The 72,089-nt window shown below is 38.6% G+C and overlaps 5 protein-coding genes across 5 annotated transcripts; all 5 read right to left on the bottom strand.

Moving 5' to 3' along the window:
- Positions 1-20,894: 20,894 nt before the first annotated feature.
- LOC133819403 (xyloglucan 6-xylosyltransferase 2) lies at positions 20,895-22,882 on the bottom strand. The gene has a single exon (XM_062252653.1). The coding sequence runs from the start codon at positions 22,636-22,638 to the stop codon at positions 21,277-21,279; it is 1,362 nt and encodes a 453-aa protein (XP_062108637.1). The 5' UTR covers positions 22,639-22,882; the 3' UTR covers positions 20,895-21,276.
- Positions 22,883-29,442: 6,560 nt separating this feature from the next.
- On the bottom strand, positions 29,443-30,539 carry LOC133816680 (translocator protein homolog). The gene has a single exon (XM_062249043.1). The coding sequence runs from the start codon at positions 30,170-30,172 to the stop codon at positions 29,606-29,608; it is 567 nt and encodes a 188-aa protein (XP_062105027.1). The 5' UTR covers positions 30,173-30,539; the 3' UTR covers positions 29,443-29,605.
- Positions 30,540-34,609: 4,070 nt separating this feature from the next.
- Positions 34,610-37,244, bottom strand: LOC133815489 (uncharacterized). The gene is made up of 6 exons (XM_062248326.1): positions 36,978-37,244; positions 36,626-36,840; positions 36,271-36,527; positions 36,101-36,186; positions 34,991-35,796; positions 34,610-34,862 (listed from the first exon to the last, which is right to left on the bottom strand). Exons 1-6 carry the CDS (start codon positions 37,242-37,244, stop codon positions 34,610-34,612), a joined length of 1,884 nt encoding a protein of 627 aa, XP_062104310.1.
- A 17,089-nt stretch (positions 37,245-54,333) lies between these two features.
- Positions 54,334-54,660, bottom strand: LOC133815488 (uncharacterized). Its single transcript, XM_062248325.1, has one exon. The coding sequence runs from the start codon at positions 54,658-54,660 to the stop codon at positions 54,334-54,336; it is 327 nt and encodes a 108-aa protein (XP_062104309.1).
- Positions 54,661-54,669: 9 nt separating this feature from the next.
- On the bottom strand, positions 54,670-55,260 carry LOC133815486 (uncharacterized). Its single transcript, XM_062248324.1, has 2 exons — positions 55,099-55,260; positions 54,670-54,981 (listed from the first exon to the last, which is right to left on the bottom strand). Exons 1-2 carry the CDS (start codon positions 55,258-55,260, stop codon positions 54,670-54,672), a joined length of 474 nt encoding a protein of 157 aa, XP_062104308.1.
- Positions 55,261-72,089: the final 16,829 nt, after the last annotated feature.

Below are 72,089 nucleotides of genomic sequence, written 5' to 3'. Positions count from 1 at the left end.
GAATCGCATAGCCCCAGAATGATAGTGGTAATGATGAGAAACTCATCATTGATCTAACCATATCTAATAACGTTCTATTCCATCTTTCTGAAACACCATTTTGCTGTGGCGTTCCAGGTGCTGTGAGTTGGGATTGAATGCCATGCTCACGTAAATGGTCCTCAAATTCAAAGTCCAAGTACTCTCCTTCTCGATCAGATCGAAGTGCTTTTAGTGATTTACCTAATTGCTTTTCAGCTTCTGCTTGAAATTCTTTGAACTTTCCAAAAGTTTCAGATTTTCTTTGCATCAAATATAGGTAACCATATCTTGAATAATCGTCAATGAAAGTGACGAAATATTCATAACCTCCTCTTGCTTGTACATTAAGTGGACCACAAACATCCATATGTACTAGCTGAAGTGGTTTTGTGGCTCTTGAACCTTTACCAGAGAAAGGTCTATTGGTCATTTTTCCTTCTAGACAGGATTCACAAACAGGGAGAGATCCAATAGAAAGTTCTCTTAAATGACCATCCTTTACAAGCCTATTTATTCTGTCTAGACCAATATGGCCCAATCTCAAGTGCTACAGATAAGTCTCACTATCGGAATCAGTTTAATAGATCTAGGATTAGCTATTTTAAATAATTTAGAATTATATAAAAAAAAAATTCATTCATTATAAGTATGTAAACTTTGTTTATCCCAAAGCATTTGCATAACAAGTAAATAGATATTCTTTAAATAATAACTACTTTATTAATAAAGAAATAAATGTTATGCAAAAATAGAAATAAGTTTCCAAACATTAATAATCAAAATTACTAATAATAAACTAAATTTCTAGACTGTAGTTTTCTTTGTTTAAAGAAATCTAAAACTTCTAAAACAAAATAAAGAAATTTAAATTGTTCAACTACTAACAATAAAATTACTAAATAAAACTACTTTCCAACTCCTCCAGCTCTTTACTCGCTATCAAAATTCTCATCAGTCTCTTCCTCCTTTTTCAGGGTTTTGATTCTGCGAAAGGAAAAACAAAAGAAATATAGATTAGTAGCATATATTTTTTAATCTACTATCCAAAAAATTTTGAATCTGATATTCAAAGTTGAAAAATATATGTAAATCTTATTTACCTTTTTCGTTTGATATAAACGATGACACTCAGCAAAGACTTCCTCTACCATTACTCGCCACATCTCATGTGCTGAGTTATAGTATATATATTTTTCCTTTGTTTCGTCAGGCATGGTTAAAAGCATGCAATAACGTGCCAAGCGATCAGATTTCATCCAATTTGCATATTTTTCTTCTGCTTCAAAGCTAGTAGCCAAAAGTGGTTCTGTTGGAGGTTTTTTACAGACATTTGACATCATCTTTTTATAAGAAAAAATGGTCAACATGCCTCGAAACCAGTGTTGCATATTTTCAGGTTCAAATACCAAGGATTTGAGAAAAGCATCGGTGTGTAATTCACCAATAGACATTTTTGTTGGGAATAAATAAATAAATAAAAATATTATTATTATATTTAGAAAAATAAATATCAAAGTTTCAGAAATTAATGTGATGCATGAGCACAATTAAACACACATAAAATAAAGTTTAATTTCCATGATAAAACTTTCTAACAATTAAAGTGCCACCTTAGGGTCGGTCAAATTAATCTTAGAGAATTTATAAGACGTTCTTATCTTTATTGTTTAAAACTTAAAATAACTCATTATTTTCTCTTTTAAACATTAAAGTACCGCTTAGTTTGGTCAAGTTATGATTATCCACTGCAAAAGCTTAATCATAACATTGTGAGTGTAACCCATTATTTCAGAGTTCATGACTTAACTTAGGACATGCTGCCTGTAACGCTCTAGTTACCCCAGAACAATTACGGTGAACCAGAAATTTGACTCGCTACCCGAGTCCTTTGGTTAAAACGTGCATCTAAGTGTTATTATCAGGCTAAGGTGGAAAACCAATAAAAAGGAAATGATATATTTTATTTAATACATAAAACTGTTCATGGGCCCATAAAAACATTTACAAGTTATTTACAACTCGAAATGGTCATTACTGTTTCAAATTTACAAACCCCCCGACCTAAGCGACAAAATAGGGTAAACCCCCTAGTTCCTATGAGAACTCCTTGGCCGTGGTGGTCAAGCGGCCGCATATGTACACATCACCACCCAAGCTCTCCACTCAAGGCTGGGTGAGCTTTTCTTTCGCTTCACTTGCACCACATAGCACCCATGAGCCAAAGCCCAGCAAGAAAATGTAGTAATGCATATAAATATCAACAAATGATTATTATTATAATCACACAGAGCTTATAGCTCTGAATAGATGAGTGAATATCACTAGAGGTCCTGGTAAACCATAATGAGTGACTAACAAGCAAGTCACTAACTTAAACAAATGAGTGACTGATGGGTAGTCACTAGCTGAAACAGATGAGTGACTGATGGGTAGTCACTAGCTTAACAGATGAGTGACTGATGGGTAGTCATTAGCTTAACAGATGAGAGACTAATGAGTAAGTCTCACAGGCTCAACACCCACAGCCATGTCACTAAATAGTCACTGTGGCTCTAAATGACTAGCCTTTGGCTAGACAAGCGCTTATAGTATTCATCGAACTTGAGGTCGGTCCGGCATTAATGCTCTTTGAGTCATCCAATGCAGATATCGATTAGATCTAATCTTTATTGGCTTGCGCTGAACACGCTAATGTCGTTCCTGACTTATGAGTTAGCACTGCGTGACCAGTGCCCAGTACCCTGCCGAACTTGACTAATGAGTCACAACTTCACAGTTGATACTAACACCTTTGCCAAATCTGAGTAATTAGTCAGTACCATGCACAAGTGAGCAAGATTTTCTAAGCATTCAATAGTCAATCCATGTCCACATTTACACATTCAACATGCCTCATGAACAACCATGCATGTCACATATGTAGTGCAGTTCTCTTACCTCTGGTTCGAGCGAGAAATATAATAAGAACGACTCCTGAGAACGATCGACATTTTGAGTCCTCAGCGGTTACTAAATCACAACCAATTATAATCTCCATTAATGAAAATCAACATTGAAAGGGTCTTAACCTAAACCCCACTCTCGGGACCTCGAAACATGCCCACACGGTGAGTAGATTCGATCTCGGGCCTTAAGGATTGAAACCCCGAGCCAAAAACCCTTAAAACACACTCAAAACGGGACTCTAGAGGAATAGAGTAGCGCTATAGTGCTGCTCAATAGCGCCCCAGCGCTATACTCAGAACCCCAAACCACCCATCAGCAATCCTATGTAGCGCTATAGCGCCCTCTGATAGGCGCTGTAGTGCTACCCCCAGAACAGATCTCCCCTGAAACCTCCTTCTTCGACTCCTTCAATTACAACTTGATTCCAATGCTTCCAAACCTCCTTTTTGGTGCCAAATGAACCCAAAAACCATCCTCACATACCCCAAGCATCACAACCACAAGAACCCTACCCAAAACTCCCAACAAAACCAATCATCCAACCTAGAAATCCCAACTGAAAACCATAACTAAAACAGAGCAAAGCAGGGATTTTAATGGCTAGAAACTTACCTCAAGCTCAGATTATGATGCTCTTCAATGGTGGAACACACTCCCAAACTCCCAAGAGTTACTTCCCAAGCTTGAATCCTCAAGAATGGCTCAAAAATCCAAAGAGAAAAGAGAAGAAAATAGGTACGGGAGAAACTTTAGATGATGCTCTATTTTCACTACCTTTCTACAGTCTTCAATGGCTTATATCCATCCTAGGGGTGAAAAGAACAAAATACCCCTAGGTCAATTAAGGGTTTCTAAAGGCTCCCAAGGGAAAAATTGGTATTTCCCACTTATCTCGTCAATCATAATTATCGCTCTCCAATTCCCGCTATTCTCGATAATCTCAAACTTCAATAATTCATATCCCGTTACCCTTTAATTCCTGACAACGCTCTAATCATTAAAATCACCCCGAGACTCATCCCGAGCCCCGAACTTAAACATGTTATGACTAGACCGCTAATCAATATTCCAAGATCGTCTCATGCCGAATAGCTCGAACAAACCCACATTATAATGTGGTCTCAACAATATATCACCGACATGCATACAAATATACTATTACACCCTCAATGGGCCAAATTACCAAAACATCCCTGTACCGAAATGTGGACCCGCATGCTTGCATTTAACATTATATTATAATATAATTCACATAAACATGCATATAATCATTTAATGGCATAATTAAACAGTAATGGCCCTCCCGGCCTGCTAGTCCAGCCATTAAACCGCATTAGGGATTTCGGGGCATTACACCGCCTTAGGGTCGGTCAAACCTAAAATACATCATTAGTTCCTATCTTTGTAAGAAATATAAAATTGCTATTGACATGTCTAGACACCTTCCTTAGGGGGACGAAAACAAAGTCATCGCGAGGCGCAATTCACATCTCACAGTGTTATATTAATAACGGAGACCATGGGTTATGTTTGAGATATCAACCCTCTCCCACTCACTATTTTGAAATAAGTGTTTTTAACCTAATTAATTCCAAATAAATTATATATTCTTTAAACTTTATGAACATAATTAAAATTGGAAAGAAAGCGAGTTTCTTGGTCCATATCCAATTTTAAATTACCAATTATGTTCATCTAAACTTTACTAATAAACAATTTTAAAATAAAGTTGGTTTAAAGAAATTAAGTCATAAAGACTTAAAACCGGTGTGATATTTTACCAAGTTTTCAAAGAATAAAACTAAGTAATTTATATACAATTAGTTTCGCAAAACAAATCATATAAGCATATAGGACAGTCCTAATAATCATGTTTCTACCAATGAGATGCATGATAATGAATGTGTGGGTTTCTTTTATGTATGGCACAAAATGCATGAACAGTTGTCAATCACATGAAAACAATTATTTAAATGAATAAATAAATAAACAATAAATGTTGAACCGGGTATTTTTGGGTATTTCTAATTTTACAACCTCTTTATAAAATTAAAATAAAATAAAATAAAGCCGCCTTGATCTCCATCGGGCTTTTTTACTTTACTTTCGGTAGGATATTTGTCATTGGTCCTCCTTACAACCCCAATTAAAGAATTCCATAACTTCAATTTGTTGTTGTTGACTATTTTTATTCATTCATGTGATCTTAATTCTCTCATACTAATACAAGATCATATCCTCAATAATGAATATGGAATTTTTTTGATATTTACAAAATTATTCAAACAATAATTTAATAATCTAAATATAACAATAATAGACAATTGTATTTATTTATTCATCGAAATAATAAATGTCTTTTACATTCTTTTAGGATATACTCCTAACATAATCAACCTCAATCCCTCTTTCAGAAACAATGTGGCCTAAGACTATGCCAGAGGATACCATGAAATGACACTTATCACAATTAAGAACGAGAATTTTCTCAATGCACCGTTTTAAAACGGCTTCAAGGTTGAGAAGGAAAGTATCAAAGGATTTTTCAAAGACAGTCATCCATGAATATTTCTATATATTTTTCTATCATATCACTGAAGATACTCATGCATTCCACAACCCAAATGGCATGGACCAAAAAGTATAAGTGCCAAAAGGACAAGTGAAAGTGGTCTTAGCTTGGTCTTTTAATGTAATCTCAATCTAATAATAGTATGAAAGACAACCCAAATGGCATGGGACAAAAAGCATAAGTTCCAAAAGGACAAGTGAAAGTGCTATTATCCTGGTCCTCTAATGCAATCTCAATCTGATAATCATATCAATAGCCATCAAGAAAGCAATAAAAATGATGACGAGCTACACGCTCAGGATTTGATCAATTAATAGGAGCGGAAAATGATCTTTGCGGGAGGTGGCATTCATATTTTTGCAAGCAATGCACATGCGCCAACCCATCATAATTCTTGTTAAGACAAGGGCCCTTTTTTATTTATGACCATGATTACACCTAATTTTTTGGGTCTAGCAATTTCAGTACTTCATTTTTTCACAACTTCTTTTATTGTAGGGCTCATTCTCCTTTGAGGATCCCTTCAAGGGATAGCCTCGTCTTCCAGATTGATTTGATGGGAGCAAATTAAAGAGCTAATACCTTTGATATCAGCAAGTGTCCAACGTATCGCAGATTTATGTTTTCGCAGTAGCTCGAGTAACAACAATTCTTGAGAATTTTGAAGGTTGGCCAAGTTGATAATTAAAATCAATAATATTGACTTAGAACTCGCAAGCTCAAGTTCTCTTTGGGTTTGTAATTTGGCAGCATTTTGACTTGCTCAAGGTTTTTTTTATATAGAATGAAATCCAAGCCCTATGTTAAATACATGGTTTACAAGAAGGAAAAATGGAGCAACGCGTTAAGTGGGAAAAATACACTATGTTTCCCTTGCTTAGCAAGTAAGCGGAGTTACTCGCATCCCAATAGTCATGTCTAGGGTTGATCAAGGGGCTCTAACGTATAGAATACAGACACGTCTTGGGAAATGGCGGACAGTGTCAGGCAGCGCACTCCCACTTCTCAAGTGTGATTCTATTATTCTTATAATCCATATTGTCTTTGTGTGGTAGGACAACCACTCTTCCTATAAAACAATCACGTAGTCAATGGTAGGTGGGCACACATGCTTTTAGGCTAGGTTGTGGTGCCCACGATCTTTTTGTCTTCATCTGAATAGTCATGGCTTCTTCAACATTTAATGGTGAACCTCGAGTAGCTATTATCATTGCAAAGTTCGGGATCTAATTACTTGGGCCATTTTCTTGACATTAAGCTCATGAAACCCAAGAAGCTGGTTGGGCTCTCTTATGTTAGGTTTCGAGTAGCCTTGGTTGCACCTTCGAGTAACATAGACACCTTTCAATTGGCAACTCACCAACGTTGAATCATCTATCCTAAATGTTGAAGCAACAATTTGTCTTTCTATATCTGGAGGTAAAACCCAACGATGGATGATGCCCTGTCACTATTCCAGTGATGAAGTTTGCCTTTGACTCGTCAGGATCACCTGCAAGAAAGACACTCCGATGCTTAAGTTAGTTCCAAGTTCGATCCCTTTGCCTTTCTATGAATCTTATATTTATAGGACAAATTATGTAAAGCAGTTGGTTAGTTCAAGCAAACCCTGGAATGGTGGGAAGAAATAACCGAATTTCCCTCCAAAAATACTGTTTTTGAATGTCTCGTTCAAGGGTCAGAGGCGCGGACCGCCTTTGACCCGTAGCTTCTGCCTTCGGAGCTTCTGCATACCAAAACGAATCATTTTGAATGTTCAATAAATGAGGAAAGGATTTTCGGGCCGAACATTTTGGGCCCAACAGATGCCCCCTGGCCCAAGCTTCGAACAGGTGAGGCATGCTAATCTATTCGAATCTTGGGCTGATTCTTCAATGCCAAAAATTTCGCCTAAAGCCGTCATTCTCCGCAAATCGAGGCAAATCATAGGTACATGATCATTCGATTGCCTGACAAGCCACACTTAATGCAAACACAGTTACCGAGCGAAGCACTTGGTTCAAAATTTTACCTTTCATTTAAATAGTTTTATTTCAAAATAATTTTCATTCAAATTTCCAAACTTTATTCTAACTTCCAGAAAAAAGCTCTGAAGAAACCCTAAAGATTCCCCTCTGTTCAATCCTTCGACAATCATCTCAACCTGCGTAATCATGTCTTCTCGTTCATCTCCTGAGCCTTTGGATCGCGAAGGATACAAGAATGCGTATGAACGCATGCGCAAATCGTTCGACATTCCTGACAATGTCACGGTGAGGATGCTTTCAGACACTGAGCTTCGAGAATGGTGATTCAAGGATGTAGTCAAGCCCTCCGAAATCGTCATGAGTCTGAGACATATCGAATGGCTCCGCTTCCCTCTTCCTGCTCTGCTAGTTCAGATAATTTCAAACTCTGGAGCTCACATTTCTCAATTTCTCCCAAATGCTATTTAGTCAATAGTCGGAGCTCAGATGATAGGGAGCCTCAAGAATGTCAACATTCAATCAGACGAAATTTACACGTGCTTTACCGAGTCCACGAACAAGGTGATAGAGGGAAAACCTTCTACCTTTCTCCCAAAAAGGATCGGACAATCTTTACCAATTTCGATAGCTCCCATCGAAATTGGGATAAATACTTCTTTGTTGTTGGAGGAGCGTGGTATCCTGAATACCTGCCTCAAGAAATATTTCCTTTGGCCAGGGTGTTTATAAAAGGTGAGTTACATTTTTCATTATGTTCCTCATTGGTTTTAAGATGAAATAATCATATCTGGATGATTATCTGTTAGTTTAACTCTGTGTATTACTGTTTTGATTCTTAGCGTCAGATTTTTCTTGGCCTCAGGTTAACATGAGTCCTGAACGGCAGAGCATGCTAACAGAGAAGGGGCTTCTGCACGAGTCTAAGGAGAATTCCATCAGTATCAGGGGTGTGCTGAACCCCTACTGCATGCAGATTATGACTCGGCTTTGCTTTGTGGATCGAGTCGATCCTGGCGCCGTGCGAGTTAGATCGCAGAAGGGTGACATGACCCTTAGCAAGATTACAACAGCATGTGCGAAGCAGCTGGGAACTTTTATGAAGAAATCTCCTCCTACTTCTTCAACTCTGTCTCTGTCAAAGACCGAGTGTGAAAGGGTGTGTTCTGAGACCTACGCCGCATGTGCCAAACGTTAAGGGGTCCCAGAAGGTAAAAAGAAAGAGGGTTCTGGTCTAGCTTCTGCTGCAGAGTCGTCCCCTGATAAGTCCGGCTTATCGCGCAGATCTTCCCGTAGTCAAGGGTGATCGTCCACACCTTCTGACGCTCTCCAGATTCAGCCTCTTCAACAAGTGCCTTTGCCTACAGACGCCTTAGGAAAAAGAAAGGAGCGTGAGGAATCCTCTGGTGAAGATTCGGACGATGGGAAGTGAATTTCTTCCAAGCTTCGGATCCCAAAGGGTTCTGTCTCCACTGCTCAAGGTTCTCCCCTTGCAATCCCCAAACTTTCCCCAGGAAAGTTACCAACAGGCCAGGCTCTAACGTTGTGCAAGAAGCCACGAGGATCTGCCCCCGCTGGATCTTTACCTGGGGCGTCTTCTACCTCACATGTAACTGGATCTTCCTTGGAGGTAGGCTCAGAAGGGGTGGCTCGTGCAGCAGATGATTCTTCTTCTCCGTCTAAATCACCAGAAGTGTTGGCTGGAGATGGAGTGCAGGGTGGCTTACCAATTGAGGTGAAGTCTCTTGTTGTCTGTATGAAGCCGTCAGAGGCCTTACCCTCTGCTTCTGCTTTGACTGAAGGGTCTGACACTGGCCGTAAGCGTGGCTCAGAGGGGAGACGTCCTTCTTCTGCCTCTCGTAAGAACAGGCTTCTGGAGGATGCTTTCGGAGGGGGTTTCGAGTCCACGAACACCCCTCCTCTGCCGGTTGAGTCAATTATGACCGCCGTTTCTGAAACTACCCTAGATGTTAGGAATCAGGGGTTGCTGAAGTAACAGGTGTTGACACTCTCAATGTTGACGTTTCCTTATTACCACCTGCTGCTTCTGAGTCTCATCTAGGAGATGTAATTGTTGTGTCTCTGAAGGGTACTAGTACTTTTGAGTCTCCTAGTGCTTTCTTGGAGCAGCTAACGTCTTCTGCCGTGCAGACGCCGGTGTACCTTCCAAGTGATTTGGGTGAAGATGATAGCTTACCTGTACGCCCTTCCAAGACGTATTCTTTTGGAGTGGGAACAATTGCGCTGGCGTCTGATAGTGTTATGGTGTTGACGTTAGTAGAAAGTGGGAAGCCGGCTGCCCCCGTTGCTTCTGCTGCTGCATTAGCAGGGGAGAAGCAAGTGACATAGCAGGAGTAGTGTCGGAGTATGGTCCTTCCACGTCTATGGAAGTGATGAAGGAAATGCTACGCATAAGCAGACCCCATCTACCTACAGAAGCAATTGGATCGTTGAGCAGGCAAGGTGATCTGCTGCAGCAAGTATCAGACCACATTTGGATGGTAAGTTGGTTAAAAAATTAGGCCCTTTTTATATCTCGTGATATGTGTATAATGTTATTTTTAATGAGCGTAATTGATGTGTCACAGAGCTATGTATGCGCTTCTGCTGCAAGGCGAGAATATGCGGTGGCTATACAGAACGACTCTAAACTGGTGGAGCAGATGGTGAAATTAGAAGGGGAGCGGACGGGGAGAATGATGGCTGAAGTAAATCGGGATGTGCTCGTGGAGGCCATCAAGAAGTAAGAGGCAGAGCTGGCAGAGGCTAAAAAGAAGGTGACCGCCACAGAGGAGAAGCTGGTAGGCACTGTCGGACTCGAAGTAGAGCAAGACAAACTAAAAGCTGACTTGGTGGGTATGACCAATAAGTGGATGGAGAAAAATAAAGTCTGCGTACAGCATGAAGCCCGTATGGAGAAGCTTAGCAGTATGATGAACGACCTTGAGGAGGATATAGTGTCGATGCAGACTGATAAAGAGATCTTAGAAAAAGAGAAAAAAGAACTGCAGCGAAAGTCAAATGATCTTGAGGCTAACGCGGCGGACACCAAGAAACAGAAGCTGGAGGCTGAGCTTCTTCTAGGGTTGAAGTTGAAGGAAGCAGAAGAGGCGGTGATCGAAGCCAAGAAGCAGTTGGAGGAGATGGCTGAGGTATGCAACTCTTCTTTAGTTATTAATGTAATCGAAAATTAATGTGTCCATAAGGCATGAGTGTTGATTTCATAATGTTTTTACTTTTGCAGAGGGCAGCAGAGGCGGCGATTGAAGCCACAAGGCAGCGCATCCGAGATCGTGAGATCACCGAACGTAAACTTGCGAGGGTGGCTGAGGTAGATACTGCGAAATATCTTGATCTGGCATTACACAATAAGAAGCAAACCCCAAAATAGAAATGGGCAAAACTCAAGATGTATTGTAAAAGCGTCAATGTGAAAATAGGAGAGTATGATGTTGACGAGTATTTGAATGAACTCGGGGATCTGCAGATTTCCTATCCGGCGTGTCATCTTGAGAAGTTGAAGTTGAGGGGCGATGTGCTGGGGTCGATGTATAATGCCAACGGGGAAGCTGTTGAAGATGGTGTTGTCAATGAGGCTTCTGAACAGAAGGCAGTAGAATCCGTGCCAGTTGCAAAGGCCAAGCCAGATGGTGAAAGAGGTGCCGTAGAATGAACGACACACTATCTTTTTGCTAAATTCTGTTATGTTTTGCTGTGTATTAATTTTTGTATATGCATTCTTTGGTCTTTTGTGGCCACTAGTATATAGAAAATTGTAATAGAGCAAATTATCAATACAAGTTGAGCTTTGTTTCATGTTGGCTGTCTTGGTGTGTTTATTGGATGTGGTCATTTTCATTTAGAACTTAATGGAAGGCATGATGACAGGTGAGAGTCATATGGTTTATTCGGATTAGAAGCTTCATAGACCTTTTAGGCCATTGCGTGCGAGGTACAGTGAAAGATCATACAGATGGTGGGTGAGAATGCCCAGTTAAGTGTTGTGTGAACGATCCGTCGTAGTGTTTTGGTGATGGGTTGGAGCTGACAACATTGTTGTTGCAGGTGAGCATCGTGAGTGGACGAAGGTTCCCTTTTTGAGGAGAATCTTTGATAACCCACAGTGGCTTTACTCAACGTGGGCGATGGAGGAACTTATCAGAAGTGGCATCCCGTACTACATATCGTGTGAACGCTATGGGTTAGGCCATCCAAAGCTAGAGAGTGCGATGACAGAGTACATGCGTCGTATTGAATGAGACTAAACATGGGCAAGAGAATATTTGTATATAGAGAATAGATAAATTATGGAATCAAAAATTAATATCTTCGTTAATGTAACAATAACAACTTCTGATTTATTGTTATTTTTTAGTACACGTGGCCTTCTGATTGTGCAAAGTACAAATATTCATTTTTTGTTTATGTGTGCCCACGCTTAGCATCTGTCAATTTAAGTTATAGTGATAAGAGTATTGTACTTCTGCAACGCCGTCATTATTGTTGAGTGGTAGACTTTCTTACGCTTAGGGAGTTGTGCAGAGGTCTGATTGGAGCGGGTTCGGCCTCTGGTGTTGTATGAAAGAGTGTGGCTGATACTTCCCATATGGCCTGAGGGGTTAATGTGATTCAGGCCGAACGCGGGGAACAAAGCGTAGCATTGGGCATCGAGGCAGAGGCAAAGTGGTTAAGATTGCGAGGCAGATATCTTTCCAATGCACCCATACCGTGTAGTATAGTGATGGCTTGTTTGGGCTATCTTTGTATCCTATCAGAGGCACCCATTGTGTAGGATATAGGTGCGACTGCGGGAAAAGTTCCTCCCAGCCTTGGATTGCCAAACCAGTTAGTGTGTACTGGTGATGAATCTGAAGTGTGACAACTGATGGTACTGCTGTGATAGTCAGGGCAGAGTAGACAGCAGGAGGTGCTCCTCTTATTCTGGTAAGAGGGTATGGTTTGCAGTGCACCTCCGCTGGACGGCCAGATTAGCATAGTCAGGGAAGATTAGACTGCGAAATGGCTGGACGTAGCTCCCTGTGAGCTTAGTCAAGTCAGATTAGAATGCGGCAAAATATCTATTGAAATGGCAGAGGCAGTAGGATCGTGTACGCAGATGGTTTGCAGTGGCCGTGCTGCCATGATCCGCTGAGATTCAGCCTTGTGCCAATGTGCGGGGTGAGATGTAGCACCTCACTGTGCATTATTACTGCTCTTTGTTTATCAGAGTGCTTATTTTTTGTTGTAGTGTGTGGGTAGCGTATGTATTGAGACCAAAGACATACAGTGTATTGCTATGGGAGGCTGATAACTACAAGCATTCAGATAGTTTTTTATTTATAGCCATTGTGGTAGGTGGTTTTTGAGTGCATGTGAATAATGTTGTTTTTAACAAGGGTAGGTGGGGATATATTTGAGAGGAGCTTTCGAATGAGATGTTCATTGTCACGTGTCTGGCTTAGTGTGGTGTCAAGGGAGATAATGCCAAGAAATTGAATGTACACGAGAAATTTAAAATAATGTGAAAAAATGGAAAGTTGTTGTATTACTTTTGAATTGCACAGTACAACTATTAACAATAATATTGTTTCAAAGACATTGAATTCCAAGTACGGGGTACGATTTTCCCACTACGTACATTCTTTAGGGTGTAAGACCCTCTGCCTAGTACTTTTATGACTTCAAAAGGCCCTTCCCAATTAGGTTCTAGCTTCTTCTTATTGCCTGTGACCTTGCGCAAAACCCAATCACCTTCCCGAAATGTGCGTGAGTGGAATCTTTTGTTGTAGTAGCATTCTGCAGCCTTTTGATCATTTTCTAGTCGTAATTGTGCTATCGTACGCACTTCTTCCAGAAGGTCTAGGTTGTGCAGTAGTTGAATGTTGTTTGTTGTTTGATCAGACACGATCTCTGTTCGAAGCGTAGGTAGGCCCACTTCTGTTGGGATGATAGCCTCTGTTCCATATACCATGGCATAGGGAGATTCTCCCGTAGAAGATCTTTTTGTTGTCCTATATGTCCATAACATTTTTGGTAGTTCTTCTGCCCATGCCCCTTTTTTATCTTCCAAGTTCTTCTTAATGTTGGCAAAGATAACTTTGTTGGAAGCTTCTGCTTGACCGTTGCCTTGTGGGTAAGTGATAGAGGCAAAGCTCAGCTTGAACTTGTATGTGTCACATAGTTCTTGTACCTTCGCATTTTGGAACGGGGTTCCATTGTCCACGACTATCTCCCACGGTATCCCAAATTGACATATGATATGCTTCCAAATGAAGGACATAGTGTCTGTTTTGCTGACTATGACGTAGACCTCTGCCACAACCCATTTCGTGAAGTAATCAGTGGCTACCAGAGCATACTGTCTTCCTTCAGCAGCCATAGGTAGTTCGCCTACCACATCCATACCCCATTTTGCGAAAGGCCAAGGTGCAATGATGGAGTGTAAAGTTTGAGCAGGTTGATGGATGGTGGGTGCAAATCGTTGGCACTTGACACATTTTTTGGCATAGTCACGTGCTTCTGTCATCATGTACGGCTAGTAATACCCTGCTGTAAGTGCCTTATGTGCTAGACTCCGTCCCCCTGTGTGATTTCCGCATGTCCCCTCATGTATCTCCTCTAGCAATTTTTTAGCTTCTAATGGACGCAAACACTGTAGGTAGGGGCCGTTGAAGGACTTGCGGTATAGCGTTCCATGGATTATGGAATAACGTTGTGCCCGAAGGCGCATAAGCTTTGCGTCATTTGGATTAGGTGGGAGTTCGGAGGTAGACAAGTATCAAATGATTGGATCCAGCCAGCACTCAGGTTCTGATGAGGTTGAGTAGACTTCCATGTCGTTGCTTGATCGACTTATAGATATGGAGGATTGGCGCGTGCAACCTCCTGCAGAAGCTAATTTGGCAAGGGCATCGGCCTTCTGATTTTGTTCCCTAGGTACTTGTATGAGTTCGAACTGGTGAAAATGTGATCGCAAGTCAGTTACCTTTTGTAGAAGGCTAGCTAGATGGGGTGCTTTATTATCGAAATTTCCAACCACTTGTTCTATCATAAGTTGTGAGTCTCCTCTGACATTCAGACGCTGGATGCCCATGTCTCGTGCTAGTTCTAAACCATAGATTAGAGCCTCATATTCTGCTTCATTGTTCGTCGTGGATTTCTCTAAACGAATGGCTTCCTCAATTTTGAGGCCTGAGGGAGCCTCTAATACGATGCCATTACCAGCCCCTTGGGAATTGGATGCTCCATCTATATGCATCGTCCACACCCATTGATCTTTTGATTCTAATAATTCTAGCAGAGTGCCAGGGGTGAATGATTGAATTTCAACCAGGAAGTCAGCAAGTACCTGTCCTTTTTTTGCTTTTCGCAGTGAGAACTGAATATCATACGTCCCTTGCTCAATTGCCCATTTAGATAACCTTCCAGAGAGGTCGGGTTTATTCAATACTTGCTTTAATGGATAGTCCGTATATACAATGATGGTGTGGCTTTCAAAATATTGTCGTAACTTCTTTTTTGCTGTGAGGAGTGCGAGTGCCAATTTTTCCATCATACTGTAACGAGTTTCAGCGTCCAGGAGCATCTTGCTGCAGTAGAACACTGGCCTCTGAGGATTAGCTTCTTCTCGGAAGAGAACGGAACTTACAGCGAATTGTGAGACAAATAGTTACAAAAATAAATCTTCATTAGCTATGGGAGAGCTCAATATAGGGGGGGAGCTCAAATAAGCTTTCAAATCTTCCAATGCTTTTCTTTGTTCTGGTCCCCAGGTGGTGTTGGTGGATTTCTTTATGCACTGCAAGAAGGGCTGGCAACGGTCAGACATGCGTGATATGAATCGACTTAATGCTACTACTTTGCCCGTCAGAGCCTGTATGTCTCGGATGGTTCGGGGTTCTTTAATTTCTGAGAGGGGCGCAGTCTGTGTTGGGTTCGCCTCGATGCCCCTTTGACTGACGACGTATCCCAAGAACTGTCCAGAGGACACCCCGAAGACGCATTTAGAGGGGTTTAATTTCATTTTATAAGTGTCAAGAATGTCTAAGCACTCGGTCAAATCGTCTATATGCGAAGAGCTTTGTTTAGATTTGATGACCATGTCATCGATATAAACCTCCATGTTTCTCCCAAGCAATGAGGAAAATAGCTTGTGCATCAGCCTTTGGTACGTCGCGCCTGCATTCTTTAGACCGAAGGGCATAACTTTGTAGCAATATAAACCACCTTCTGTTATGAAAGCCGTGTGAATCCGATCTTCTGATTTCATAGGGGTCTGATTGTATCCAGAGTAAGCATCGAGGAAGCTCATTCTTTCGTACCCTGCCGTGGTGTCTATCATCTAATCGATTTTCGGTAGAGGGTAGCTATCCTTGGGACATGCTTTGTTTAAGTTTGTGTAGTCTATGCATACTCTCTTTTTTCCATTCTTCTTTGGGACCACGACGGGGTTGGCAAGCCAACTGGGATATAAGCATTCTTTGATTGCCCCTGTGCTCAGGAGCCGTTGCACCTCTTCTTGTATGAATTGATTTACTTCGGGAGCGAACCTCCTCTGCTTCTGCTTGACGGGTGGGAAGCTATCTGAAATATTTAGGCTGTGATTCATGACGGAGGGGTCTATTCCGGGTATGTCGTGCGGAGACCAGGCAAAAGTTCCCATTCTAGCTTTGAGAAATTGTATGAGGGTCTGTCTTTCTTCTTCAGAGAGCTTGGTACTTACCAGCACTATCTTAGATGAGTCATCGCCATCTAGACATATTTGTTCTAAGGTATCTAGTGTAACTAGGGGTTTTTCTTGATCTTCCTCTAGATTGATCCCTTTGAGGCATGCTGGTAGGTCCTGCTGTAATTGTTATTTGTCAGGGGAGTCGTTATGGGAGGCAGCGCCAAACTATTTATTTCTTTCAAGGTAAGGAAGCATTTTTTGGCCTGCTTCTGGCAGCCCTTGATGTCGATGGTATAGCGCCCGTTGGGTGATTGACACCGCATCACCTGATGTAAAGTCGAGACCACCCCCTGCATCCTGTGGATCCAATTTCTCCTCATGATGGCGTTGTAGCTTGTGGTGGAATCTATAATGAGAAAATCGACTGGCAGGGTGAGTTCTGCGGCCACCACAGTTAATCGAATGACGCCTTTCGAATATACTCTTTGGCTTTTGAATCCCAAAATGGGCGTGGTGGAGGGCCGGATCTGACTCTCCTCGAGCCCCATTTTCTGGAAGGCTTCCCAGAAGAGAATGTTGACCCCACTGCCCCCGTCGATTAGAACTCTACCCAGCTGGAAATGGCTAACCTGTAGGGAAATGACAAGTGGATCATCATGGGGTAGGTGTACGCCCTTCAGGTCATCATCGGTGAAGGTGATTGCAAAGGCTGGATAACTTCTGTCCTCAGAAGTGACAAGATTGACCGTGTGGCCTAATGATTTGTATCGCTTCACTCGTTCTTCCATCCTCTTATGGATTTTGGTGATATGCTCTTGGTTCTCAGTGAGTTCCATGATCTCGTGGATCATAGGGACTTGCTTAAGAGGCTCCTGAGCGCTATCAGAGACCGTGTGCACGGGATCTGACGCTTGTGGTGCTGGGGCAGAAGCGGGATTATGCCACGAGGTGCCAGGTCTGCCTGCCTCCTTGATGTATTGGGTAAGCCTCCCATTCCTCATGAGGGCTTGGATCTGATTGTTCAAGTTATGGCATTCAGCGATCGTGTGACTGTGATCTTTGTGGAAGAGGCAGTACCTGCTTTTATCCCTTCTGTCAGAAGGAGTGGTAATTTTATAGGGCTTTCGCCAGATAGGTCTGTCTTTATTTTCTTCATAAATGACTTCTTGCGGACGGTGTATTCGAAGGAAGGGTACCGTAGTGACTGTCGATCCTGTCTTGGCCTTTTTCCTTCCTTCGCGTGATCTATTTGGTTCCACTTCCTCTTGTCATCTCTAGCAGGTGGCAGAGGGTTATTTGTTGGTGGAGCGGAGATGAGCGCAGACTTATTCTGTGCACGTTCTCGAAATTCCAAGACCCTGAAGACGCCCTCAGCTCGGGTCTGCACTTCTGCCATGTCGTAGGGTGGCGTCATGGTGAGATTCTCATGTAAAAGAGAGCCCACCTGCAAGCTTTTGACGAAGAGATTGGCTGCAATAATTGGATCGACGTCGTGGATTTGATGGACGGGGTCAATAAAATGCTGCAAATATGATTTCGTATGTTCATTCTCCCCTTGCTCAATCTGATAGAGGTCAGCCATTGTTCTTGGTGCCTCTCGGTTGGCACAATATTGTTGTAAAAAGGTTCGTCGGAGGTCGCTAAAACTGTTGAGGGATCCGGGTTTTAATTGTCGGAACCACAACAAAGCTGGCCCAAAGAAAGTCGTTGAAAAGACCTTGCATTGAATAGCTTCGTTGTTAGCTTCTAATGCCATTTTTCTGCTGAAATTGGAATAAATGGTTTAGCGGATCTCCCTTTCCATTAAATGCAGGCATGGAAGGGATGATGAAATCCCGAGGCTTAGGCTCATTCTGAATCCATTCTGAGAAAGGAGGTTTCTCAGTGGTTCTCGACACTAAATCCAAATGCTCGGTGGCGTAAATGGATCGCCCGTCTGAGAACTTCTGCATCATTTCTCTCATCATATCTTCTTTCCAACGGTCTTCAGTTGGTGTATCGTGCGTGGCTTGACGTGTAGTTTGTTGAGGGAGGACTTCGACTGTTGGCTGAGCGGATCCGGTGGGGTCTGCTTCCGTCTGCGTATGTGTGTCAGAAAGTGGGGCTCATCGATCTTCGGCCCTGGAGGGTGGTAGGAGACCTTGGGATCTTTCACTACCGAGGTTGGTATTTTGCTGAGGGGAACTGACGCGGTCGACTGGAACTTCGGGTCTACCAGGGTCGAGATTGTTGTTGGCTTGGGTGTTGCGAGTGGTGTCAGCGGATCTGCGCAGCTCAGCAATCTCAGCTTCGAGCCTAGCTTGAGCTTCGGTCAATGTCTTGATTGCTTCGTCGGACCGCTGCTGGCTTGCTTCCAGCAGGCGACACATCCTGTCGATCTGGTCGCCCACGTCCGCCGGAGGGACGCTCTGTGTGACTGGACCCGACACTCCGTTGCCTTTTGGTGGCATAATTCCTGGGTTTGCAGAGGATCTTGGACGCAAAAAGAGAGTTCTTGATTCGACCACGTGGCTAAGGCTGAAAATGTTTTTCGTTTCCCACAGACGGCGCCAATTGTTGAAGCAACAATTTGTCTTTCTATATCTGGAGGTAAAACCCAACGATGGATGATGCCCTGTCACTATTCCGGTGATGAAGTTTGCCTTTGACTCGTCGAGATCACCTGCAAGAAAGACACTCTAATGCTTAAGTCAGTTCCAAGTTCGATACCTTTGCCTTTCTACGAATCTTATATTTATAGGACAAAGTATGTAAAGCAGTTGGTTAGTTCAAGCAAACCCTGGAATGGTGGGAAGAAATAACCGAATTTCCCTCCAAAAATACTGTTTTTGAATGTCTCGTTCAAGGGTCAGAGGCGCGGACCGCCTCTGACCCGTAGCTTCTGCCTTCGGAGCTTCTGCATACCAAAACGAATCATTTTGAATGTTCGATAAATGAGGAAAGGATTTTCCAACCGAACATTTTGGACCCAACACTAAATATGACACAAGTCTCCCCAATGGACACATGCCTTTGAGAACACCCCACGTGAAATGTTTTGAAAAAACACGGGTAACAAAATATATTATACTTTACACTAAATTAAATTTGAACGAATAACTTTATCTTCATTGTTGTTGATTACTTGAATTGTATATTGTGTTTATACTGTAGATTTTATAATTTGTTACATAATTATGTTTTTTTTAAAGAGAGTTATATAATTATGTTTAATCCTATCAATTTTGTGCATATGTCACATAACACATTTAATTGTGTTAAACATATCAATCCCATGTATGAGTCACATAATACATTTATTAAATATGTTATGCTTGTCGTTTCTTGTGACTTGCTAATTAAACATTTTGTGTTCATGTAATAAGTTCTGTTGTGTCAAAACAAATATGAAAATATAAAATGTTTAAACGAATTGCCAATCCTAAATTTTACATAGTACACAGATTGTAATTTAAAAAAAAATGGGAAAAATGTACTAAGAAAAATAATGTCATAGTATGAGAATATTTGTGTTAATTAAAAAAATATTAAGAAGATACCGAATATACATGAATGGTAAAAAAAAAAAGTGACAAATAGAACTATCCGTTTATAAATATAGGGAAAGACTATGATATTGATAGTTTTTTGTCAATACTAACAAAAATTGGTTTTTGTTAAAATTAAAATTTCAAATAATTTACGGTGCCGAAAACAAGATTCGAACAATCAAAATTTATTTTTTAGTGCAAGCATGTAACAAAATTTTATTAATGTTCTAAATTTCTAAAATATACATTTTCATAATAAAAAATTAGAATGGGTAACTATCCATGAGCTGAAACAAACCTTTATCAACATCTTAGTAGTCATTCCCTATGAATATAACCCACAAAATTAAAAAAAAAATACAGCTACTCATCTTTGCTAACTATTTTTGGCATGTTCAATGCATGTCATACTAAAAATATATTAATAAAAGAATAAATTTTGTAATAATTACAAGATAATTCTGTTACGATTTTTTATCGTTTAAAAGAGACGGAATAAATCCAACCTCCTAACAGTTACTTTCTTTCCCATTCAAATATACTTATTACACCATTCACCTGTAAATCACATCACACATTGATTTCGCAATATCTCAAATTTACCAACATAGTTCTATCTTCGGACTGAAAGCGAATCTTCTTATTCCCTCAAATCTTTTCTTTGCCAAGAATTTTATTGTTTTCCAGCTTTATAAAGCCAGGAATTCCTCTAAGTAAATTTTGTGGCAAGCGGCAACCAATATAAGATATCACATGGTAGATATTTGCTTGAAGAAAATTTAGATAGATGATAACAGAATCTAGAAAGAATTCAACAAGAAAGGACTAGTACAGATTTCGCCAATAATAACGATCATGGGAGAGATGTTCAGCTAGTGTTTAGTTCTTGTCTTCACACTGTTCAAAATTCAGACCCTATATTGATCTTATAGAATACACCTTCGAACTCGTACATTGAAAAAATGCCTCAACTTAATGAATACATTATACTGCCACTGGTTTTTAGAAAATTTCAATTCCTCCATAGTGTTTGCTTGCATAGAAAATTGAAAGTTCTCGAGATGAAACAAAACCAAACATGTGATAAAATCATATAGCAAAGTGGGATTCTATCACTTAATCCAATCATAGACAGTACACAACACAACACAACTTTGTTTACCAAAATTATTGCTGGAAATCAAAGAAAAGAATTATCCCTTAACAGTGTCAAGAATTCACATTAGGCAATATAAACACTATACAGGCCAAGGCCAAGGAAGTTTCAATCACCACCAACATAAAAAGCCCTTTTGTAATTATGGAGGAAGGAATCCTATGCTTTTCTTTCAAAAATCAATACAATTTCAACTTTAAATAGCTACAAGACAGATCCCAAAAAAAAAAAAGATAATAGAAACAGCCAATGGTGGTGGTGCTAGAACGGATTGAGTAACCGATAACGTACAACTGACATATGTATCATCATAACTTATAACCAAAAAAGAAAACAATAATAATGGAATTTCCCATCTCAACATTATACTTCAACTTGAAGCTAAAAGATCTATATTATTATAATGAAAATGATCGTGATTATGATGATGATACCTTGACCGCTTTGAATTCAGGGTGAAGTAATCCAAGCTCATCTTTCACTTCAAGAGGGTTACTAGTATCGTTCCTAACCCTCTTAACTTTCTTACTAGCAAGAGTCTTGTGAGTGAAGCCATACATCTGCAAAATCTGATTATCCCCAAAATTGAAAGCTCTGTCCATTTGTCTCAAACACCTCTCAACTGGGTAATCACCAAATTTCCCACAAGGCTTACAACCGACGAAATGGGTCACCAATGGCCACCGGTGGTCGCCTAGACCCGGATGGTAGTTCTCAATCATCTCCTCATAACGATCAACGAGAATGCCCCAATAGCCATGAAGATAATAATGATTCTCCAAATAAACCTTTTGACCCCATAAATCTCTGTGTTTCATCAGAAGATAAACCATGGCGGACTGATCATCAGCTTCGAAAACCGGTCTCCCTTTGAGCTCCCTAGTGAGAATCTTCCCAGCATCGTCTCTGATTTTCCCCTTCGGACCCATAGGAGCCCAAGCATCGAGAATGTCCAGCGACCACTGACAATTCCTCAAAAGAAAGCTTCCAGTGTTAAGCCCAATCCAATTCTTATCATCGTAAACCATCTCGTTCCACCCGTGCATCACAAAATTGTGGTCCTTGTAACGCTCCCATGGAACCTCAAAAGCCATATCGGTGAACATTGCATCACTATCCATCCACCACAGGAACTCGATCTCTGGATGCGACAACAGAAGCTTCCTAATCAATGGAAGCTTGGCCCAGAAACCAGCCATCTCCGCATCAAGAAGAGCCATATTGTAGAAGATTTCGATTCCATGAAGCCTACAGTAATCAATTTTGTTCTTGATAGACTTCAACAAGTAATGATCCCCAACTGGGTTTTCACACGGTTTGGGCGACGACCCAGTTACGAGAAGGACCCGAGGCTTATTGGGTCGGATAAAGTTAGAGAAACCAGGGTTTTCCTTCAACCACTCGGCACGCTGTTCGTCCCAGTCGGATATTTTGGGTCCGAGGCTGTACGGCTTATTTGGATCCGGCTTATCATCTTCACCTTCGTCCTTGAGTATCTTAGAGATATCAAAAGTGGCGTAGTTGTTGCTGTTGGACTCGGTCGAAGCGGCGTCGTTTTGGGCTTCGACGAGGACTCGGTGAGGCTCGCCACGGCGGCGCGAGTACAAATGGTCACGGATCTCGTTAAAGTCTTGCTCGGGGGTTCCGAACTTCCCGGCGCCGATGGTGCCACGTAGGACGATTACCGTGAGGAATAAGCAAAGGAACGACACCATTCCGTGGCGGATGGCCCTCTGGATCTGACGGACCCGGCGAACTCCCAGACACCGTTCCACCAGCATTCTAACTCGGCCGAGTTGAACCGGCGACTCGAACTGTATTTCTCCTTCCTCAGGATCTGAAACTGAGACCTTTGGACCCTAATGGATGGGTGGGCTAAGGTCGTAAAATAAGGGAAAATTTAGGGTTATTTTTGGAAATGTGGATTTAATAAGTTAAGGAAAGAGAGAATGTGAATCTGGGAGAGAGAGAGAGCAGAGTCGGTGGGAGAGAGGAATTGAAGAAGGTTGATGCAGAGGAAAATCATAAATGGGTTACAGACAGAGTGTGTTCAGGCAATTTTTTATTTATTTATTCAATTAATAATTATTTATTATTTCATCAATTTTAGCATATTCTCGCACGTATCTCGTCCAAGAGAAAATATACTCTGTGAGACAGTGAATACGCGTTCCTATGCACCCTCACCCTTCTTTAGGAAATTGTGTATTATGAGCTTTCCAAAGTTAGTGAATCACTGTTTATTGGTTTTTTTAATCTCCAATAACAAATTAATAATCAGGGCACATTTTGAAAGTGAATATGTAATTAGAATTTGGAGTGTAGTTTAGAATAATAATTTAATTTAATATGTTTGTTTGGCCGTGTAATTACACAAAATTTATATAATTAGAATTATTGAGGGTCTTAATTACACTCTTCAATTCTTATAGCATTGTGGGTAATTATTATCAATTTTAAATAATATTTATTACATAAAATTATTTATTTGTGTAATTACTAACTATTTTGTCAAACATGACAATATAAATTCATAAGTAATTTCAACTTGACATCCAAACACAGTTTATATTTTAAGATATAGTGTAATTACTCAGATATATAATTACTACCTTACTACCTTAATAATTACATCGCCAAATAATTACGCAGTTGCTTCCAAACACACACTTAAAGTGTATTTTGGAGCAATCAAATATAATTGTAATTACTAGATTTGAGAGGTTTACAAACTATTATTTTTAATTACTAGATTAGAGGTAATTAATGCATCTTAATTATATATTTTTTATTCTTACGAAGGTTATAAAAATTGGTTTGATTATATTGTGTAATTATTAAATACTATCAATTTTAAATATTATTATATAATATTTTTTTTATGTAACTACTAATTATTTTACTAAATGACAATTCATATATATTTACCTTTGATATTCAAACATATTTTATATTTTAAAATAAAAGGCAATTACTACTTCAGTAATTATAGAGTAACTTCCAGACATGTCATTATAAAAATAATAATAATAATCAAAGTAACTGAATTTACAAAACAGTAATGGTTAAATGGGCTCTATTATTTGTAAGAAGAAAAATCTCTTTTATTCTTAATTCTAATTAAATATTTATAAATATATGTTTATGTAAAAAGACACAAAAAAATTATATAAATAATAAAAAACGTAAATGTATACAAAATATAAGTAGTGGAAGATTGTAATAATTAGATAATAATTCTAATGAATAATAAAATAAAGGTTAAGTAATGTATATATTTTTTTTCCTTAAATTGTCAATATAGAAAGCTGTGTAAAGAAAATTTAATTTTTATAAGTGTTTTATCTACAAAGAAGCGAGAATTGAGAAAAAGAAAAATGTTGATAAAAGTAAAATCACCATTGTTAAATTTCTAAACAAATTAGTCACAGCTTTATTTTTTTTATTAATTTATCCTTGATTTGTAATACAATTTTGTTAACTTGTCATAAATAATCATATCATAATTTAATTATTTAAAATTTAATTACTAATTTATATAAAATAAATATTAAAATTACCAAAAATTATTTTACTACATATTAATGAGGCGACAAAGCTCAAAAATCAATCACTAATAATTAACATTCCAATAAATTTTGACATCTTTAATTTAAGAGTCTTTGGATAAAATGATCTATTTTTTAAAATCATTTTGTATTCTAGTTTAGTTTTAATAATTCTTTGCAAAATAGTCTCTTATAATTTAGACTGCTAGTTAGAAATTTAGATAGATGGTCGAAAGATTTAAATAGCCAATCAAAAATTTTAGACAAATATTATATTAAAAAAAATGACTATTTTCACAAATTTCTCTTAATTTAGTCAACTATTATTAGAAATTACCCAACTTTCGAAGATTGTTATATAAAAATAAGAATAAAAGGATGAAACATGTGTCCTAATAACACCCAATTTCGTGTCACTTCAAAAATTAATTAATACAACCATAAAAAAGGAGATAATATTTCACTCATATACCTAAGTGGGAATCGATCAAAAATAATTTAATAAAATAGTCATAGATATAACTCACTCATTTATCATCATACTTGTTAGTCATTTAAAAATTAAAAAAAATAAAAACTCTCAAATGATTGAAGAAATATCTAAGTGTGTGACGATGAAACTTCAATTAGAGAGAAAACAAAACATGGCATGTGTTGTGTTATACTAATCAATCAGGTGTGTAGAATTATTTATTGAATAATATATTTGGATTGATGATAATTAGATGCTTTGCATATTCACACGTATTTCGATCCAAATTCTAATTGACGTAAACAACTCTTATATGGGCTGTCCAGGCCCCAGACAAAGTCTACTAAGTGCTGACAAAAAGCTTAGTTTGACCCTCTAACAATTAACCATGTGTCGGACACCACTAACGAGCTTTCCCTATTTTAATTATTTATTTATTATTCGATTATATACTGGAAGATCTCACAATTTTTTTTTTCTACACCACTTAAGTTAAATTGTCATATAAGTTAAAATAAAAAATTCACCGTTAGATGAAATTCTCATAGAAGCTACTCAAACCAAAATCTACAAATTTAGATTAGAAAATGTGATGTCTTTTGTATTATATCAATCACATGAGATAAAGAAAATTGAATAAAAGAAAGAAAAAAAAAATTATGTTACTCTTTTTGAGAATCTCTGTGGGATAGAGAATAAAGCATTATTGAAATTGGCAAGGCAGAAAAATTCTTGGTAAAACATGGTATGCGAGTTCGATTGACCACTCTGATAATGTGTGACCACTGTCAAAGAAGGATTAGAAAAACCATCATTGTTGTTTTTGTTTTACTAGAAAGTTGAACCTGTTATATTAACATGTAACACCTTGTCCTTTTGTTTCATACCGTGATAAAATAAAACTCATTGCCAATATTGACCACGTTTTATCGGATCAGGGTTCGGCATAAATTTTTACAACCCGCTCAAATTGAATAATCTGCTCAAATCAACTCGAAAAAATCATCAAAAAACACAATCCGAATAAACCGATCAAAATTTAAACGCCCAATTGTTACATTGGGCGGGTTGAAAATAAGTATCAACCCGCTCAATATAACCCGACCTGTCTAATTAAAAACTTATTATTAATTTATTATTTTTAATACATTTAAATAAATATATTAAATTTATATATATACTTAATTAAATTTATATTTTCAAAAAATATTGTTTTAAGCTTAAAAATATAAACTTCACACTATTAGTACTAGTATTTAAAAGAAAAAAACTACAAAAATGTAAAAAAAAAAAAAAATACAACTTCGGTTTGAGCGGGTTGACCTGACCAACCCGCCCAAAAAAAATACCACTTCGGTTTGGGCGGGTTGACCCGACCAATCCGCCTAAACTACTGGACGAGTTAAATTTATTTTTTTCTTGATTGGGCAGGTTACGGGTTCACTTTTGCTAACCCGATTATGATATTGGACGGGTAAAAATGCCTTGTAATCCAACCAACCCGCCCAACAATCGGCCATAATCACAACATATTTGCTATATTAAGATGGGTATGTAACATTACACGTTTATACTAATATTATTAGTTAGGTCCCTACATCCTATTTATCATTTAAAAAGCATTTAAAGGAAAAACTATAATGTAGTATTTTTTATTATTTGTTTAATAGGATAAGTCTTCCACTTAACTTTGAGCTAGGAGAACTTTTATAACAAATCTTCAAACCATTTTTCCCTCATCACTTTCACGTTTGAACTCCCTTTAATGAATAGTGATTGATCTCCCAAATATTGAGCTTTTATCTCCTAAAGAAAGACTTGACAATTCTTCTCCCAAAAACGATTACTTATTTCGACCACAGAAGCTTGATTGAAGGTAAACCACAATTAATTGAGGGTAATAATGATAAAAAATGGTGAATGACCTTGTAGATTTTTTTGAGAGTAAATCTCAAATTTTTATACTTGATTGACGTTCAAACAACTTATTGCATAAGTGTGCAACAAGTATTTGAACCATGTTTTTTGCAAAGTAAATTATTCAAAATTTGTCTAAAATTTGTGAAAAGTTTCCTATAACTACAATATAAAAAAAAAAAATAGATATAACTTATCTACATCTCGAAAAAAGAACCACTAGTTTAAGAATTTTCCTAAATTATTAAGGTTTGAGTAAAAATAATTATAGTAATAAATGATGGAAAACTAAACAAACAACTAAAATATTAAACAAATAATAAAAAAACACTACAATTATAGTTTTTCATTTATTTAATAGCTTTTAAATGATAAATATGGCACAAGGCCTAAATTGTAACATTTAATTAGAAAAAATAGACCTAAGTGCTCAAAAATTTAAAATAGGGACCTAATTGATATAATTGGGCATAAAATGGGAACCTTAAGTGCTATTTGCCCCGTTAAGATTATCGAACTCTTTCACAACACATCCTTGCTTAGGCTACACTATTTAAATTATGTCAAATTGGATCAAAATTTAAATGCACAATTCTATGACAATATATTTGGTTTGCATAATTGGAGATTGGAATGGAATCAATATTCCTATTCCTATATTTGTTTTGGTGTTTGAAGCTTGGTAATGGAATTTCATAGGAATAATAACTCCTATGTTTAGTGGAATTTTCATTCCCCTCCGAAACCATTGGAATTCATTGGAAATGAAAACATTTTCAAAATTGGCATTATATTTGCACTTCAAAATTTAATTAAGACACCTTATTTTTATTAAAAATTAATATATAATATTTTTTTTTCAATTTATGCTCACATTTTAAAAAAAAAAATTATTTTTCATATTTTAAAAAATCCATATATATAATATGTATAGTTTAAATATTTAAATAAAATAAAAATTAAAACAAAAAATATATAAAAACTTGTTAAAGTAGAGGTTTTTTTCTAAAAGATTATATATTACTATTATGATTTTAATTATGAAAATAAGATAAAATAAACTTATTAAAATTGACAAAAAAAAATTAAAGAATGTCAAAAAAACAACTATTGAGAAAAATGTTAAAAATTAATTTTTTTAATTAATAGGGTACCTATATATATTTTTGGGGTACAAATATAATGACCATTTCCAAAAAAATATTAGAAAAAAAAAAGTGAAATGACCATTTTGTTGTAAATCTATTTATTGACTATTTTTAAAAAAAAAAAGTTAAAGAGTTTCTTTGTTAATGCAGTCACTTATTTCATTCCATTCCTACGTCAAACCAAATAAAATAATTATAATTCTAGTGTTCATTTTAAAATTAAACCAAACATGATAATATCATTCTCATTACTATTCTTATTCAATTTCATTACTATTCCTATTATCATTCTAATTTAATTCCATTGAACCAGCACCACCTTAGTTAATAGGAATGTGTTTGTTTTGGTCCATCCAACTAATGAATCCCAATCTAAATGGGAAACGTGACAGAGACAGGGATAATTTTCAATCCATGAATGTTAAATGGGGCAGGGGAGGAGATAACATTCCCTGTCCTGATGGCCTCATTTAAATTATTATATATTTTGGTAATATTTTTTATATATTTCTCTATGTGTTATTGTAGTATATTAGTAAGTTTTTTAATATTTTAAATTCTATTTTCAGATAATGTTTAGTATTTTAAATCACAAATATTGTGCAATATTTTAATTTACATAGTATTTACTATTTTTTATTTTTTAATTTAAATATAAAATTAATTTTTTAAATAAATAGGTTCCCCGTAGAGATTTCCTGTCCCAATAGGAGATTCCCCACCCAGTCTCCGACGGGGAATAAGCAGGAATGGAGCGAAGAGGGAGATTAAAATTATAAATGGGGATAGGGACAGGGGAGCACTCCTCGCCAATATAACGACATTGATGTTAATTTACCTAAATAATATATTCGATAATAATGAGAATAAAATAAAATGAAAAAGACTAATAGACCCACTTTTAGTACAAATGTATAATTATTGGATTTAATATTATGATATTTTTTAAAATTAATACTGCAGGCCATGATGTAAATGCTTCATAACAATGCTCAATTTTACAAATACCACCATTTTATAATATTTATCCCATTAGAGTATTTGTAATAGAATGCCAAAAAGATAGTGCATTGTTATATTTAGTTTATTTTAGTATAAATATCACTTGTATTCTAAAAAATGTGTCAAATTTAATCCATACTAAAAATTATGTTAAATTTAGCACAAAATATAACATAAAACAAATTTAGTACAATAATAAATGTCACTATTTTATTTACTATATTACTAACTATTTATTAACTAATAATTAATGACTGACCATGTTATTTTTTTATTAATTTTTTTTACTATATAAAATGAAAAAAATATATTAATTTTTGTATATTATCAATAAATATTAAATAAATTATTGATTTTTTTAAATTAATTTGTATCTTGTTGTGTATTAATATGCAATTTCAAATATTAAGCCATTTAAAAGTTGACATATTTTTGTATCAAATTTAACCTAAAATTTAGATCTTAGGAGATGGTCTTATCTTTCTATGAACAAAAAAATATCATAATTATTATTCAAGTACTAATTTCAAAATTTCAACCAAAATGAGCTAATGTTCCTCATGCTCCCATACAATCCTAGAACCAATATAAAAAAGGTGAAAATAAAAAAACCTACAAATAAACATATAAAAACAGAAAAGAAAAACTCACGCACACAAACTCAAAGATAAATGAGTTTAAAATTAACTAGTGTGAGATAAGCCGCCCAGGCCAAACAAGGCTTAGCAAGATCTTTAGCAAATGGGTTGACCCGTCGGAATGTACGGTAACAAGCAAAGAGAGTCCCAAACTGTATCAGACCAAAAATCAATCCAAGCCTAGTTGCGCCCATCACAAGCACAAGAGGGTCCCAAACGAGGCCGAGAAAAACTTGAGCAATGTAAAGAGGGAGTGCATCGGGCTGGGCGTGGAACCCACCGTCGGCCCAAAACAGCCAGGCCGCAAAGCCCATCAAGGAGGATGAGCCCAACGCTGCGAGGTGTATGAACCACATTGGTGGGAACCAAAAGGGCTTTGCCACGGCCCGGTACCGGTGGCCCGACCCGAATAAGAAGATGATGGTCGTGGTCAATGAGAGAGGCACCGAAACCGCTATGAAGAGGGATCGAAGGGCTTTCGTGGTCTTGGCTTTGGTGTTTTTCTCTTCTCGTTTTGGCATTTTAGAGTTGATGGTGAAAGCTGCGGTTTGGTCGAGCACGAAACCAGAATGGAGAGCTTGGGGTGGCATTGTGAGATTTGTTGGGTGAAGAATGGGATGAGAATTGAGAAGAAATTAAATGAAGGAAAGAGAACATGGTAAGGAAAATAGGGGAATGTATTAGTGTTGGGTTGAAATGAACGTTTTGGAGTAAATTTAGGAGTTTTTTTAGAGAAAGTTTTGGCATTTTGTCTGTAAGAGAGCTTATGTCTTTATTTTTATATATATTTTTTCCTTTTAATTCATTTGTATCTATTTTTTAGGGAATTAATTCTTTTATTTCTGAATAGATTGTTTTTAATAGTTGCCGTATATAAAATTCAATCAATTTGATTTTAAAACGAATTTATTCCTTTTAGTTATTGGGTATGGCTCTCGGATTAGTTCCAGCATTTTATTAAGTTTAAAGTTTAAATTAAATTAAATTTTAATTAATATTTTCATGAATTTATTGTGATATATTTTTCTAATAGAAAATATTAATTTTAATTTTCACAAAGTGTGTTGCATTTTGACATTAATAAAAGAAAAAGAAATAATTAAAGATGACATTTTTAAGAGTAATTGATTGTCTTTCCTTTAGCAGTCCATAGCCTAGGCTGAAGGAGAAGCTCAGCCCGAGCCAAGTGGCACGCCCCTCGCCTGCCACATCTCAAGCTACCCCAGCCCTGCTTGTGTGCCAAGTGGCGCGTCCCTCGCTTGCATCCTCCAGCAGCCAGCGACCCGCCCGCGTGACCGAGAGACCCACCCAGCGACCCGTGCCTGACCCCTGCCCGTGACTCGCGAGCAGCCCAGCGTGACCCAGACTCGCAGATGCCTGGTTCCCATACTCCAGCTGCAACACTTAGCTTCCTTACATTGGCTGTGTGTTGGTCAAACCCACCAGCTGCCACATTGTGTTTCCAGCCCATTTTGTGTGCACTTTGAGCATTGGACCTTCCATTTTGAGCTTTAAAGCCCACATTTTGTGTTGTTTTAGAAAAATGAGCATGTTGACCATTCACTAAAATGGCTAGGCTAATATTAATATTAAGATTTGATTTTTCAAAAATCATATTTTATTATTAATATTTCAGATTTATTTTGTAAACCTCATTTGTAATTTAATTTCTTTTTAGTCATTTTCTTCTTCTATAGATAGAGACTATTCTTTCACATTTGATATATAATTTTGAGAGTAACAAAACTATAGCAAAACTTCTACTCACTTTATTCTCATACTTTCTTCTTAGAATTTTGTGAAAATGATGAGCATAATGGCCTAATCTTCCTAGGAAGGTTAGTGATGATTCCATATGCTAATGATGTTATTTTGCTACTTTGATTTACTATGTTCTTAATATAATGCATTTGAGTTGTTTATGTTCTTTCAACCTCATCTTTATTTACTTATACTAATAATATATAAGATTAGTCATGCTCTCTCTATGTGTTTCTAATTAGTAAAAGTAATATTGATACATAATTTTATGTTAAATATTCTATTGCATTATTGCCCTTGAGTATTTTGTCATTTTTAGATTTTTCATAAGATTAACATTGTGCTATTAAAGGAAATAACTTTATAACTAAAATGGACTTTTGTTAGAAAAGAATATGGACTTTAATATTAGATTTTCCAAATAAATGTTGGGATGTGAATTATTTACTTCTATAGTTTTGTGAATCAAGTAACTAAGTAACTAAACAAACATATGGATGATTCTTGAAACCTTTCTCCTTCTCAACTCTTGATTACACGTTATTTTCATTTCGCTTGTCTCATTTTATTATTTCATCAAAAAGACAACAAGAAAATCTCAAATCTATTTTCATTTTCATTTTTATTTATTTCATGTTACTAATTTTTTGTGTTATTTTTCTACTAATCTTTAGGTTTTAGATTACCTCATTGTGGATCGACCGCCCAACTTTATTACAACTACCGCTTACTAGTTGTCACATTTTGGACGTTAAACACTCTTTTTCGCTAAGTTTTTACTTTTTCTTATAACTAAAAGTATAAGATAAATACACAACTTTTAAAGTATGGGAGAGAGGAGTTGCGTTGATCAAATGGAAGAACAAAAAAAATGTAAATCAACAATCCTCATCTCCATTGCCAACCCTACAAATGAATTATCACGTATGCCACATATAATCTAAAAATGCATTCTCTCTCTATCTAATCTAATTACATATCCCTTCACTATAAATATATCTCACAATGAAGGCCAATTATAAAAGTAGTGTACTTTCTCAATCATACACCTCTTTACACTATAATTACTTATTAAAAAAATTCCAAGTTATTAAGTCTTGTCCTTTGACATGGGGGTTGTACTTTTTCTTCTTTTTTTGGTGAGTATTTGTTCTTTTTCAGGTGGATTATTTAAGCTTTTTGGCAAAATGGCTTCAGGAAGTAGTCCTATGTGTGAACTGGAGGAGAGGTATGGGAATATAACTTTGGAGGAAGAAGAGGAGGGAGGTCTATCCTATGATAATGTAGAGGGTGAAGGTTTTCCAATAGATGACAGATGGTGTTTAGTGGGGAGATATTTGACTGACAGATTGGTGGACTTTCAGGTTATGCAACACATGTTGGCTTTTCTTTGGAGGCCGGGAAGGGGTGTGTATGTCAAAACATTGGACACAAATCTATATGTCTTTCAATTCTACCATGAGGTAGATATTCAACAGGTCATAGAGGGTAGCCCATGGACGTTCAATAAGCACTAGTTGATTTTTGAAAGGCTATTGCAGGGAGAGGATAGAATAACTCTGAGATTGAATGAGTTGGATATATGGATTCAATTGCATGATTTGAGACCAGGTTTTATGTTAGAGATGGTGGTCGTTGATATAGGAAATTATATTGGTACTTGTAATGAGATGTGAAGAGAATTGTATCTTGTATTGAAAATATAACATCTATTTATACACAACTAGAGAAGCTATTCTAGGAAACTAAATCAACTAATTAATCCTAATTGTCAACTAATAGACAGCTAATATTCACACTATAACTAGGGCTGGCAATTTTCAATACGACACGATGACACGACTCGAAAACGACACGAAATAAATGGGTTTGGGTGACACATTTAATTTCCGTGTCATAATCGTGTCGACACGTTTAACACGTTTATTAAACGTGTCATTTTCAAGTCAACACGCTTAACCCGAAAATGACACGCTTAAGACACGTTTAAGATGATATAAACATTTAAATTTATTTATATTATGTTAATCGTGTCAATTTCGTGTCGTGTCATTACACGTTTAATTATGTATTAATCGTGTCAGTTTTAGATTTGTGTCAAATGACAAATTTATTAAACGTGTTATCGTGTCGTGTCGTGTCGTGTCACCCGCTAAGATAATCGTGTCGTGTACGGGTTTGGATTTCTGACACGAATAATAATCATGTCATGTCATAATCGTGTCGACACGATTATGACACAATAACACGAATTGCCACCCATAACTATAACACTCCCCCTCAAGCTGGAGCATAAATGTTAATCATGCCCAGCTTGTTACAAAAATAGTCAACCCGAACCCCATTTAAAGCTTTCGTAAAAATGTCTCCTAGTCGTTCTCCAGTCTTCACATATCCTGTAGAAATCAAGCCTTGTTGAATTTTCTCACGAACAAAATGACAATCAATCTCAATGTGCTTCATCCGTTCATGAAATACAGGATTAGTTGCAATATGAAGAGCAGGTTGGTTATCACACCATAATTTTGCAGGTACTAAAGTTTTAAGTCCTACTTCAGTCAATAGTTGATATATCCACATTATCTCTCACACACAGACTGTGCCATAGCTCGATATTCTGACTTTGCACTAGATCGTGACACAGCGGTTTGCTTTTTACTCTTCCATGAGACCAGATTCCCTCCAACAAAAATACAATAACCTGAAGTGGATCTTCTATCCACTCTGGAACCTGCCCAATCTGCATTTGAGAAACACTCAATATGAGTGTGTCCATGATTCGCATACTCAATACCTCGTCATGGAGCTCCTTTCAAGTAACAAAAAATCTGCTCTAATGCTGCCCAATGATCAATTTTTGGGGATGACATAAATTGACTGACAACACTAACTGAGTAGGCATTGTCTAGACGAGTCACAGTAAGGCAATTCAACTTTCCAACCAACCTTCGATACTTTTCAGGATCTTCAAATGGTTCCCCATCTCCTGTAAGGTGCAGATTTGGAGTCATTGTAGCACTACAGGGTTTTGCCCCCAATTTTCCTGTTTTAGTCAATAAGTCAAGGACATACTTTCTTTGAGATAGAAAGATACCTTGTTTACTTTGAGTGACCTCAACTCCTAAGAAATACTTTAACACCCCCAAATATTTCGTGTGAAATTGGGTATGAATGAAAGATTTAAGAGATGAGATTCTTCTAGCATCATTTCCAGTAATAACAATGTCATCAACTTATACAACTAACCAAATTATGCCAACTTCTGATCATTTGTAGAACACAGAATGATCAGACTTGATTTTCATCATACCAAATTTCTCAATAGCCTGACTAAACTTTCCAAACCAAGCATGAGGACTTTGTTTCAAACCATATAAAGATTTTTGAAGACGACAAACTCGCTCTAACTCCCCCTGAGCAACAAAACCAGGAGGTTGCTCCATATACACCTCCTTCTGAAGATCACCATGAAGAAAAGCATTCTTGATATCAAGTTGATGTAAGGCCAATGATGAGTAGCTGCCATGGAAATAAACAATCGAACAAATGTCAACTTTGCGACAGGAGAGAAAGTTTCAGAATAATCTACTCCATAAGTTTGAGCACAGACCTTGGCGACAAGATGAGCTTTCATTCGAGCAACTGACCCATTCAAATTGGCCTTAACCATGAAGACCCATTTGCAACTGATAGTCCGTTTCCTTGAAGGTAAATTTACCAAGTCCCAAGGACCGTTATCATCTAAAGCATTCATCTCCTCTATCATTGCATTATGCCAACCAAGATGAGATATGACTTCACGATCAGTGTTAGGAATAGAAAAATAATCAAGGGAAGCAATGAAAGAGTAAGAGGAAGACGACAAGTTATTATAAGAAACAAAAGAAGAAATGGGATAAGCACACTGGCGTTCACCTTTGCATAATTCAATTGGAAGATCATCGCTCAAGTCTGGATTTGATGACGAAAGAGCAGGTGTAGGACATGAATCAAGAGGTTGTCTCCTAGAGTAAACTTGATGAATAGGAGGCTTCAAAAGAACAGGTTGCGAGATTGGTGATAGGTCCAAGTCAGGAGAAAAAGATGTGATAGAATAGACCAACAAATCATCGTCCTCCCCCTGACAAGTGGGAATGGGAAGAGAAGGGAAATAAGGTGTATCTTCGAGGAAAGTGACATCAATGGAGACCAAATATTTGTTAAGACTGGGACAATAACACCGGTAGCCTTTCTGAAGACGAGAATAACCAAGGAAAATAAATTTCAAAGACTTGGGATCTAATTTAGTGAAATGTGGACAAACATCCCGAACAAAACAAGTGCTACCAAATATCTTAGGGTCAATAGGATACAAAGACTTTTGCGGAAAAAGAATTGTGTAAGGTTCCTCACCTTGAAGAACAGAGGACAACAGAGGACGACATTCGATTAATGAGAAAACACGTTGTGGAAACTACATTAGCCCAAAACGGTTTAGGAACATGCATTTGAAATAAGAGAGCTCGTGCAGTTTCAAGAAGGTGTCTGTTTTTACGTTCCGCCACACCATTTTGGAGTGGGGTATCAACACAAGAAGTTTTATGAAGTATGCCATTATGAGTCATATAAGATTGAAATAAAGCATATGTATATTGTTTGGCATTATCTCTTCGCAAAGTACGAATTGAAACATTAAATTGAGTTTTAATTTCATCACAAAATGCACAAAACAAAGAAAATAGCTCTAAACAACTTTTCATTAAAAATAACCAAGTTACACGAGCATAATCATCTACAAATGTAACAAAATACCTAAATCCAGGTTTAGACAAAATAGGGGAAGGACCCCAAACATCAGAATGAACTAATTCAAAAGGAACATTAGTACGTTAATTGACTCTAGGACTTGAACTAAGATGATGATGTTTTGCAAACTGACAAGACTCACAATTTAAGGAAGACAACATATTGTATTGAGGACAAAGCTTCTTTAGTAAAGGGAGAGATGGATGACCCAACCGACAATGAGCCTCGAAGGGAGAAAGAACACTAGAGCAAGCAATAGAGCTGGGTGGCGATGTATCAAGAGTGTAGAGGCCTCCAGATTCATGTCCTTTACCAATAATCTTCTTCGTCATAAGATCTTGAAATAAGCAATGATCAGGAAAAAATGAGACATAATAATTGAGATTACGAGTAAGTTGACTGACAAAGAGGAAATTGAAGGATAAATTAGGTAAATGTAAGACAGAAGACAAAGAAAGCAAAGGGTAGGAGTGATGTTGCCAGACCCACGAACACACGATGGTGACCCATCGGCTAAAGTAACTGTAGAAGTAGAAGCAGAAGACTGAAATGAAGTAAAGAGACTAGAATTACATGTCATATGATTTGTGGCACCAGAATCAATGACCCATTTTGAGGATGAGGAAAGAAGGCACACATTAGTTTTACCCGAATCAACAATAGCAGTGATAGAAGGAGATGAAGACTTAAGTGATTCTTGATACTTGGAGAACTTGGAAAAGTCATCAGCAAAGATAAGGATTGATTTGTCAGAGGTATCACTATTAAATGCAACATTAGCTAAGTGTTTATGCTGGTTTTTAAACTGTAGCTTTCTACACTCAAACTTGGTGTGGCCCGGTTTTTTACAATAGTTGCAAATAATGCCTCCAAATCCAACGTTCGAGTGTCAAATTCTTGTGAACTACCTCCTTTGTTTCCACTTGGATTAAATGATCTCCCAGGAGCATAATTATTATTGCGACTTACCAAGGCACCATTAAGCGAAACGAGTGGTGTTATTTCCGTGCGGAGAACATGACTAAAGACATCTTGTAAAGAGGATATATCAGACAAAGAAAGAACTTGTGCCTTAGCAGAATCAAACTCAGAGGAGAGCCCAGTTAGAAAGCTCATGATAGTTATTTACTCTAGTTGTTTTTGTTGAACCTTCACGTAAGTATGTGAAGAGAATTGTATCTTGTATTGAAAATATAACATCTATTTATACACAACTAGAGAAGCTATTCTAGGAAACTAAATCAACTAATTAATCCTAATTGTCAACTCATAGACATCTAATATTCACACTATAACACAACTAATATTGACACTATAACAATACTTTTGTGGCCTCCAACCCAAACAATTTTATTGGTGTTTTGAGAGATTATTTGCAGGTGAGGGTGTGTCTGTCAATATCGATCAACCGTTGAAAAGAAATATGAAGCTTCGTAAAAATGGCGACAGATGGATTTGGACAACATTCAAATATGAGAATGCCCCCACATTTTGTTTCATCTGCAGTCTAATTGGCCACTCGAAACATTTCTGTGATAGAATTTTTGATACTCCTCTTGATCAGATTGTCAAACCTTATGGTCCTTAGATAATGGCTCAATCAAGGAGGCTTCAACATTTGATGGGCTCAAAATGGTTACGTTCAAGAAGAGGAGAGGTGATATCACCCAATAAATTCCTAAACAGCCGTAGTAGTAAACGGGCTATGTCGTAACCACAGAGAGACAAACACAACTAAATATTAGATTAGTAAATAAAAGATAAAAATAAAGTAGAATTGAAGAGATGGATTTTGTGAAATTAAAATGATAGATTAGAGATATTGACAGATAAAGAGCACGACAAGGTAGAAATGCAGTGTTGTAAATCCTATTATAATATTGATATTAATTCAAAACACAGTTGCAATTCTACACCATTAATTGCAACTGGAATATGTATATGTTAAAAGCACAAATTAATTAATCTAGATTAAATTAAATCTAACTCCTAATTTCATAGCATATCATATTATATATCCAAGAGCGACAAAATACCACTGACAGAATGCAGTAAAAGACATACAATATAATAAATATACTAAAATAATTTAATAATCTAAGTTATATAAGAAAAACAAGACTGAACTTATGTAAAAGACGCTAAATAATTTTAGAGAAGAAATTAGAAGATGAGAAAGAAAATAATTAATGAGATATGGAAATGAAACATAAGAAAGAATCAATATCAATATTAGCAATGAGAAGTACAACAACTACACTCTTACCTCACCAATATTTCTAAAATAGTTAACTCATTTTTATCACCTAAAACAAGCAAAACTAAGCTAGAAATAAGAAAAGCAACAAAATAACAAAGAGTATTTTTCCACTCTAAAATCTAATGATTTTTTTCCTATGACTCTTTATTTATAGTGGAAATAGGACTCAAAATGTGTAAAATCATGTACAAAATAGTGGGAGAAATAGCTGCAAAATTGGAGCAAAGTGGGAGACAAGTTGCAGTAGTAAAGGAGACACATTGGCCACGTATTATGCGCTGATTGGCTCGGCAGAGATGTGTTGGGGGCATGGGAGACAGAAGTCAGGCGAGTGTGACAGGTGGCGGGCTTTGGTTGGCTCGATAGGCTAGAGCGTCAGGTGGTTGCAGCAGCATGGTAGCACAGTCAGATCGAGACAAGTGGCAGGCATGCGTTAGATGGCTCGTTAGGCGGGAGTGGCTCGGCTAGAGTGGAAACGTGTTGCCCGAAGGTGGCATCGGCTGTGCTTAGCTAGGCTCGGCATAGCTCGGCTCAATGAACTAGAAGCCCACACGTGGCAGCTGGTAGTCGAAGGGAAGCTGGGCCTAGGCAATTGGGCTTAGGTTTGGGCCTAATTTGTCTTTAAAAAAATGCCACTTTTTGTATGATTTCTTCAATTATAATTCTCTCTTTCTTCTTTCTTTTTCTTTGTGTCGAAATACATTTTATTTCTTGAAAATTGAATATAAATTAAATCAAAATTAATGTTTTCAAATATAAAATATATTACAATAAATCCATGAAAATATTAATTAAAACTTAATTAATTTTAAACTTTAAAACTAATAAAATGCTATTTTTGAGCACTACTCACAACCCCCAACCAACTTATTGCTAGTCTCTAGCAATTCAAGTGAAATGATAAATGTCAACATGATATATTTCAGTTCAAAATTTTAAAAGAACTTAAGTATTAACACAAAATGTTAGTAACAAGTCAACAAGAGTTATCAAAATTACTTTGAACAAATCTAGAGTTGTGAGTGTGTGCACCAAACTTGTACCTTCTTACCGCAAACCATAGCACATAAAGCCTTTGAAATTATACCAAGTAAAAGTCTCAACTCCATTAACCTCTCATGTAATTGAAAATATTTAAAGTTAAAGGTTTCGCTCATGGAGTTGGAAATAAAGAAGTAAACTGTAACGCCCTGGTTACTCCAAGACAGTTATTGTGAACTTTGAACCGTGCTTGTAATGCCCCAAATTTCCTAATAAGGTTTAGGACCTTGATTAGGAGGCCGGGAGGGCCATAATTGATTTATTATGGTATTTAATGATTATATGCATGTTTATGTGAATTATATTATTATATGATGGTGAATGCATGCATATGGGCTCATATTTTAATTGCAAGGGCATTTTGGTAATTTGGCAGTTGGGGGTGTGATTGTGTAATTTCATGCATATGGGTGAATTATAATTTTACCACATTATATGTGGATTGGTTCGAGCCATTCGGCATGAGACGATCATGGAAATGCAAGCTTTCGGTCTAGTCATAACGGGATTAAGTTCGGGGCTCGGGGTGAGTCTCGGGATGTTTAAACGATTAGAACGTTGCCGGGAATTAAAAGGGTAACGGGATAAGAATTAATGGCATTTGAGAATATTGTGAATAACGGGAAATGGAGGGTGTTAATTATAATTAACGAGATAGGCGGGAAATGACGTTTTTACCCTTGGGATGACTTTAGAAACCTTAAGTGACCTAGGGGCATTTAGGTCATTTGGAAAAGGATATGTATCATTTAGATGGTTGTAGAAAATAGAAAAAACAGAGCATCATCATCCTCATCCTTCTCTCTCTGCCGTACACCATTTCTCCTTCATCTTCCTTTCAATTTTTGAGAGCCATCTTGAGGTATCAAGCTAGGAGATCAAAGGTGGGGGCTTAGGACTTTGGTTCAATCATTGAAGGGGATTTAAATCAAGCTTGAGGTAAGTAAATTCAGTCATGAAAATCTTATATACCCTGTTTTTCTATTAAGTTTTCAGTTGAGGATTTTGATGTGTTAGTTGAGAATTAATGGAAGTTCTTGAGTTTGGTAACTTGGGTTTTGATGGGGGTGAGTTGTTGATGATGTTTAGGGGTTGAATTGGGTGTTAGGTTGATGTTTTGGGTTGGTTTGAAGGGTTGGTTCCAAGGGAAAACGCAAGGGAAGTCGAGCTGGTGCGTGCTGACTGTTGCTGGTTTGCGTAATGTGCCGCGACCTAGCTATGGTGTGTCGCGACTTGAGTGTGCTTCTGGGCAAGTTCTTGCCTCTGTCTGAGGGTGAGCCGTGGCATGGCTATGGTGAGCCGTGGCCCATCAGGGCAGATTTGGCCAGAAATAGGATTTTGACTTGGGGATGCTAGCTTAAGGCCTCGGGGTTGGTCCTACTACCCGGTTAAGTGTGGATTGATGTCCCGGAGGCTAGATATTGGTTTGGAAACCTTTGCTTTCATTTTTATTGATGGTATCCTATATTTTTGGTTATGACTAGGTGACCGTTAGAGGACCAAAGGACTGATCGTTCTCAAAGGTCGTTTCTTTTGTTAATTCTTGCTCGAACCCAAGGTAAGAAAACTGCACCCCATATGTGACATGCATGGCTATGATTGATGCATGTTGAATGTTTAAATGTAAACATTGATAGCATAATGAATGCTTGGCAATCTTGCCCATTTTCATTTGGTTATTATTGAGGCATGCTGGATGAATAAGTGTGATGCATGTGATGCACGAGAAACATGTGATTAGGGCATGCCATGAACGAAGAATATGAGATTGGTCAGAGCTTGAGTCTCTGTGTTTGTGCATGATCATAATTATGCTAGCAACTGTTTAGTAAGCATGCTGAATGCCCTATTCATGGTAATTGGCATATGATACACATTGATAGCATTGCTTACCTGTGCATGGTACTGACTAATTAGTCAGATTTGGCAAAGGTGCTAGTATCAACTGTGAAGCTGTGACTCATTAGTCAGGTTCGGCAGTGGTACTGGGCACTGGTCACGTTGCACTAACTTATCAGTCAGAATTGGCAAAGGTGTTAGTATCAACTGTGAAGTTGTGACTCATTAGTCAGGTTCGGCAGTGGTACTGGACACTGGTCACATAGCGCTGACTCATTAGTCAGAACGGCCTTAGCGTGTATCACGCAAGCCATCAAAGATTAGATCTAATCGACTATCAGCATTGAATGACTCAAAGAGCATTAATGCCAGACCAACCTCAAGGTCGATGAACATTATAAGCGCTTGAAGGCTAGAGGCTTACCCAACAGCCACCCTTCCATTTGAATTAGTGACTTGCTTGTCAGTCACTCAGTATGGTTTACCAGAACCTATTGAAGGCTAGAGGCTTACCCAACAGCCACCCTTCCATTTGAATTAGTGACTCGCTTGTCGGTCACTCAGCATGGTTTATCGGAACCTCAAGTGTTGCGACACTCATCTGATTAGGATTGACTTGATAGTCCTTCAATCAGAAGGCCAGGATTTCTTATCCTGGATACCCCAACATCTGTTGAAATTCATTTGCATGCTGAATAGAGCTATGAATGCTAGGCATGCCAGATATGATTTGATATCATGATATGACTGTTTATGAGCATATGAGTTTTCTTCCTGGGCTTCGGCTCACGGGTGCTTTATGGTGCAGGTAAAGGAAAAAGGAAGTTGGACCATCCTTGAGTTGGAGAGCTTTGGTGATGACGTGTACATATGCAGCTGCTCGACCAATACTTGGGCGAGGTTTGAAAGTGGAACTAGGGCTGAACCCTGTTTTTCCGCTTAGAACGCCCTGTTGTAAATACTTTCTTGTAATAAACTCTGAAATTATATTTTTGGGATCCCAATGTATACAGTAAACGTTCTAGTGAAACGTTATATCTTAACCAAAGTTTTTAACCCCTAAACCGCTAATCATGCTTAGTTACACGTTTATGGCCAAATGACTCAATTAGTGAGTTTAGCACTGTTTGCAATGTGCACTGTAGCGGTCCCTGGAGTTGGGGTGTTACAGTGCTTAACTCGCTAATCGAGTTCTTTGGTTATAAACGTGCATCTAGGTGTTATTAATAAGTTAAGGTGGAAAACCAATCAAAAGGAAATGATATATTTTATTTAAAACATAAAACTGTTGATGGGCCCATAAAAATGTTTACGATTTATTTACAATACAAAATGGTCATTACAGTACAAAAGTTACAACCCGTCGACCTAAGCAGTAAAATTAGGGTAAACCCCCTAGTTCCTCCTAGAAACTCCTTGGCCATGGTGGTCAAGCGGCTGCATATGTACACATCACCACATAAGCTATCCACTCAAGGCTGGGTGAGCTTTTCTTTCCCTTTACCTACACCACATAGTAATGAACGAGTCACTAATGTAAAGCAATTGAGTGACCATGGAGTCACTAGTGTGGGTTCCGTACCCTTAGCCATGTGATGATGGAGTCACCTGGGCCTTCTGGCCCTGGCTCTGAGTGACTAGTCATGGAACTAGGCAAGCGCTTTTAGTTTTCATCGAACTTGGGGTAGGTCCGGCTTTAATGCTCATGATGAGTCATTCAATACTGATATCGATTAGATCTAATCTTTTTGGCTTTGCGTTCATGACGCTTATGCCACCCCTGGCTCATAGGTCAATAACATACGACCAGTGCTCAGTACTACTGTCGAACTTGACTAGTAAGTCACAGCTTCACAGTCAGTTCTGACACCATTGTCGATTCTGACTAATAAGTTAGTGCCATTTTCAAGTAAGAAATATTTGCTAAGCATTTGATATGCAATCAATGTCCACATTTAAACACTCAACATGCCTCATGAGCAACCATGCATGTCACATATGGGGTGCAGTTTTCTTACCTCCGGTTCGAGCGAGAGATAGTAAAAGAACGACCCTTGAGAACGATCAACCTTTTGATTCCTTAGCGGTTACCTAGTCATAACCAATTATAACTTCCATTAATGAAAATCAACAATAGAAGGGTCTTTACCTAAACCTCACTCCCAGGACCCCGAATTGTACCCAAACGGTGAGTAGGTTCAATCTCGAGCCTTAGGAATTGAAACCCCGAGCCAAAAACCCTTAAAAATGCCCAAAACAGGAATCTGAGGAAACAGGGTAGCACTGTAGCACTACCCCCCCTAGCGCCTCAGCACAAAAGACAGACAAGAATCCACCCTGAGTAGCGGGCGCTACAGCACTACAACCAGCCAGACTTGCCCTGAAATTTTCCCCCTTTGAGTCCACCATTTCCAACCTGAACCAAAAGCTTCCAAACCTCATTTTAAGTCCCAAATAAACCCAAAAACCATCTACATAAGTCCTAGGAATCACAACCCAAGTTACCCTAGCCATAAACTCCCATCAATTCCCTTTAACTAACCTAGAAATCCAAGCTGAATTCCAAATAAAAAACAGAGCAAAGCTAGAGTTTTAATGGCTAGAACCTTACCTCAAGCTCAGTTTAGGATCCTCTTCAATGGTGGAACACAATCCTAAGCCCTCAAGATCCACTTCCCTAGCTTGAATCCTCAAATGAAGCTAAAAAATCCAAAAGAAAAAGGAGAAGAAAAGGATGTACGGGAGGAAATGTTTATGCTATGTTTTGGCCTAAGTTCCACAGCCTTCAATGGCTTAAATATATCCTAGGGGTGAAAAGACTAAATTGCCTCTAGGTCATTTAAAGTTTTCTAAAGGCTCCCAAGGGTAAAACCGTCCTTTCCCACTTATTTCGTTAATCATAATTAACACCCTCCAATTCCCGCTATTCTCAATATTCTCAAATACCAATAATTCATATCTTGTTACCCTTTACTTCCCGACAACGCTCTAATCACCAAATTACCCCGAGACTCAACCCCGAGCCTCGAACTTAATCCCGTTATGACCAAACCGCTAACTTGCACTCAAAGACCGTCTCATGCCGAATGGCTTGAACAAATCCACATTATAATGTGGCCTTTACAATGATTCATCAACATGCACACAAATATACAATTACGCCCTCAACGGGCCAAATTACCAAAATGCCCCTATCATGAAATGTGGACCCACATGCATGCATTTAACATCATATTATAATATAATTCACATAAACATGCACATAATCATTTAATGGCATAATAAATCAATTATGGCCCTCCCAGCCTACTAATCCAACCATTAAACTGCATTAGGGATTTTGGGGCATTACATAAGCACTCATTAAATGGATGTATATATTTAGGACAAACTTTTAAAAAATCATTGAAACCAAGATAGGAAATAAATTATTTGGACAACCACCATAAAGAGTACCACAAAACCAGTTTTTTGGGAATTCTAAGCTAAATAGAAAATCTTTACATTTATTCTAAGAGCCATTAAATAAAACATGAAATTAATAAACACACATTTTTTTTGGACACAAGAGACAACATAATTGAAAATGATAGAACTATTTCTCTTGTGTCTTTCTTTTCTTTTCTTTTTCTTTGTTGTTGTTTTTTTTTCATGAAGAACATAATAAAAAGGCTCTCTAATAAGATTTTTCTATATAAAATATTATCCCTAAAACATCGTCCATTCATACCACAATACTTTGTCCAAATAATTATAACCGTTTCTAAGAATCAATAAAAAATTAAAAGTTGTTTTCTCAAGTCTCACCTCTCATAGAAAAGAATGAATTCTTAAACATGACAAATTTCTAAGAAAATATGTGCTAACAACCATCTTACCACAATGTTTGGCATGTGCATTAGGTAACTCTAGAGAAACTCTAAGTAATAAAGATAACAAAAATTGACTCAAAAGTAACATTTTTCAAGAATAAATAAGTAATTTTTAAAAAATTTGACCATGAAAATATTAATATGACAAACAGAAACATGAACATATATGAATATGCTCACCAATCCCAACCAAAATTAGATAATGCCCTCATTGTTTAAAAATATATACATGAGAAGCATGAAATGAGAACACCTAGAGAGTGAGCTAGTGCAAAATGATATGATATTGATTTTTAGTAAAAGAAAAATAAATGACAAGACAAACTATCATAATAAAATAACAAAAGGCAAAAGCAAAATAAATAGAAAAAATAAATATACTGGAAATAAAGAAAGAAAAGAAAGATAGAACCTGATTAGTCTTGGCAAACCGGAGGAAAGTCTCCTCAGGTTGGTTCACCAACTCAATATTCTTGACTATCCAGTATTAAAAATGAATTTTTTTTTTATCCTGTGTTTCAAAAATGGAAGCATTAGTAACATTCTTAGGATAAAGAAAATGTTTGATTTCAGTATTGTGGAGGAAATAGTGTGATTGATTATTTGAGAAAAGTTTGTGAATTTCCTCCACAATAAGGTTTATCACATCAGTATGATAACACTTGTTTTCATTCGAAGTTGGAAGAAAGCATGAGAAATATTTTCACTCCGAATAGTAATGGCATCATCCTCATCAAATTTGTAGGAAATAGGATTAGAGATTGATGCCATTATTTCCTCATCTGATTGGAATTGGCTGAAATAATGTGAATTAACTTTGTCGGTCAATTCTGAAAATTGAGTCCGAATTTCTCTAAGTTCCTTCATAATGTATTTAGTAATGTTTCTTATGTGTTCAGTAAAGTTTATTTGTTCCTCCATAAATGTGTATAATGTTTCCTCTAAGGAATCCGTATTAGTCCAAACATTATGTGGAGGTTCATGGTAAGAGTTAGAAAATTGTGCTCAACATTCCTACTAGATGGTGCCAATTCCCAACCAATCGGTGCACGTTAGTTGTACTTAGACTTCCAACTTGAAGCGATAAGGTTTTTCTAGCTAAGATTACTGTTCTTGAAGTAAGAATAGTGTTGACGTCATTTTTCATCAACTATGAAATGAAGAGCAATTAAACAAAAATACTAGAGGAAACAAATAATATGGACACGATTTTTTACGTGGTTCAGCAGTTAAAATCTGCCTAGTCCACAAGTCTGTGTTATCTTGTTGGAATTCTCTCAAAGTTTTCTGGAAGCAATTTTACAGAGTCTTCCCAATACAAATTTCTTAGTCCTTTCAAATGAATTGTTCCACTCTATTTATAGAGTGGTTCACTGAATATCTTCCCACAGATTTTGGGGAGTTATTATACAAATCAATAAAATAAATGCAACTAAATGCATACAGTTACTATGTACACGTATATATCCCATGATATTCAGGCTTTAATAACAGATTACATCTGATCACTTAAACATAGGGATTTTACAATAATAAACATGTTCACACACAACTTACGAGCTTGGACACTAGACTCACACGCCTTCGAGACTGTTCACCCATTGCGAGCTTGACACCTCGGTTCGCCTATGTTCTCAACAAGTAATGTTGTCAAGATCATCCTATCCGAGCTCACAATGCTCGAGCTTGAACCGTCTTTTCTGATGGTAGGAGATTTATACAAGTGTTGAACTATTGTTATTGTGGCTTTGAGCCTGACTTATAACCTCGGAACTCCTCCGAGACCACGAAGTTTCCGAGCTCACCAATTCCGATGTTGTCGCATTACTGCTTTATCGAGACTGTCCTTGACTTTCTCATTATGTTGATTACATGAAGAATTTTCTTATCTCGAGCATACACCTTACGAGCCTGAGTTTCGAGATCGAAAATCTCCATTCTCGAAATCTGGGTGTAACATTTTGCCCCCTCAAAAGTATCAATTCGAATCCTATGAGAAGGAAACTTTTGAACTGCCACTTTAAAAAATTGAGCCACCTACACGCGTCAACCACGGGTTGCACAATCAGAGTACTCGAGTACTTTTTCATCACACCCACATCATTTCACATTTAAGCTTTTTGCTGCCATTGTTACATTTGCAACTGACCATCTGATCAAATACCAGATTCATCCAAAGGCCCAAATTAGCTCGACCCTTGACCTTCTTTTGGGACATATATATATATATATAGCAGTATCATCTTCCTCCTCTTCACTTTTACGTTTCAAGTTTCAGAGAGAAAGAAAAAACCAGAGCTGAAAATTATTTTTTCCTCTTTGCATGTTCTCTAAACATAGAAGACAAAACAACCTTGGCATTTTCGAATCCGTGAGATCATTCTTGCAACTGCTCCTCTAGTCATCGATTTCACTGTATCCATGAGCCTCTGTGTGTAAGTCTCTGTTCTTGACCCTCGTACTTTTATTTCTTCAAGCATTTTTATGTTTCTTCTGCACCGTGAGCATATTTACTAGTTCTTCACTAGTTTTATAAGAATATTTGTAGCAATTAGTAGTCTTAGCCACATTGTTTAGCTGATACTACATGAACTTTTAATTCAAAGTTTTTTTTTTTGGACAACACAGTTCTGAAACCCAGATTTAGTGTAAAAAATGCAAACATAAGGTTTTTTCAGATTAAGGGTAGTGTATCATGTAAGCCAAGAAATGGGGGTTCTGTATTAGGGTTTTTAATTGCACAAATCCCAAAAGTTATCACCTTTTTGGGTAACCGTCAACTTTATCCCTGAAAATCCAAGATTTTAAAAATGAATCCAAACTTTCCCACCACTGTGTTAAGTACACGCTCGAAGCCCGAACTTTACAATAGTTCGGGGTTCCACTTCGAATTCGATCTGTCCTTTCAAGATCTCAGTCTCGATTGAGCTTACTTTGTGATCTCAGGCTTTCGAGCTTGAATCACCAAAATTGTATTCTGTAATTCCTTGCATGCCTGACCCTCACCCTCTTTTTTCTTGTTAGATGTCGCAAAACTCTGAGAATCGGTGGGGGTCAGTGCTCGCAATTCCTTACTCTCCATCAACTCCCAGTCCTGAGTCTCCCTTCACTCGGAACCAGCGACTGATACGCAAGCACCATGCCAGGTGCGAACAAGAGGACATCCGAGATCATTTCCGACGTCAGATTGACGAGGTCAAGGAAAGAAAAAGGAAGAAACTTTGGGTCGCGATTTATCCAGATCCGGACCCCTAGATCAGACCTATCCCGCTCGATCCTAAACTCAAAGTCACCGTTGCTTACGAGCCTGGTGCAATTTCCTACTCGCTGATGGAGGACCCTTCAGATCGCCCTTCTACTTCTCGAGCGGCATCTATTCCGACCCTGCAAGAGGGTTTTTTTTTAGGTGGAGCATTATTGGAGCTCGGTCACCTCAACGGGCCAAATCTTTGAGATTCTAGCTCGCCACGGCCTGAAACTCTCTGGCGCACTGATGTATCGACGTGGGACTCCAAATGAGTGGAGCTGCTACGCCTTGGGTGATGGCAAACCCGACAACAAGATTAAGCTCGCGGCCTGGAGTTGCGAGCATATGAAGGCAGGGGCCCTACTTCCCTTGAAATCCTTTTTTAAGGATTTTCTGGATTTTTTTGGGCTCGCCCCGTTCTAACTCCAGACCAATTCTTATAGGGTTCTCTTCGCCTTCAAGTCCCTGTACCATGAGCTGAAGTGGGAAGGACCCTCACCACAAGAGATTATGTATCTCTTTTGTCTGAAAAGAAACCCCTCTCGAGGTCGAGGAGGGGATGGCTTCTACTATTTGTCGAGCTATCCAAAGGAGAAGAAGATTTTTAAGGATATGACAAACCATCCTCCAAACTTTAAGCTGGCCTTCTTCTGGACAGATGGCCCCACTCCCTCCAAATTCTACTCATTCCAACACATCCGTAAGTACTCATACTTATTCCTTTCTTGTTCGTTTAATGACTAGGCTCGAAATAATAACATGTATCTGTTTCATCAGCCAACTATCACCGTCCCACCCCTTAAGAGTCAATGGTGGAGCACATGACAACTCTGCTCCAGCTGTCGTATGGTCAACGCTCCCTATCTTATCTTCTCCATGAAGAACGACTTCAAGCCTGCGATCTCCTGGAGCAAGACCAGTCGACAAATGATGCTGCCTACCGCAAGTACCTCAAGTGGGAGCACATGCCACTTCCCACCGAGAGACTTCCCCCGAGATAGAGGTCTTCGAGCTCACGGGCCCGTCCTCCTGTACGGTGTATTGCAATATAGTTTTAATTTAAAAGATGTCGAACCCACAGAGATTAAATATTAAATTCACTAATTACTATTACTTTTAAGTCTATAATTTTAATTAGAAAATTCAACAAATAAATCAAACAATAAAATAAAGAAAATGAAATAACAAAATAATAAAAGCTAATGATCTTGGAAAGTGATTAGATAAAAGATAAATGTACTAGAGTATTGATTTCACTATTTAATTGTGAATATGGTTCTTTATTATCCTAATTAGTTCTCCTCATTTGTAATTTCTAGAATTCTAATATAATGCATCTATCTTTCTCAATCATATATGCAATTAATCTCAATTAATCAATATGATATCTCTATTCGCTATTAATTAATCAAGACGTCATTAAGCAAAATTTATTCTAAGCCAAATTCATAAAGTTCAAGGAATCTCTCAATCTCACAATCACTCTATGTCAAATCTTCTTATGTCCAATCTATGTTTATCTTTCTCAAGCATAAACCCTAGATCTCAATTCACAATAATGATGGCCAAACATTAATATGAGAAAATTAAATCAAGAAGATATGAACAAACGAGAAGAACTTCATAAAAATAATAACGAAAACCTTAATTCAATAATCAAAATAGATCCATCTTATACTCTAGCACAAAAAGAGTTTAGTTCTCCATTACAAACATAAACATAATAGCAATGTAGTTATTCATAATTAAAAACTAAAAATAAAAGGAAGAAGAAAGAAACTAGATATAATGGTGATGATGTTGATGAAGTCTAGCCTCCTTTTCCTTTCCAAGCATGTAATCCCAGGTCTAATCTCTTCCAAAACGTCATTAGAACCCTAATTATACTTTTCCTTTTATATCCCCTTCAAAAATCGCAATTTAAACTTTCTGTACGGATCCAGGCGCTGCAGCCCCTCAAACAGGCGCTGCTGTGCTACAAAAAAGCCAAATACATGCTCTCTGTAACAGTCAGGCGATGCAACCCTTAATGATGGCGTTGCAGCCCTATTTCATGATTTTTTTATATTTTTCTTCGTTTCACTCCCATTTTGTACGAACTTCGCGCCACTTTTCCTTGGACCCTACACAAACACAACACAAGCATAAAACCAAACAAAACACCCTAAACACCTACAAATTAGATATAAAATGACACTAATAAGTGAATCTAAAATTCACTTATCAAACTCCCCCAAACTTGACAATTAATCGCCCTCAAGTAACGACTCAAAACACAAACTAAATAAAAACTAAACACACTCAGACAACGCGAATCAAACCAACAATAATAGTCAAGCTTCAATTTCCTGAATACCATGCTCACATAAAGCTTCAGAATTTTCCCAACAACACAATCCAGAATTTCAATCTCAACTATTGCCATAATCAACTATTACATCCTTTAACTATTCACCATAATGATTAAAACTCAAGTAATTGACATAGCTATGCACATCAAATTCTCACAGTCATACCACAATCAATATTATTCCATAAGTTTGCATTACTCATTATTCTCCACTAATGTAAACAACGCATGCTTAAGAATCAATAGGACTTTAATGGCTTACAATGTATGGCTTAGGTAAGGTAGATAAGAAAGTCATTTAGGCACTAATACCATAAGCATACTAACCTCTCAAACAACCATATACACATAAATCCCAAACACCCATATTGAACAACCTTGACATGAATGAGATATAAATATTTCTTTTTTTTTTTTCTTCATATATATATATATTTTTATATATATTATTTTCTTTTTCAAAGCTCACTCCCCCAAACTTTGTGTTTAATATACTTCCTTGAGGGAGTGTATCTCCATGATTTTTTTTTTCCTTTTTTTCTTTCAAGAAGAAACTTTCTCTCATTCATCTTTTCCTCTCTTGAAATCCCAAAATGCTTTCCATTACAAAACCTCATCCCAAGTTATCTTTGCATGCTCATGATATTAATATGGTTAGGATATTTGATAAGATTTTCGTTAGGTTTCAACAATTTTGGGGTTTCAAACAACAAATAGGCCTAGGCTCAATTAGGGTGACTAAAGATAAATTTTTTTTTGTTTTTCGGGTTGCTAGAAAGGCTCAAACGGACCAAAAAAAAATTGCCTACATCTTCTTCTTAAGCACACATTATCTAGGATTTCGTCTCAAATAACAAGTAACACAAATTCTAGAGTAATCAACCAAATCTTTCCACAAATCCCATTTAACATGCATAACACAATCAATTAGCACAGATTTAACAATCATGGCAAAAAATTCAATAATTTCTCATATATTAGTCAATCATGGCAGCAGACAAAATCAAGCACACGGATGCAAAGTGGTTTTATTTCCTAACTTTATGTACATAGCATTCATTACATATCCTTGACTTTTATTATTGATTTGATTCAAACACGACTCACAACAACCCGACTCTAAACACATATTTACAAAATAAAAACGAAAATAAAAGAAAACTTTCGTAAAATCCCTCCCCCAAACTTGAATCAAACATTGTCCCCAATGTGTAACTACAAAGAAAAGGAAAGAAACTTACAAAAAGTCCATGCTTGCTAATAAAGAGAAGGTGGTGGCGGTGGTGGTGGGTCTTACATCCCATGAAACGGAGGGGGATAAGCAAAATAATTATTATGTCCTCTGTTCAATGTCCACTGAGCCACCAACAGATTTAGTTGATCAACCTGATTATGCTCGTATTCCCCCCGAGCAGCCAAATAGTTATGAGTTATTGTGTTTTGTTGGACAATATATCACATCATGTCATGCGAGTATTGCATATTAAGATCAATTGGACCATCGAGAACCAAAGGAACATCCACATTCATTGGCCCCTCTTCATTCTCCGGAACATTGTCATCTTCTTGATTTTCAAGGTCCTCATCATCACTCTCCCGCCTTCATCGTTGGCCTTGTCTTCGTGGAGGTGTAGCTGGTGCTACTAAAGAGGCATTCAGATAACGCGCAATTCTGGCTTGAGTAAGTTTCCCTTTGACTGGCACCGTTATATCAGTTTTTTCCTTCGGTACTTCATACACGACGCACATATCTGTGATAAATGACCCAAACAGAAATCCCCCAGTAGTGGTGCCATGAAGAACAAACCGCATACCCTGATGAATAATTCGTCCAACATCAATAATCATCCCCTTCATGATAGCAAATACCAACCGCATCCGATCATTCGTCCTATGGCTAACATGACCAGTAGGGATTAATTTGGCTGCCACAAAGTAGAACCATGCTCGAGCTTCCTGATTAAGTTGCCATAAGAACATCCCATTAGGCTCATCATGAGCGTATGCAACTTTAGTTCCTGGACAACCTAATGTTTTCGCTATAAGAACATAATCATGCTGATCTTGTAGAAACAGTTGATACTCATCATGCTCGTCATCAAAGCTCTTAGTATTTAAAAAATCATCGAATGCCTTATAACTCCCCACAGGTAGCCATTTTCCTCTCACAAAACATTCACCCTTCTCATTCAACTCAGGAAAATTAGCATAAAATTCATACACCCAAGAGATATTCATTCTAGTTTCCGGTTGCTTCACAACGGTTTCCCACTACCTACTTTCTATATTGGCTCTAATTGGCTCAAAGATAACACACGAACTAGGTTGAGGAGCATATTCGATACTTCTTTCCTTGAGCACCGGTTTCCCCATAAGAGAAATATATCGCTCTTCCGCCTCCTTACTTACAAATTTGGTGGCATCAAATGGTGGTGCCCTAGAGGATGAGGGTCTTGAAGATGATGGTCTTGAACTATTTCTCTTAGGTCCCATGGTGACTCGGAACAACCCGCCTAACAACCAAACAATACCTCACTTCCCAATTAATCACATATTAACCCCCCCCTAACAACTAAACAATCCCACCAAACTTAATTCACCACTTCTTTCTCATGACAATTAATCAAAAATCACCAAGAACATTCACTTAGGAAATTTCTCAAACACTTGGTGGGCATGAACGATTCTCACTCCTCCCTTCCACTTTGTCTCAATCTTAATCCCCAAAATCACACTAATACTTCAAAAATAATCCATGACTCATCAATTCCAACAATGCAACTCACAATATTCATCAAACTCATAAAATAAAATGTCCTCTTGCACATATATTCAAGAACCTAAGTGGTCCAAAGAGATGAATAAATGACTTACTTGATGGATATCTTCAATGAACCATTATCTTCATCACATTCGAACCCCTTGAGAGATGAATGAAAACTTGAACAAAAGGAAATTGGATGTGATATTTAGGATTAGGGTAAATAAAAATGAAAAAAATATATGAGATGAGAGATGAGGAATGGTGATGAGAAGAGAATAAAATGATGATTTGATATGGAGGAATAAGGAAAGAAAGTTGAGTTATGGGTGTGGGATGTCGATTTTCGGAGTATAGGAGAAAGGAAGAGGTGATTTAGAGAGAGAGGGAAGCAATTAAGGGTAAAATCCTTTATAATTTTTTTTTTCTGTTTGAAGTGGCGCTGCAACGCCATCAACAGGCGTTGCGGCTCTGAAAATCCTGATTCTCCAAAACCGTTCCCCCTTTTTTTTTGAATTAGCGCTGCATCACTATCAACAGGCGCTGCGGCGCTTGGGACTCTCAAATAACACCCTCTCTGTAAGGGTGTGGCGATGCAGCCCCATCAACAGGCGCTGCGGCTCTAATTTCGTCAAGAATTGCGCTGCAGCGCTATGAAAGTGGTGCTGCAACCCCTTTGAACCTTAATTTTTTTTTTGACGATTTTCACGACTCATAATAAACTTAATATTTTACAAAATAAATAAATAAAGTCTACTAAAATAAAATAAAAAACAATGGGTTGCCTCCCATTAAGCGCTTAATTTATCGTCTTTAGCTAGACATTGATAAAGCTTCAGTTACTGTCTTGGAGATACATCGTCGCTACCTTCTTATGAATTTCACCAAAATAATATTTCAACCTTCGTCCATTCACTTGAAAAAGTGAGCCGTCATTATTTCTTAATTCCACAGAACCAAAAGGAGAAACCTTGGTGGTAACAAACGGACCAGACCATCGTGACTTTAGCTTACCGGGAAATAACCTCAAATGAGAATTGAAAAGTAAAACTTGCTGGCCTGGCACAAACTCTCGCTTTAACATCATTTGATCGTGATATTTCTTTGTCCTCTCCTTGTAAATACGAGCATTTTCATATGCATCATTCCGAAACTCCTCCATTTCATTCAGCTACAATAACCTCTTCTCACCCGCTGCTTGGTAATCAAAATTAAGCTTCTTGATCGCCCAATAAGCCTTGTGCTCCAATTCTACTGGTAAGTGACAAGCTTTGCCAAATACTAGTCGATAAGAAGACATACCGAGAGGAGTTTTATACGCTGTCCTGTAAGCCCATAAAGAGTCATCAAGCTTTTGAGACCAATCCTTTCTATTTAAATTCACTGTTTTCTCCAAGATTGACTTGATCTCTCGGTTTGATACCTCAGTTTGGCCATTAGACTGGGGGTGATAGGCCAAAGCCACCTTATGTCGAACACCATACTTCATCAAGAGTGGTTTAATAACTTTGTTGCAGAAATGTGTTCCTTCACCACTTATTATCGCTCTTGGAGTTCCAAAACGATTAAATATAAACTTCTACAGAAAATAAGAAACCACCTTGGAATCATTTGTACTAATGGCTATCGCTTCGACCCACTTTGAGACATAATCAACAGCGAGTAAGATAAACAAGTTCCCGAAAGATGGTGGAAAGGGCCCCATGAAGTCAATGCCCCACACATCGAACAATTCCCCCTCTAAAATCACATTCATAGGCATCTCGTTGGCCAAAGTCTCAACAATCTTGGCCCTCCTCAATGGCAGTTTCTCACCTCCTGCCGCGACACCAATACAATTTTTGACAAGGGCAGCGAGCCCTTCACCTCGGCAAGTCCTTTTACTCTATCATGTTGCTTATTCGGACTTATCCTGTATGTTTACTAACCCATTTTTATTTATGTGTACAGGCTTTCGTCGCGTTCGCTCAGCTTAACTACAAGTTGAATAACGAAGTTCACGCGAGCTTGTCCTATGCTTAGGAGGCGAAGAACCTCCAGATAAAGCTCACAGATGAGCTCAAGGCTGTGAAGTCGATAGTGTCTAAACTTAAGTCAAAACTGGAGGGTGAGGATTTTGAAATCAAGGAGAGAGACTCCAGAATCAAGGAGCTTGAAGAGCTTAATTCCAAGCTCGATGAGGAGAAGAAGGCCACCTTTGATATCATCGAGGGTGAGAAGGCTCGCCTACTTGAGGAGTTTAAGCAGAAGAAGGATCATGTTGTTGACATGGCCATGTACCGCATCTAGGCCAACAACATTGATCTCGACATCAGCTTTCTGGACAACCTTGAAGATGAATTCCTTAAGAGGTGGCAAGCTCGGCTTGACGAGGAGGATGCCAGGGACGAGGCATAAGAGGCGGTGGAGAAGTCTGGTGCTGCTGATGGGGATGTGCCTGCTTCATAAAAGCGAGGTCATGGGATGCGTCCCATTAAGATTTTTGTAATACCTTTTATATATATATATATATGTGCCCTTGGGGCAAAGACAATACATAGCTCGTTTTAGGGATATTTTATATTTATTTAGACAATAATTTTGATCTTTAAGTATATGATTTTCTTGCTGGAAAACCTTTATGCATTTGATTTTACATTCAACTTTTACTTTAATATTTTTGCTTTACATTTCTGGGTCAAAATATTTCAAGCATGTTATACTAAAGGTTTGCTTTTATGTTCGTTTATTATTACAAACACACTTGTTGGATTTAAGCTCGAGTTTCAATGCATTCATGCACAGTTTACTCGATATATCCATGTCTGACCTCGTTATTGTCAAGGTTGGATTTTACTTTTACCATGCACTCGAAAGTACTTATATGGCATGTAATCTTAGTAGTTTAGTTATATCTTGCTTTTCTAGCCACTTTTTCTCTACCTCAAGTTGCTCCTCAAGGTTGTGAGGTCGAAACTAATTTTTGCAAAGTTTTCCAGCCTTGGACTCGACTTAATTCTAAGTAGGTTTATTTACATTCCAACTTTCTGTCGATTAGTTTTAGCTAGTTTGTTCCAAACTTATTTAGCTCGCGTGCTAGGTTATTAATCCATACACTTTGCTCGCGAATTTGGTTATATCCAGACAACTTTAGCTCGCGTGTTTGGTTATTAATCCATACACTCATAATTTTTGTCACGAATCTAGTTATATCCAGACAACTTTAGCTCGCGTGTTTGGTTATTAATGCATACACTTATAATTTTTATGTCGCAAATCTAGTTATATCCAGGCAGCTTTAGCTTGTGTGTTTGGTTGTTAATCCATACACTTATAATTTTTATAATCTGGTTATGTCCAGACTATCTTAGCTCGCGAATATGGTTATATCCAGACAACTTTAGCTCGCGTGTTTGGTTATTAATCCATACACTTATAGTTTTTATGTCGGTTAATGATCCAGACATTTTTATTTTATGTTATTTATTTTTTCAAACTTATGGTATGATTGTATACCACTGATGCCCCCTTAATATCCTATGAGTGTGACCATAGGTTATTGAATTAAGAGAGTTTGCAAAAAATACAACATTTAGTAAAGAAAATAAATTTTGAGCAAAACTTAACATTTTTATTAACAAATGTCTGAAAATTAAATAAGCTTGGTTACAACAAAAACACCATTCTTACATTATTGATAATAAGGTCGTAGATGTTCACCGTTCCAAGCTCACGACACCAAATCTCCATTTAGTCTTGCCAATTTATATACCCCAGGCCAGATGATAGACTCGATCTGGTAAGGTCCTTCCCAGTTAGGTCCGAGTACCCCAGCAGAAAGGTCTCGTGTAGCCAAAAATACACGCCTTAATACCAGATCCCCTAATCCGAATTTTTTATCTCGAACCCTCTTATTGAAATATCTGGTAGCTCGTTGCTAGTATGCATAATTTTTTAATTGAGCTTCATCTCGTCTTTCTTCAATGAGGTCTAGACTTTCTTCGAGTTGGGACTGGTTCGAGGTTTGATTGTAGGTAGGCATGGCTCCATATTGTAGGTATTCTGACTTCAATTGCAACATGCCCTCGCATCCTTATGCTAGGGAGAAGGGAGTATGCCCTGTTGAAGTTCGAGCTATGGTTCGATAAGCCCACAAAACCTGAGGTAACTCCTCGAGCCACCTTCCCTTATCCTCCTCTAACCTTTACTTTATAGAGCTCTTTAGAGTTTTGTTGACTGCTTCGATCTGGCCATTTGATTGGGGATGGGCGACGGAGGAAAAACTTTTATTATCCCATTCTTTTCGCAGAAATGGGTAAACAGGTCACTGTCGAGCTGGGTACCATTGTCTAACACTATCTTTATGGGCATCCCATATCGGCAGATGATATTTTTTACCATAAAGTCTAAAAAAATTTGAGGTAAGTGTGTCCAGAGGTTTGGCTTCGGTCCATTTTGTGAATTAATCGACTGCGACCACATCATACTTTACTCCACCTTTGCCTGTTGGTAGCGAGCCTATAAGGTCGATTCCCCACATCGCAAATGGCCATGGGGAGGTCAACATGGGAAGCTCAGTAGGTGGAGCTCATGGAATCGAGGCAAATCGCTGGCACTTATCACATATTTTGACATATTCGAATGCGTTTGCCTTGACTGTGGGCTAGAAATACCCCTACCTTATTACCTTTTTGGATTGATTATGCCCCCCGGTGTGATGTCCACAAAATCATTCATGAATTTCTTCCATAATTTTCTTTGCCTCGGGTGGAGTTACACATCAGAGTAATGGCATAGAATACCCTTGTAACGCCCTGGATAGCCAAGACCGTTACACTATGTGTTTATAAAGTGCCAGACTTGCTAATCAAGTCATTTATTTAAAATCGTGTTACAGAAGCTACAAAGGAACTAGGGTTAAAAGCATTTTGGTCTCAAAAGCCACATTTTTCATTAAGAAACGTTATCTGATTACACGGGATCCCAGAAATAAAAGTTTAAAGATCGTTTACAAAAGTTGTAAGACTCAGATACAATAACCAGCCATACTAAGACAAAACAAGCGGTTAGGTAATCCCTGTCCTGGACCACTCCTCGACCATGGTGATTGAATAGCTGGCTATGTACATTACACCTCGGAGCTCTCCACCTCATGCTTGGTCCAGCTTGCCCTTGCCTTTACCTGCACCATGTAGCACCCGTGAGCCAAGGCCCAGCAAGAAAACACAACAACAACAGAGCATAAGCATTTAGCACTCAAGTCAATATCTCACATTGCATCACATAGCCTCAGTCAAATAACCACTCAATATAGTCAAGTATTCCACATATTAAGCATATCACTTCATAACATGCACAGTTTATAACGATAACCAGGGCTAGCGCTCACAGGCTGCTCCCTCTGTTATCCCAGTGGCCAAATCGCGCTCTGTGCGCTAATAGTATGCACGACACTCTTAGGCCGCTTTTACATGTCCCATGGCGTGATACCAACATTGACACGATACAATTCTCGGGAGCACTTAGTCCAATCATAATCATATAACCGGGTGCAGTTTTCTTACCTTTCAATTCACAAGGTTTGATCCCTTGACTCCTTGAGCACGATCCCCCTCGAGCCCTAGCGCTCACCTAAGCACAATCACGGCCAAAGTCATCATCAACCCTCAAGTTCAAAACCTAGCCCCGGGGCCAATCCCGAGCCCCCGGGAAGTCCTAGTTCCACCAAACAAGGTGGTGGAACCAAACCCCAAACCTTAGGTCAAAAACCCTTGCAAATAACCCTAAAATCCCCTTCAGAAGGCAGGGTAGCGCCACAACGCTCTTGGAAGGGCGCTCCAGCGCTACAGACAGAAGCCAAATTCCCCTCAGCACTATGGCCTAGCGCTACAGCGCCCAAAGGCTAGCGCTGTAGCGCTAGTCACAGACAGCCCAGCACCAAAATTTCTCTTCTGCGATTTTCTCGAACTAACCTCAACCAAACCTCTTCCAACTCTTATCCAAACTTAAAAACAACTTCATGAACACACTCCACTCATCCCAAGCACCCTAAACATCTAAAACCCAAGCACATGCAACCACAAACTCAGAATTCACCATAGTCACCTCTAAACTCTAAAACCCAACAAAAAAAACAGCTGAACATCAGAGTTAGAGCTTAGAATTCATACCTTTGATAGGATTTCGCCCACAAGCTATCCTTAGGCTTCCTTGGCTTGCTACTCCTCAGCCTTAAGCCTGAACTCCCCAAAGTTCAATTCAATTCAACTTAAATACCACAACTCAAAAACCAGAAACAGAAATGGATGAACTCTAGAATCTTACCTCAAGTGTTAATGAAACCCTGCTAAACCTCTGCCAATTCCTTAGTCTTAGGTCAAGATCCTTGATGTCTAGTTACCCCAGCTCTCCTCTGAGCTTTACTCCAAAAAGTCCTCAAGAAACAGATGAAGAAAGCCTGAACCGACTCAGAGAAACTCTCTCTGTTTTTCCCTCTTTCTTTTCCCTTCCTTTTCTTTCTTTTTCAGACTTCTTTGATATTCTACAAATTCCACTAACATAAAGCCTTAGTATAATCTAACTTCTGTAAAGCAAATGACCACTATGCCCTCCATATTAATTCTAACCCTTTAGTCCACTTAAGGGCATTTTAGTCATTTCATCCAATTCCCGCTAATTCCTCGAGTGTCCTTATTATTTCCCGCTCAGTTCCCGATACCTAATTAATCGCCAATAATATTCCCCAACATCAAAATAAACTCCAGTATATCTGCTAAATTCCCATTTATACCCCTGAGCTCACCCCGAGCCGGGTATAAATCCCTGCTATGACTTTTTCGCTACTTTGCTCACTAAGATCGTCTCGAGTCACTATTCACAGATATATCCACATAATAATGTGGTCTCGACAATTATCACATATATCAAAGCAGTTATGCCCATAATGGCCAAAATTTACGATTATGCCCTTCTAACCTAATCAAGGCCTACATGCATACTAACACACATAGTCATGCATCTCAAATACTCAAGTAATCATATAACATGTTTTAAATCATAATCATGCATCTAAATCATTAAAACCACACATAATTCCCATTATGCCCTCCAGGCACACTAATCAAGGCCCTTAAGCCTTATTAGCGAATTTGGGTCGTTACAACCCTCTTCAATATAACCTTCCTTCCACAATAGTATATCTCAGGATCTGATACATCAGTTTTCGAGCCTCGTTCCATTCTACTGGGAGAATTTTGGTTTCAAGGTAATCGACTATAGGGGTCATCCAGGTAGGTTGAGAATCAATCATGCATACGTCTTCTTCGTTAGGCTCGTTGATACTGGGGGTCGATAGAAATTCTATCGGGACCACGTTCAATGTATCGACCTCGCTGGTGGTAGCGAGCCTGGCCAACGTGTCTGCATTTGAATTTTGTTCTCGGGGAACTTGCTCTATAGCATAGAATTTGACCTGTCAGAGCGCAGCCTTGGCTTTCTCTAGGTACGCAAACATTTTTACGCCACGAGCTTGATATTCCCCTTAAACTTGGTTGACCACCAGTTGTGAGTCACTATAACAGTGTATAACCTTTGCTTTGAGTTCCTTGGCTATTCGAAGTCCTGCTAGTAATGTTTCGTATTCAGCCTCGTTATTTGACGCTTCAAAGTTGAACCTTAAAGTAGAGTGGAATCGATTTCCTGCTGGGGTGATCAGTATAATGCTTGCCCCCGATCCATTTTTGTTGGAGGATCCGTCGACATAAAGTTTCCATAGATCACGGACTGGGGTTACAACTTCTTCGTTAAACACTCCAGTACATTTTACAATGAAATCCGCCAAGGCCTGTCCCTTGATGGTCGTTCTTGGGTGGTATGTGATCCCGAATTGTCCGAGTTTGACAACCCACTTTAAGAATCTTCCAGAAGCTTCTGGTTTAGATAAAACTTGTCGTAGTGGCTGGTCAGTTAGCACATGAATAGAGTGTGCTTGGAAATAAGGCCGGAGCTTTTGAGATGAGTGGATCAGGCTGAGAGCTAGTTTTTCCATTAACGGATATCTCGATTCTGCCCCTAGTAACCTTTTGCTGACGTTGTACACTGGTTTTTGTACCTTCTCTTCTCAGACGAGTACTGCACTAATGGCATGCTCGGTTGTAGCGAGGTATAAATACAAGACTTCTCCCATGATAGGTTTCGACAATATTGGCGGTTTGGTAAGGTGCTTCTTTAGGTTTTGGAATGCAGGCTCGCATTCCTCTGACCACTCGAATTTTTTTGCCCCCCCTTAAAAGGTTGAAAAAGGGAAGACAACAGTCTTTAAATTTCGAAATAAACCTACTTAGTGCCGCCATTCGTCCAGTTAAGCTCTGGACATCCTTATGCTTTCGAGGTGACGGCATATCAATCAATGCCTTGATCTTGTCTAGATTAACCTCTATTCCTCGTGCACTTACTATAAATCCCAAAAAAATTCCCAAAGACACTCCGAAAGAGCACTTTTGTGGGTAAAGTTTCATGTTTTACTTTCGTAGTACAGTAAAGCATTCTCCGAGATCATCCACATGGTTACTGTTATGTTTGGACTTGACTAGCATGTCATCAACATAAACCTCCATGTTATTCCCTATCTGCTCGGAAAACATCCTGTTCACTAGTCTTTGGTATGTGGCTCCAGCGTTCTTGAGCCCGAAAGGCATGACATTGTAGCAGTATAGCCCTTTATCGGTTACAAAGCTCGTATGCTCTTGGTCCGGCGTGTGCATGGCGATTTGGTTATATCCAGAATAAGCATCCATGAATGACATAATGTCGTGACCTGCAGTGGCATCTATGAGCTGATTTATCCGAGGTAGGGGAAACAATCTTTAGGGCACGCCGTGTTAAGGTTTGAGTAGTCTATACAGGTTCACCATTTGTCGTTGGGCTTCAGGACCAACACTGGATTGGTAATCCAATCAGGATAAAAGGCATCTCGTATGAATCGATTTGCCTTTAATCTGTCAACTTCTTCCTTGAGAGCCTTTTTTCTATCATCGTCCAAGAGTCTTCGCTTTTGCTACTTCAGGGGGAAGCTTTTGTCAATGTTAAGTGTATGGCTCATGACATTCGGATTGATTGCCACCATGTCTGAGTGTGACCATGCGAATACATCCTGGTTTTCTTTTAAGAAGCTGATTAATTGCTATTTTGCTTCTTTCGAAAGATTCTTACCCACCTTCACCGTCTTCGTGGGATCGACTTCTTCGAGCTTGACCTCCTCGAGCTCTTCTAGAGGTTCGAGGTCAGCCCTTTCTTCTATTCCGGGGTCGATCTCTTCATCTATCTCAAAGACCGTCCCATCCTTATTCTAAATAACTACAAGTGCCTGTGCACTTGTTTGCTCCTTACCCCTTATGGAGATGCTATATCATTCTCTTCCCGCGAGATGGTCCCCCTTCAACGTCCCGATGCCACTAGAAGTCGGGAACTTGATGGCCAAATGCCTAACGGACGATACTTGTAACGCCCTGGCTACCCCAGAACAGTTACGGTGAACGGTGGACTGGAAATTTGACTCGTTACCCGAGTCCTTTGGTCAAAAACGTGCTCTAAGTGTAGTTAACAGGTTAAGGTATAAAACCAATAAAAAGGAAATGGAGATTTTATTACAAACTGCTCTGCAGAGCTAAACAAAACATTTACAAGTGGTTCTCAGTTCAAAATGGTCATTACAGTTTTAAATTTACAATCCTGCCGACCTAAGCGACAAAAATAGGGTAAACCCCCTAGTTCCTCTGAGAACACCATGACCGTGGCGGTCAAGCGGCCGCATATGTACACACCACCACATCAGCTCTCCACTCAAGGCTAGGTGAGTTTTTCTTTCCCTTTACCTGCACCACATAGCACCCATGAGCCAAAGCCCAGCAAGAAAACATAACACTTCTCATAAACATTATCAAATGATTATCATTATAATCATACTAAACATAAAGCTTTCAACAAGAAAGTGAACATCACATGATTTTAGCGGGAGAGTGGCTGTTAAGTAAGCCACTAGCCTCCAAGCTCTGTTTGTTCATCGACCCTCAGGGTCGGTCAGGCATTAATGCTCCTTGATTCATTCAATGCTAATAATCGATTAGATCTAATCTCCGTTGGCTTGCGTGAACCACGCTAAGTCCATCCTTGACTAATAAGTCAGCGCTAAGTGACCAGTGTCCAGTATCACCGCCGAACTTGACTAATAAGTCACAGCTTCACAGCTGACACTAACACCTTTGCCAATTCTGACTGACAAGTCAGTACAACGTGACCAGTGCCCAGTACCACTGCCGAACCTGACTAATCAGTCACAACTTCATAGTTGACACTAGCCCCTTTGCCAAACCTGACTAATTAGTCAGTGCTATGCTCAAATGAACAACATATGCTAAGCATTCCATGTTCAAACCATGTCCATATTACATAACCAACATGCCTCACAAATATCCATGCATGTCACACTTGGGGTGTAGTTTTCTTACATCCGGTTCAAGCAAGAACAAATAAAAGAGTGACCCTGAGAACGATCGACTTTTTGGTCCTTTAGCGGTTACCTGGTCATAACCAAATTATGGGATTCCATCAATAAAATGAATAATAAAAGGTTCCCAAACCAAAACCTAACCTCCGGGACCTCAAACACTACCCAAACGGGTAGTAGGTTCAACCCCGAGGCCTTAGACTTGAATCCCCATGCTAAAAAGCTTACTTTGCCCAAAAATGCCTTAAGGGCCGCGGCCCTCCTTGGCCATGCCGCGGCCCGCCCCTCAAACAGAGGCGCCTAAACCCAGCCTTCACCAAGGGCCGCGGCTCACCCTGGCCATGCCGCGGCGCAACGCCCAGTTCAGCCAAAACCCCTGTTTTTTCTTCCTCTACTATTTCACTTAGAACCAACCCTTCAAACCCAACTTAAACACCACCCAAAACTCTCTCAAACACCCATTTAAACCCCTAAACAACACTCAAAACTCTCCCTCATCATAACCCAAGACAACCCCCTAAAACCTCCATCAATTCCAACAATCCTCCATAAAAACACAAGCTGAAACTTATCATTAAAACAGGGAAAAACCAGAAAAGTAATGATCAAAGCTTACCTCAAACTTGGTATTGAACCCTCTCCAATGACTGAACTAAAACCACAACCTTAGCCCCTTGATTTCCTAGCTTAGCTCCACACTTGAGCTCAAAATTCCAAAGAAGAGAAACTATGGAGATGAATGTACGGGAAGGAGAGGATGAAGCAAACTCTATTTTGGGTTCTATTTCACAGCCATCCATACATCATATATATCCAAATACCAAAAGACCATTATACCCCTAGGCATAATAAAGCTTCTAAAACCACCCAAGGGCAATTTTGACATTTTTCCACCTACACCGTTAATGATAATTAACGCTTCCCAATTCCCGCTAATCTCAATATTCTCAAACACCAATATTTCACATCCCGTTACCCTTTAATGCCCGGTAACACTCTAATCATTAAAACACCCCGAGACTCACCCCGAGCCCCAAGCTTAAGCCCGTTATGACCAAACCGATAATTAACATTCCTTGATCGTCTCATGCCAAATGGCTCGAACAAACCCACATCATAATGTGGTCTCAAATTATATCACCAACATGCGAACAAATAACCAATTTACCCTCAACGGGCCAAATTACCATCACACCCCTGTAATAAGAAATATGGACACATATGCATGCATTTCACATCATATCATAATATAATCAACAGATACATGAATTTAATCAATTAATAACATAATTAAGCAAGTACGGCCCTCCCGGCCTACTGTTCACGCCGTTAAACACAAAGGAGAATTCGGGGCATTACAATACTGCCTCCGCCCAACTAGGGTGGGTCTCTCGAGCCGTACGTTGTAGGCAGATGGGAGGTCCACCACTACAAACTCCATCATCTTGGTTACTGAGACTGGATAGTCTCCCAAGGTCACAGGGAGTTCAATGGATCTCATACAGACAATCCCTTCTCCTGAAAAACCATACAATGGTGTTGCATATGCTTTCAAATTGCGAAGCGCCGAGTCCCATATTCACAGAGCTCATGTTATCAATCAGGAATCGGCGTACCCTCTTGTTCACGAGTTGGAGAGTTATAACCAGGGGGTCGTTATAGGGAAACTGGACGTGTGACACGTCCTCTTTAGTAAATGTTATGGGTTGAGTCTTAACCTTTTGTTGTTTTGGAGCTCATAGTTTGGGTTCGTAGGGGGAACCGTCCCCTGTCTTGAGCTCATTCACGTATCTCTTTTGGGCGTTCCTGCCCGAACCTGCGATATGAGGTCCCCCTGAGATGGTTATTACATCCTCTCCATCAATCGGAGGGGATCGCTCGTCCTCCCAAGCTCGGGAGTTATTGTTTTGGGAAAGTTGTGCAGTTTCTGCCTTTTGGCTTGTCGAAGCTTGATTGGGATTTTGGTTCCTGACGTACTGTCCAAAGTATCCCCTCGAGATCAAACCTTCGATCTCATCTTTCAGTTGTCGACATTCATCAGTTGTGTGTCTGATATCTCGATGGAATCTACAGTACTTATTTGAATCTCTCTTTGCCTTTTGGTTCCTCATGGGGTCAGGTCTTCTAAATGGGACCCGGTTTTCATTAGCCAGGTAAATGTTCTCCCGAGACTCATTGTGCTCGGTATACACTTTGTATACGGATAAATATTTGTCCCCTTTCTTCTTCTTTCCTCCCTTATCCTCGGGGTTATTCCCTTCATTTTTCTTCCTTTTAGAAGGGTTGTCCCCAGAGGGTTTCGAAGTTGATGGGGCCGCCGAGGTCGAGGCAGAGTTTATGTTTGTCATTGTAGTTATGGGCTAAGAGGTCATGTTCAGTGGTGACCTCACCTCTTCTACATTGACAAACCTCTGGGCCCTCCAATTGAACTCAGTTAGTGACCTGATAGGTTTCCTTTGTAAGTCTTCCCAAAGGGGACTTCCTAGTAGTATACCCGCTCTAACAGCCATCAGGTGAATGCTATCATTGACATCTCGAGCTCGGGCCACTTCTAGGTTAAACCTCGTGAGGTAACTCTTTAATGACTCGTTTTGCTGTTGTCGGACATTCATTAAGGCTGAGGCCTCAGGCTTGATACCAATCATAGCCTTAAATTGTTTCTTAAAGTCTCTAGATAAAGCATCCCAGGATGAGATCGAATGTCTTTTAAACTTCTTAAACCAGTTTTTTGCTGGTCCAGTAAGTGTGGCTGGGAATAGCATACATCTGAGCTCGTAGCCAACATTACTGGCTTGCATGATGGTGTTGAAGGTACTCAGATGACTATACGGATCTGAGTTTCCATCAAATGGCGGGACATGAGGTATCCTGAATCCCTGAGGAAATCGAGTGCTAGAGATATGCGGGGCAAAAGGCTCGAGCTCTTCATCGAACTCTTCAGCCTTGTCCCTGTTACGCTTGTTCTGCAGGAGCCTGAATGCTCTTTCTAATTGGTCAATCCTTTCCTGGACTAAATCCCCTGGAGGTCGAGCTTGGACCTGAGAGGGTTGGTTATCGTTAATAAAAACTCCAGCTCCCTATCTCGGTACAAGGTTATACGCTGACTGTTTACGGCCATTAAGATGGTCACGCAGATCAGGGTTCAGGGGATTATCACGACCCCGATTATGGTTTAGATGATCGCACAGATCAGGGTGATTCCCTCGTTCCCTGTATGCCTTGGTTTAGTGTTATAAATGGTCACGGACTGAGTGTAGTCCGAGCTTTCACTTATGTAACTTGTAGCCCTTTCTGGATGCGTGGCTCGATGATTACGAGGTGGGCCTCCTGCTGGCCTCCTTGTTCCAACAGTTTGTGATCTTGACATTTGGCTTCCCGAAGGCTGAGGAGCCCTACGATCTCAGGTAGCCTCTTTTTCGTTCCCCTGTCCAGGCCTAGCTCGTCGGTTTCCATCTCGACTGGCGCTGCGAGATGGCCTCCAATGTGTAGTTTGTGAGACCTCCTGGACTAGTGAGGGGTGCCTTATTGGTGATGGTGGGTGCCTTATGGGTGACGGTGGTTGTCTCCCATTGTTGGTCCTAGATGGTCCAGATTTTGCCCGGTCAGGCTCTGGGTTGTTTCGCGCAGCATCAAAATTTGGGTTCCGAGCTGTCGAGGGGGCTCGTTTATTACCCTTGCCTGTTGGTACTTCTGTAGTCGGGTTGTCAGTAGCCTCAACTTGGTTACTCCTTCGGGGCCTTGGCTGTGTTGGCTGAGACGCCGGTTGTGGCACTTTCTCCGCCCTCCTGGTGGCCGTGCTCCCACGGGGATGTCCCCTAGGCCTCCTGGGAGGTACCTGGGCGTTAGCAGCCTGTCTGGCTAATTCTTCGTTGCATTTTGTTGCCTCTGCCAACTGTTTACGCAGTTGGCGATTTTCAAGTTCCACAATTGGAACATATCATTCACGATTGTAATACATATCCTCGTCAGGCTTGGGGGCAGGCGACCCCTGAGAGTTGGACGAATCACTCATTTCTTTAGGTTCCGGATCTACCATGGGCTACTTTCAGGTCGTCGGGGGTAATCCTCAGCATGAGGAGTCTGCTCCTCAGGTATCTGGGGCAATGGTCGCTCACCAGTATTGGGGTTACTTGCAGCGACCATTGATGATTCAGGAGGCTTTTTTATTAAACAGGCTCAGGTCTTTTTTAATGGCTCTCAATGAAAGCACCAAACTATTAACGTCATTTTTCGTCAACTTAGAAATGAAGAGCAATTAAACAAAAATACCAGAGGAAACAAACAATATGGACACGATTTTTACGTGGTTTAACAGTTAAAATATACCTAGTCCACGAGTCTGTGCTATTCACTTGTTGGAATTCTCTTAAAGCTTTCTGGAAGCAATTTTACAGAGTCTTCCCAATAAAAATTTCTCAGTCCTTACAAATGAATTGTTCCACTCTATTTATAGAGTGGTTCACTGAATATCTTCCCACAGATTTCGGGGAGTTATTATACAAATCAATTAAATGCATACAGTTACTACGTACGCGTATATATCCCATGATATTCAGGCTTTAATAACAGATTACATCTGATCCCTTAAACATAGGGATTTTACAACAATAAACATGTTCACACACAACTTACGAGCTTGGACACTAAACTCACATGCCTTCGAGACTGTTCACCCATTGCGAGCTCGATACCTCGATTCGCCTATGTTCTCAACAATTAATGTTGTCGAAATCATCCTCTCCGAGCTGACAATGCTCGAGCTTGAACCGTCTTGTCTGATGGTAGGAGATTTATACAAGTGTTGAACTATTTTCATTGTGGCTTCGAGCTTGACTAATAACCTCGGAACTCCTCTGAGACCATGTAGTTTTCGAGCTCACCAATTCCGATGTTGTCGCATTATTGCTTTAGCGAGACTATCCTTGACTTTCTCATTAATGTTGATAACATGACGAATTTTCTTATCTCGAGCATACACCTTATGAGGCTGAGTTTCGAGATAAAAAATCTCCATTCTCGAAATCTGGGTAACAAATAGTATTGAAAGGCTTCCTCCCTTTCTCTAAGAGTTGAGTAATCTTGAGCAAAAAGGTCGACTCTTTCACAATCAAAATATGGTTCATTATACTTTACCCTTATGACCTCGTTACTTTCTCGACCATACTTAGCTTTCAAGTTTTCAAATTCTCTAGTGAAGAATTCTACTTCAGATTTAAGGTACTCTCTTTCACTAAGTTGGTGGGCACCTCTAAAAATGTTAGTAACCTCAGTAGAACTATATTTTGGATTGTTTTGAAGTGAATTGAGATATATTGGATGATAGTACTCAAAACGTCGATGATCTTCTTCATTCATTCGTTATTTTTTTTTGTAAGTATTATAAGCGCAAGTGTGTAATAGTGTAACAAGTATACACCAAAAAATATTCACAAGCCAATTGGGAAGGCTGCCAAGGTACCACTTTAGGCCCAAGAGCTTTTCTAGAACTCCCCAAGGTTCTTAGAAAAGGTTGGAGGGTAACACTAACACAGACCTTATTTAAGAACTAATTTTTCTAAGATAGAACAAGTTTGGTTTTTACAGATTTCCAAAATTACACAACTGTTCTCAATATGTTGTTTTTTATGCTTTAAAGTAAAATAAAATAAATACATAAAAAATAAAATTCTATACCTAAAAGTAAAATAAATAAATAAAATAACAAAAACAAAACAAAAAATGAATAAATAAATAAAAAAACTAAAAATGAAAATTACTAAGGAAAAAATTAAAAGAGAAATTAAAAAAAATATACTACTTTTTTTTTAAATAAAAGAATTAATTTACTATGCAAACATTTAATTGTAGAATTACCTCCCCAACAACAATGTCAAAAATTGATATCTCTCAATAAACTCCTAAGCGGTCGTAGGAGTAAACGGGCTATGTCGTATCCACAGAGAGGCAAACGCAACTAAAGATTATATTAGTAAATAAAAGATAAAAATAAAATAGAATTGAAAAGATGGATTTTGTGAAATTAAAATGATAGATAAGAGAAATTGATATGATTTTAGAGTGGAAAAATACACTTTGTTATTTTGTTGCTTTTCTTATTTCTAGTTTAGTTTTAGGTGACAAAAATGAGTGAACTATTCTAGAAATATTGGTGAGCTTATAATGTAGTTGTTGTACTTCTCATTCCTAATATTGATATTGATTCTTTCTATTTATAGAAGAAATAGGACCCAAAATGTGTAAAATCGTGTACAAAATAGTGGGGGAAATGGCTGCAAAATTGGAGCAAAGTGGAACAAGTGGGAGACAAGTTGCAGCAGTAAAGGAGACATGTTGGTCGTGTGTCATGTGTTGATTGGCTCGGAAGAGATGTATTGGGGCATGGGAGATAGAAGCCAGGAGAGTGGGACAGGTGGCAGGCTTTGGTTAGCTCGGCAGGCTGGAGCGTCAGGCAGTGGCAGCAGCGTGGCAGGCGGTCAGGTCGCGATAGGTGGCAGGCGCGTGTCGGATGGCTCGTCAGGCGGGAGTGGCTTGGATGGAGTGGACACGTGTCGTGTGAAGGTGGCATCGGCTGGGCTCAGCTAGGCTCGGCGCAGCTCGGCTCAACGAACTAGAAGCCCACACGTGGCAATTGGTAGTGGAAGGGAAGCTGGGCCTGGGCAATTGAGCTCGTGTTTGGGCCTGATTTGTCTTCAAAATGCCACTTTTTGTATGATTTCTTCAATTATAATTATTTTTGTCTTCTTTCTTTTTCTTTGTGTCAAAATACATTTTATTTCCTGAAAATTGAACATAAATTAAATCAAAATTCGTGTTTTCAAATATAAAATATATTACAATAAATCCATGAAAATATTAATTAAAACTCAATTAATTTTAAACTTTAAAACTAATAAAATGATATTTTTGAGCACTAATCAAGAGGCAAACTAGTTCTTCGGAGGTCCAAGTAGCGACAGTGATGGTGCTGCAAAGGAGGCGCCTGAGAAGAGAGCTACTCTGAATATGGAAACTTCATTAATCCATTTTAACTTGGAGGGGAATGTTGAACGTGGGCCACTTTGTTCAAAGACACCAATGATTTCTATCGTTCTTTTATAAGGTGCCAAAAGTTAGGTTCCTTGTCCCATTGGCACATGATGCCCTTGAACCCAATTCTTGTTATCAAAATATTTGATTGTTGAGGGATAGACTTTATAGGACCATTTCCACCTTATTTTGGCTACCTTTACATTATTATCACTGTGGATTGTGTTTATAAATGGGTCGAGGACATACCCCGTCGAACCAATGATAACGCTATAGTTGTCAAATTCTTGAAAGAAAATGACTTATCAAGGTTCGATACTCCTCGTGCTATCATCAGTGATCAAGGCACTAATTTTTGCAATAGATATTTTGAGGCTTTTATGCGTAAATACGGTGTACTTCATAAAGTTGAAAATGCCTATCATCCACAGGCTAATAGGCAAGCTGAGTTAGCCAATATTGAAATAAAACACATTATGGAAAAGACGGCCAATCTCGACCGCAAAGATTGGTCTACACATCTTTTAGACGCTCTTTGGGCATACCTACTTTCAAATCCTGTCTTGGGATGTCTCCCTATTGGCTTGTCTTTGGAAAATTCGGTTATTTATTTGTCGAGCTCGAGCATAAAGCTTATTGGGCTATCAAAGCCCTCAACTTTGATCTTAATGCCGCAGGTATCAATTGCAAACTCCAATTGTCCGAAATTGAGGAGTTGAGAAACGACGCATATGACAATTCTAGGTTCTATAAAGCGAAGTTGAAAATCGCTCATGATAAACAGATCATGCGAAAACACTTTGAGCCAAATCAGAAAGTGCATCTCTATGATTCTCATTTGCACTTTCACCCCGGTAAACTGAGATCGCGTTGGACTGGTCCATTTGTAGTGAAGCAATTATTTCCCAACGGTTCTGTTGCGGTCGGTGACCCAACTGAAAGGAGAATTTTTTGAGTCAGTGGCAAAAGACTGAAGCCTTACATTGAGAGTGTGAGTCACATTAAAGAGGTCCTTCTTAAGGACTGAATTTATACACTCTGAAGCTCTGAATGGTTTGTTTGTTTTTATTTTACTTTTATTT

This window comes from Humulus lupulus, chromosome 2, assembly GCF_963169125.1.
Source record: "Humulus lupulus chromosome 2, drHumLupu1.1, whole genome shotgun sequence".
Taxonomy (NCBI): Eukaryota; Viridiplantae; Streptophyta; class Magnoliopsida; order Rosales; family Cannabaceae; genus Humulus; species Humulus lupulus.
This window is presented reverse-complemented; position numbering and strand designations above follow the sequence as displayed.

Coding starts and splice junctions, on each gene's coding strand:
- LOC133815488 (XM_062248325.1), bottom strand. CDS start 54,660: ATGGAGGAGTTTCGGAATGATGCATATGAAAATGCTCGTATTTACAAG.
- LOC133815486 (XM_062248324.1), bottom strand. CDS start 55,260: ATGCCTATGAATGTGATTTTAGAGGGGGAATTGTTCGATGTGTGGGGC. Junction 54,982..55,098: donor TTAGTACAAATGATTCCAAG/GTGGTTTCTTAT, acceptor CTCTTGATGAAG/TATGGTGTTCGACATAAGGT.
- LOC133816680 (XM_062249043.1), bottom strand. CDS start 30,172: ATGCCACCCCAAGCTCTCCATTCTGGTTTCGTGCTCGACCAAACCGCA.
- LOC133815489 (XM_062248326.1), bottom strand. CDS start 37,244: ATGAGCTTTCTAACTGGGCTCTCCTCTGAGTTTGATTCTGCTAAGGCA. Junction 36,841..36,977: donor AGGCATTATTTGCAACTATT/GTAAAAAACCGG, acceptor GACTTTTCCAAG/TTCTCCAAGTATCAAGAATC. Junction 34,863..34,990: donor GTTAAGGCCAATTTGAATGG/GTCAGTTGCTCG, acceptor TTTCCATGGCAG/CTACTCATCATTGGCCTTAC.
- LOC133819403 (XM_062252653.1), bottom strand. CDS start 22,638: ATGCTGGTGGAACGGTGTCTGGGAGTTCGCCGGGTCCGTCAGATCCAG.